The sequence below is a fragment of the Triticum urartu genome, chromosome 1A, assembly GCF_056163025.1.
Source record: "Triticum urartu cultivar PI428250 chromosome 1A, HENAU_Tu73, whole genome shotgun sequence".
Classification (NCBI taxonomy): Eukaryota; Viridiplantae; Streptophyta; class Magnoliopsida; order Poales; family Poaceae; genus Triticum; species Triticum urartu.
Genome location: NC_141873.1, coordinates 34,759,933 through 34,832,021, shown reverse-complemented (window position 1 = coordinate 34,832,021; position 72,089 = coordinate 34,759,933). Strand labels below are relative to the sequence as shown.

The 72,089-nt window shown below is 46.4% G+C and overlaps 1 protein-coding gene, 1 long non-coding RNA gene and 1 pseudogene across 3 annotated transcripts; 1 reads left to right on the top strand and 2 right to left on the bottom strand.

The window, feature by feature from the left end:
* Window positions 1–45,423: 45,423 nt before the first annotated feature.
* On the top strand, window positions 45,424–62,639 carry LOC147988800 (uncharacterized). 2 transcript variants are annotated; one of them, XR_015617776.1, is made up of 5 exons: window positions 45,424–45,843; window positions 46,105–46,191; window positions 46,595–46,692; window positions 47,208–47,291; window positions 62,228–62,639. It is a non-coding gene; the product is annotated as an uncharacterized LOC147988800 (long non-coding RNA). The 2 variants fall into 2 exon arrangements; XR_015617774.1 differs by lacking the exon at window positions 62,228–62,639 and adding an exon at window positions 61,349–61,684 and having other exon boundaries at window positions 45,430–45,843.
* On the bottom strand, window positions 57,708–58,669 carry LOC147988801 (uncharacterized; annotated as a pseudogene).
* A 1,232-nt stretch (window positions 62,640–63,871) lies between the features above and the next one.
* Window positions 63,872–67,477, bottom strand: LOC125545532 (laccase-25). The gene is made up of 5 exons (XM_087545602.1): window positions 67,321–67,477; window positions 66,246–66,400; window positions 65,549–65,928; window positions 64,314–65,273; window positions 63,872–64,170 (listed from the first exon to the last, which is right to left on the bottom strand). Exons 1-5 carry the CDS (start codon window positions 67,426–67,428, stop codon window positions 64,040–64,042), a joined length of 1,734 nt encoding a protein of 577 aa, XP_087401728.1. The 5' UTR covers window positions 67,429–67,477; the 3' UTR covers window positions 63,872–64,039.
* Between the last annotated feature and the right edge of the window lie 4,612 nt (window positions 67,478–72,089).

The following is a 72,089-nucleotide window of genomic DNA, read 5'->3' as shown; positions in this document are numbered from 1 at the left end:
ACAAACTCTCAAGTCGGATTTTCTTATTACGGGCCCTAAAATTTATTCTGATGCAGCTTTCAGAAGTCAAAAAAGTTCCTAGTTTAATACACGGAGCAGTTGCAACCGGAGTGGGAATCTATCTTTCTTTCCCCCAAGATCAAATTGAAATCAGTGTGCAAATTCAAGCAGCAGCTCCTCCTACAACTTCTCCTCTGCATACTGAAGTTCTACCTCTTTCTTTTGCTGCTCAAGTGGCTAGTAAGCTCAATATTCTTCAACCAACCTTTCTCATGGATTGTCTCTCATTAGCATTAGTGGCCGCTTCAGGAAAGATAGTGGAATCTACCACCCCTTGGAGCATTGGGAAGCCTTTGGGTAATTTCTTCAAGCATGCTACCAATTTGCAGCCTCAAGTGTTCCATATTTTCAGAGAAATAAATGGCAGAGCACACAATGTAGCTAAGCAGGTTCTTCATTCAAATGTTGAACCTGAAGTTTGTTGTTTTGCTTCGGCTCATAGGCATACTTCCTGTCATGTAGTATCTCTTCTTTCCATTTTTCAGGTTTAGGAATTTGTAACTCGCGTTGTACATTGTTACTGAGCTGAATGAATTTGGCGCCTTGAGCGCCTTCTGTTGTTAAAAAAAATGGAATTAGAGCAACTCTAGCAGATTCACCGCATGTACGGTCGTCATCCGTTGTATGAAGCATGCTTCATATTGATACGAAGGCCACACTGGATGTTTGCAAATACAGAGTCGTGATAATGCGGTCTTCATATTCTTTTTTCATTTGTTTGATTTTTGTCATAAAAATGCAGGGGCAATTTAAGCTCTGATTAGACATATGAAATGCATGTTTCAACATGATAAACTAATAGTGGCCAAAGTGTGCTGCATCTATAATACTTAAATAGTCGATCCCCATTAACTCCAATTCTCTAAACATACAACCATCCACATCACCAAATGTGACATGTCCTCATCCACTAAAACTATTTTGTGGACATGTATACCCAATTCAATTGTTTTATCTTTAATGATCCAACATACATGCATACTCTTTGTTCACACGCAATTATTTTCAAAATTAATTTTTTTATTTAGAACACTTCATTCATACAAAGTTTATCAGAAAATAACCATTAAAATCCTGCAGAAACGTGCGGGGGAATTACCTAGTTACATATAATCAGTGACTACAAATGTCATTTAACGATATTTCAACCTAAGCAATATCACTAGTGCAAGTGACATTGCTATTTAATTGTCCGGCGCCGTCTATTTGGCGTCCTCCACGCCGGCGCCGGCATCATCCTCCTCCTCCGCAGACGAAATATCCTCCATCTAGGACTAAGATCGGATTCACAAGCGGCTCCTCCTTGTCGGTGAGTGCGGAGCTATAACCACGAATGATCCACGCCCCGTTGCGAGCTAGGGTCGGTTAGGACCTTCTAGATCGGACTAACAAGCGGGTCATCCTTGGCGATGGCATAGTCCGGCTCCGCATTGGGGGTCAGCAATGATGGCAGCGTCGTCGAGCTCGACATTGGTCTTCTCAAATACATTGCAGTATGGCTTAAGATATATCTCCTGGTTCTAGGGATCCTGCTGAAACCAGACAAAACGGGTGAGCGGTCACGGTAAAGTGCAAAAGAATCCTAAGTGTGCGATGAAAAAACACTAAGTAAAACATAACACAAAATGTTAAACATTCCCAAGCTTTAGACTTTTGCTCATCTCCGATCAAAATCACAACTAGGATAACAAGGTCATTATGTTCATAACAGGGTCATTATGTTCATTTTTTTAAAGGAGGTTAAAACCCCGCATTGTTATGATGCGCACAACCATTTTTTTACTAAAGTTGATGCAAATACAACAACATGCCGAGTATAAGGTATGGATGACTACAGCATAACCATTACAAGATGTGAACTAAACACCCACCACTATGTGGACTTCTTCCACGGCAACACCTTCAAGAAGAGATAAACGTCCTTGCGTTGTCATCATCACGTCTGGCTGAAGATGACCAGGACAAAAAAAATTCATTCAGGTTGCCAAGGCAACCAGTAAAGACCAGTACATCAACAATAAGGCAACACCTTCAACAAGGGAAACTGACGCAAGTTTGTCGCTGTTGATATCGACTAATAAAGACGAGAACAAGAGTTTCGCCCTGGACGTGAAACGGTGTTCCAATTGATATCTCGATGACAAATCTCCTGAAAGTCGCATCAGAATGTACTCCACATCAGATCGTAATGGCGCTAGCGGAAGCGTTATTATGTTCATGAAGCGCGAATCGTGAGGGCAATTCGAACGCACAACCCTAAACGGATGTCGGTTTTGCCTGGATTTCGTCCGTTTGGGGATGGCAATGGGCGGCGTCCGCCCATTTTCCGTGATGCGCCAACCGCGCGCCAACGCGCGGCCGCATCTGGTTCGCCCGGTGCCCGTATGCATACATTTTTTGGGGAACACATCATTTTAGTTCATCAACGACATTTTGATACATGATAGTGCATTCACCAATTCTTAACTAGAATAGTAAGATCAAAGAAAACAAGAACCATAAATAGACATTTTAATAGAAATTCAACTTTCATAACTGCTCCCGCAAGTTGGATTAATATCTTCTCGATGACTTCATTGTTGATCTGCGGATTCTTGATCTTGTATACTTCTTTCTTCTTCGATTCTACAGAAGTAGACGTTACTTCGCATCTAATCTCATCTCTAGTCTTTATTCTAGCAAGAAGTGCACGAGCATCTATCAAATTGCGGCCAATCAATAGATTGATGTATTCTTTTTCCCAATACCAAAACTTGCATCCATCCTACACACAAATTTGCATATGAGGCAAGAGCTATTGAAATTACGCCGAATCCGGAAGCACAAGCGAAGCAAAACAAGCATATACCTTATCTTTTTTGCACCTGATGAACACCCACCCCGGATATTCCGACGTGGTAGAAACACGGCGAACGACTTGCCGCGGACAGTTGTCGCACTTTATGAGCGGCAACGGTGATCCGACGAGCCGCTGGGACAGCGCCGAGCCCGAACGACAGCCGGGCGTATTTTTTCCGGCATCGTTCCGGCAGGGTAGATCCGAACGGTAGAGGCGGAGTCAATGCTTGCATGCGGCTTAGAGGTGTTGCCGAGGCTATGCGGTCCGAAGCCCGACCAATCCATGGCTAGGCACAGCCGCCAACGGCTGGATGCGCACAAATCAGGCGGCCATATGCTCTCAAATCCGGCGGCCCGACTAAACAACGACGCGACCGGTGCTAGGGGGTGGGGAGGGAGGAGGGGCGCCGGGCTGGACACCGAAGTGGCCGAGAAAATGGCGGCGGCGGTGATGGCGGGGTTAGAGGGAAGGGGAAGGGGAGAAAAAAGGGCACATGTGCCCCCGACGGACGGGCGAGGGAGGACACAGGCACGCGTTGCACCTGTCCGCGCGTGTCCGTTTTGATGCAAACTCGGCTCAAAATTGGGCCAGAAGTGGATCAAAAGCGCACAAAAGACGGACGTTTGTCCGTTTGCTCCCGTGTTGTGTCCGGTTACCATCAAACGAAGGCGGACAGATCATGTAGGGTCGTGCGTTGGAGTGGCCTTACAGATGAATGAGACTATTGCAGCGACGGTATTCATCGGACGTGTAAATCATCACTTGGTCATGGAGAGCTAGCTGAAGTTACAACTTATAATTGTTGGAATTTTACTAATAGGTCTTTGGCCCAGGGAATGTATCCAGTGCACCCGTACTTGTGGTGCTGCCGGTGCACCAGATGCCATAGAATATTTGAAAAAATCTGAAAAAATTCTAGCTCTTTAGTGTAACATCAATGTATGCTGTCACAAAATTTCATATGAAAATTTGAACTATTTTTTGAAATATAAAAATGACAAATTTGATATCAGTGTGATAATGGGCCAAATCTAAAGCCCAAGTTATGTTTACATACTATTCAGTGCGGAATTTCATTTTTGTTTTTCAAGTTATGTTTCGAACTTTGACTTGAAATTTTGTGACAAGCTACATTGATGTTACGTGAGTGTGCTAAGTTTTTTTTCAGAATTTGTCAAACATTTTAAAAACACAATGTGAGTTCGGTGCACCGGTAGCACCACAAGCTCCGGTGCATGAGATATTTTTCCCTTTGGCCCAAAGCCCAACTAAAATTCTGAAATTCTCTTGGCCCATTCATGCACACATGTGAGTGGAGTGAGTGAGGCTAAAGTTTAGTCTCACCCTGGAAGTTGAGAGAGAGTTGCACCTCTTTATAAGGTGAGCTCTTCTACCACTTGTATGAGCATGAGAAAAGGAGACCTACATGCGCGCTCCTCCTCCACGCCACGCCTCGCCTCGTCACGACGCGCCGCGCCGCGCCGCGGGTTGCCGGATTGAGCCGAGCCGAGGACAGAGCTATGCACGTTGTCTATATTTTTGCTGCATGGGAACATTAATGAGTCATTAATTAATAATTAACGAACGCGTTAATTACTGAACCCTTTCTTATTCTTTTGGATCGTGACAACTCGGACGTGGGGTTTACTCCCACGACCTACCCGGCCTGCACTATATAGTCAGGCAGACGTCTACCCTAGCCGCCGCCGCTTCGTATGGTTTCTCACCACCGTTGTGACGCCCCCGATTCAATCGTACACTAATCATACATGCAAACGTGTACGATCAAGATCAGGAACTCACGGGAAGATATCACAACACAACTCTACAAATAAAATAAGTCATACAAGCATCATATTACAAGCCAGGGGCCTCGAAGGCTCGAATACAAGAGCTTGATCATAGACGAGTCAGCGGAAGCAACAATATCTGAGTACAGACATAAGTTAAACAAGTTTTCCTTAAGAAGGCTAGCACAAACTGGGATACAAATCGAAAGAGGCGTAGGCCTCCTGCCTGGGATCCTCCTAACTATTCCTGGTCGTCGTCAGCGGGCAGCACGTAGTAGTAGGCACCTCCGGTGTAGTAGGAGTCGTCGTCGAAGGTGGCGTCTGGCTCCTGGGCTCCAACATCTGGTTGCGACAACCGGGTAGAAGGGATAGGGGGAAAGGAGGGAGAAAGCAACCGTGAGCACTCATCCAAAGTACTCGCAAGCAAGGAGCTATACTACATATGTATGCATTGGTATCAACTGGAATAAGGCTATTATATGTGGACTGAACTACAGAAAGCCGGGATAAGAGGGGGATAGCTAGTCCTTTCGAAGACTACGCTTCTGGCAGCCTCCGTCTTGCAGCATGTAGAAGAGAGTAGACTGAAGTCCTCCAAGTATCATCGCATAGCATAATCCTAACCGATGATCCTCCCCTCGTCGCCCTGTGAGAAAGCGATCACCGGTTGTATCTGGCACTTGGAAGGGTGTGTTTTATTAAGTATCCGGTTCTAGTTGTCATAAGGTCAAGGTACAACTCCAAGTTGTCCTGTTACCGAAGATCACGGCTATTCGAATAGATTAACTTCCCTGCAGGGGTGCACCACATAACCCAACACGCTCGATCCCATTTGGCCAGACACACTTTTCTGGGTCATGCCCGGCCTCGGAAGATCAACACGTCGCAGCCCCACCTAGACCAACAGAGAGGTCAGCACGCCGGTCTAAACCTAAACGCCCAGGGGTCTGGGCCCATCGCCCTTAGCACACCTACACGTTGCGTGGGCGGCCGGAAGCAGACCTAGCCTAGTAGGCGTTCCAGTCCAATCCAGCGCGCGCCGCTCCGTTGCTGACGTCATGAAGGCTTCAGCTGATACCACGACGTTGAGTGCCCATAACTATCTCCGCGTAGATGGTTAGTGCGTATAGGCCAGTAGCCAGACTCGGATCAAAAACCAAGATCTCGTTAAACGTGTTAAGTATCTACGAACGCCGACCAGGGCCAGGCCCACCTCTCTCCTAGGTGGTCTCAACCTGCCCTGTCGCTCCGCCTCAAAGTAACAGTCGGGGGCCGTCGGGAACCCAGGCCCACCTCTACCGGGATGGAGCCACCCGCCCCTTCAGCCCCCATCTCCGAACAGTATCACAGGTAATGTAACTGTGAAAGTATATTGTATATGCCCGTGATCACCTCCCGAAGTGATCACGGCCCAGTAATATAGCATGGCAGACGGACAAGAGTGTAAGGCCACCGATGGAACACTAGCATCCTATACTAAGCAGTAGGATAGCAGGTAATGGTATCAACAGTAGTAGCAAGGATAGGCTATGCATCAGGATAGGAATAACGGAAAGCAGTAACATGCTACACTACTCTAATGCAAGCAGTATAGAGAAGAATAGGCGATATCTGGTAGGGGGGCTTGCCTGGTTGCTCTGGCAAGAGAGAGGGGTCGTCAACTCCGTAGTCGTACTGGGTAGCAACGGCGTCGGTCTCGGTGTCTAGCGAGAGAAGAGGGGGAAGAAACAATAAATATTTAAGCAAACAGATGCATAGCGATGTATGACATGACAAGTATCGGTGCTAGGGGTGCCCTAACGCGGTAAGAGGTGATACCGGGGAAGGGGGGAAACATCCGGGAAAGTATCCCCGGTGTTTCGCGTTTTCGGGCAGAGGAGCCGGAGGGGAAAAGTTACGAGTTCGATAGGTTAGGGGGGTGTGGCGGACGAACAGGTTGCGTATCCGGAATCGTCTCGTCGTTCTGAGCAACTTTCATGTAGAAAGTATTTTAATCCGAGCTACGGATTATTTTCTATGATTTTTTTAAAGTCTAAATTGTTTTTCTGAAATTCTATAGTTAATTTAATTCGAAATTATATTAAATACTATATGCTACGGGTACTCAGAAGTGTACACAGGGATATGACTATTTGACTAACAGGTGGGCCCTGCTGACTGCCTAGCCAACAGTCAACAGTCAACTTGTTGACTGGTTTGACTAGTCCAACTGACATGTGGGGGCCACATGTCATAGACTGCTAGTTAAACTATTTTACTAACTAGATTTATTCAGTAGTGGGACCCATATGTTAGTGGACCCTTTTGTTAATCAAAGTTTTTAAACGGTTTTAGTTAATCTAATTAAGTAGTGGGGCCTACTGTCAGGGGCATGTTTTAAGTTAAGTGTTATTTGGGTGCTGGGGGTCCACATGTTATTGTCTACTTAGTTAACAGGTTTATTAAATAGTGGGAATTAGCAGGGATGACCCACTGGTCAATGACATAGTGGGTTGATTAGCATGGTAATTAAGCACTAATCGCAGTTCCACGTCAGCAGGGTAACGACGTTGAGGCAGAGCGCACCGGCGACGACCGTGCGCTCGCCTCCGGCGAACATTCTAGCGGTGGTCGTCATGGATCGGACGAGGGCCTCGCCACACACACACTGGAGCTTCTAGCAGGAGCTGGGACGGTCAGAATCGACCACCACGTCGGCGTCGAGTGGTGGCAGAGGCACGGCCTCATCGACAGGGCGTCTACGAGGCACGGCGAAGAGAGGGGAGAGGCCAGGGGGAGCCGAAGGCTCACATCGTTGCAGAGGAGGGCTCGGGGAGGCCGGAGGAACCCTGCCGGCGAGGTCCGGCGGCCGGATGGGCCGGCAGGTGCGAGGCCGAGTAGAAGGCTTGGGGGACGCAGCGCGGGGATGACGTCCTTAGCATGGGGCGAGGAGGAGGAAGCCATGGCTCGCGAGGCGGTGGTGAGCTTCGGCGGGGCGTGGCGATGACGGCAGCGGCCAGTGGTGTTGCAGGCGTTGCGCGAGGAAGACGAAGAAGCTGCAGGGCGGAGGCGGCGGTCCTCGCGCATAGGCGCGCTCGTCGAGGCTACGGGGAGTAGCACCGGACGCGGCCGGGATGATGAGGCACCGACGAGGAGGGAAAAGGGCTCCGGCGCGATGGTCGCGGGGGGAAGGACGGAGGCGCGGCGGGGCGCGGGGTTCGGTCGCCTCCGAGCGGCGGCAGCGTCGAGTGCCCCGATCCAATTCTGGATCGGGGGAGGGGGAGGACGAGGTGGGGGTGAGCGGCTGCTAGTGGGGGGATCGGGGGTTAGGGTTATGGGTGTGGGAGAGGTGGCCTTGTAGGCCAGAGAGGGGGTGCGGTTGGGCCGGTTGGCTAGCTAGGCCGCACGGCTAACTGGGCCAAGGCCCAGTCGGGAGGGGGGTTGTTTTCCTTTTATTTTAGTAATTTTACTTTATTGTTTTATCATTATGCTCATTTAATTTCGTTTTACAAAATATATACAAAAGCACCTAAATTAGTGGGACTAGTTTTACCACTGCCACAAAAGTCCACACCTAATTAAAATAGTTTAATACTCTATAAATTATGAAAGCCATTTATTTAAATGTTTAAGCTATTGTTTTATTTATTTTAGAGCCTTTAAGCACTTTATCAAAGTTTGGTTTCTCTGCCACAATTACCTATGCAATATTTGGATTACTCCAAACATTTTAGTTTTAATATTTGAAAACTTTTATTGTTTGCCTCTATTTTGAATTTGAATTTGAATCGGTTTCGAACTAACGCGAGATTAGCGACAATAACGGAGGTGACGTGGCGTTATTAGCAGAGGTTACTATAGCTTGATTATCCGGGCGTCACAACCGTTCCAGATCATTGCGCCGCCAAGCAAGTCTTCTCCATCCCTCCTTCCGGCGTGCACCGCGAGATGGGACGGCAGGCCTCCGGAACCCCGCCTCTCGTGATCCTGTACGTGAGAGGGGCGATCAGGTTTTTGGGGAGCGCACTCGCGCGACTGCTGGCAGCGACGACTTCGCGAACGACCTCGGCAACCTCGTCCTCGACGACATGGGCGACAACGTCAACGCCGGCGGTGCTGCACCTGCTGCACCGTATGTGATTCTATCCTTCCTGTTCGAGATCGTGGTAGAATTCATGCTTCTAGTATGTGCCCTAGATGTGATATGTTCATCTGCTATGCTAGTTCGCATGATTAGTTTAATCTCTGCCGTTGTGGTCATGATTTATCTTCTGTTTATTCGGATTAAATCTCGTAGTAATTTGCTCATTTTTCCAACAATCCAAAAACCTGATTATAGGCAATTTACTCCGAGTGGTTTTGCTGCGCATCTGAAGCCGCCTGCCTTTAAGGGGGCGCAATATAAGAGGTGGTGCACGAGAGCAGTCTACTGGTTTCAGACCATGGGCTGCTATGATGCCACCAAGGGCAAGCCTGAGGGTGATCTTAATCCAGCACAGCTGGAAGCTTTTGAGAAGATCGATACCCTCTTTAAAGGCGCTCTTCTGAGTGTTCTTGATGACTCCATTGTGGATTCGTATATGTCGTTTGACAACGGCAAGGACATGCGGGCTGCGCTCGAGGCCAAGTTTGGTGTCTCAGACGCCGGCAGCGAGTTGTACGTCATGGAGCAATTCTATGACCACAAGATAACTGATGAGCGCCCTGTTGTACAGCAGGCTCATGAGATACAGTCGCTCGCAAAAGAACTTGAGTACTTCAAGTGTGTGTTGTCGGACAAATTTGTTGCCGGAGGCATCATTGCCAAGCTTCCACCTTCATGGAACAATTTTGCTACTTCCCTGAAACACAAGAGATAGGAGTTTTCCGTTGCGGATCTCACAGCATTAGACACTGCCACTGTTGAAGCAGAGTGGCTTCGTGAACTCTTGATGGACTTACCTATGGTTGAAAAACCAATACCCCTATCCTGATGAACTGTGATAATCAAACTGTGATCGTCAAGATAAACAGTTCTAAGGACAATATGAAGTCCTCAAGGCATGTGAAGAGGAGACTAAAATCTGTCAGAAAATTGAGGAACTCCGGAGTTATTACGTTGGATTATATCCAAACGTCGAAAAACTTGGCAGATCCCTTCACAAAGGGTCTATCACGTAATGTGATAGATAATGCATCGATGGAGATGGGTTTGAGACCCACCGCATGAGTTGTCCATAGTGGTAAACCACTCTATGTGATCGGAGATCCCGTGAAGTAGAAGTGGGAGACAAGTTGTTGGTCAACTGGGAGAGAGTATCCCTATATTAATTATCCCACTCCGTGAAGATGCAATACTCTCCTGATCTGCATGGCAGGTTGATACTTATCTTAATGTGTTCCAAATGGCTTATTCGGGTAAGCAGAGATGTTTTCCTGCAGAACATCTTCTGAGGAACACACCTATATGAATTTGACTGTTAACATCGCAGTCTGTGAGAATTGGGTGTTCTCTAATAAATTCATGAAAGGCCCTGGAGTATGACGTATACGCTCCACCCGCGGGGAAGCCTTGCGGCAGCCCAGTATCGGTCAAGAATTTGTGTGAAATTAGTTTCACAGAAAACTTGTAGTTCAAGGCATAGTCTACTATTCAAGTTGTGATCTAGTGTAGCATAAATTTCTAAGTGAAAGTTCAACTTCACAGTCTCCACTAAGCACCGATATATAAAACAATGTTTTGGAACTAAATGATGAGATGTGCCAATGAGACTTTGTGAGGGATTGTTGAAATTTTGCTATTAGGCCTTTGGCCCAAAGCCCAACTAAAATTCTGAAATTCTCTTGGCCCATTCATGCACACATGTGAGTGGAGTGAGTGAGGCTAAAGTTTAATCCCACCCCGGAAGTTGAGAGAGAGTTGCACCTCTTTATAAGGTAAGCTCTTCTACCACTTGTATGAGCATGAGAAGAGGAGACCTACACGCGCGCTCCTCCTCCTCGCTCGCCACGCCACACCTCGTCACAACACGCCGCGCCGCGCCGCGCCGTGGGATTGAGCCGAGCCGAGGACAGAGCTATGCACGTTGTCTATATTTTTGTTGCATGGAAAAATTAATGCGTCGTTAATTAATAATTAACAGACGCGTTAATTACTACATGGGCGACAACGTCAACGCCGGCGGTGCTGCACCCGCTGCACCGTATGTGATTCTATCATTCCTGTTCGAGATCGTGGTAGAATTTATGCTTCTAGTATGTCCCTTAGATGTGATATGTTCATCTGCTATGCTAGTTTGCATGATTAGTTTAATCTCTCCTTCTGTGGTCATGATTTATCTTTTGTTTATTCGGATTAAATCTCATAGTAATTTGCTCATTTTTCCAACAATAATCAGTAGTTAAGAATTGGTGATTTGCGAAAACTAAACATGCAAAAGCGGTACAAGATCTTATAATCTTCCGAGGCTTAACACCAAGCCGGTGGGATCCGATTATCCCTCCCAATTGATGGTACCGCGAGCAAGAGCTTGACGAAGCAGTTGGTTAGTCTTTTCAGCTTATTCCTGGGACGTACGCCCACACAAAAGATGTCAATAAAATAGGTGAAGTGTTTACATATACCTCGTCGATGTTGACGGGATGTGGCCTTGGAGTGAAGCTATTTGCTGTTGTTAAAAAAAAATGGTGTTGCTCCACGGCGACTAGCGGAGCCGAGCGGAATGCGTTGCATGGCACGCACGCGGTTGCCCTGAAATGTTTTTTTTTAACTCATGCCAAGCTTTATTTAGGTTTCCCATATGGGGATTTCGTCTGAAACAACATGCAAAATAAAATCTGAGGACACATACAGCCACACCTTGCAAACAGTATTCGATGATGCTTTCTTTGCTAACAGATGAGCAGCACCATTAGCTTCTCGCCTTACCCAAGCAATCCTCCAGCTTTCCGTAGAGGTCAACAGCTACCTCACTTCTTCCATTATTGGCCCTAGTGGTGAGAGGTCCTTCTGCTCGCTCTGGAGCTTGCACACTATCGACCTGCAATCCATCTCAATGTGTAGCTTTGTAATATGCATATTGTTCGCCATCTGGACAGCTCTCCTACATGCCAGGAGCTCGCACCGCTCCGGATCCCTCCTCAGTGGTAGGGCGTGGCATGCACCACCCATATATGCTCCTTCATGGTTCCTGAAAATCATCCTAGCTCCACCGATTTCGCCTCCCTTGGTTGTTGCACCATCCACATTGAGCTTGATCCAGCCCTCATTCGGAGGTCTCCATTTTTCCTTTACAGGCAGTCTATTCTGCTTACTCTTCCGCCCATGGATCGACTGCCATTCTGCCATCAAGTTAAAAACCCTTTGCGCAATTGGTTCCGCATCTTCAATCCTCTGTCCATCACGTGCATTCTTCCTGGCAAGCCAAAGTGCATATGTACCTTGCACCATAACAGCCCGCTCATCATCCGAGGCCTCCGCGAACCACGATAGCAGCCACCTTGACAACGCACTCTGGGAACAGATTGACTCCGGTGGGATCGCCACCGGTACTCCCAACTCCGGATGCATTATCGTCCAAAATTTCTTCGAGTGATAGCAGCCCCAGAATCTATGAAGGTTCGTTTCCTCACGTCTGCACGCCGTACAGAAAACTCCCGCTTTTATCTTCCTCCCGAGGAGCTCTGCTCCCACTGCCAGGTCGTTTCGTATCAAACGCCACATGTGAATTTTCACTTTGCCCGGCGCAACCGTGTCCCATAGGCTCAACCAGGACTTGTGATCCGCCACAGAAGATGAAGATTCCGGCCGTCCGGCTCTCACCCGTTTCTGGCTCATGCGAAGATGATATGCTAACCGGACTGAAAACATCCCGTTTTTGGTATAGTTCCAGGCCTGGTAATCCTGGACCTCCGGACCACCAACTGGGATTTGCAGAATTTCATGAGCTTCGCCGGGTGCAAATATCTCCATCACCAAGCTTCTGTTCCATGAGCGGCCATCACTTTCCAGTAGGTCCCCCACGTGTGTTTAACCCGCGATATAACGTTGGCCCGGTGGCTTTAGACTTCCATTTCTCGGCAACCAATTGTCATGGTGGATCTTTATATGAGATCCATCCCCAATCCGCCAAATCAGTCCATCATTGAGCAGGTCACGACCGTATAAAATGCTCCGGAACGTGTATGATCCCCCATCTGGGCAAGTGGCATTTAAGATCGATCCGTCAGGGAAATACCTCGCCTTTAAAACCCTTCCACACAAAGATTCCGGCACCTGTAGCAGTCGCCAAGCTTGTTTAGCCAGCATAGCTTGATTGAAAGCTTCTGGGTCTCGAAAGCCAAGACCTCCATCATGTTTTCTCATACACATCTTATCCCATCCGATCCAGTGCACTTTCTTGTTACCATCTGTTTCACCCCACTAGAAGATTGAAGAAATTGAAGACAGATTCCCGCACATTTTCTTCGTGAGTTGGAAACAGCTCATGGTAAAGGTTGGTGTTGACTGAAGACCGGACTTGACGAGCACCTCCCTCGCCATCTTAGATAAACCTTGACTCTTCCATCCAGAAACTTTTCCTTTCGCACTATCCTTGATGTATTTGAAAGTACCATCCTTAGATCTCCCCACCACCGTGGGTAGTCCCAAGTACCTCTCGCTCAACGCCTCCTCCGATATTTGCAACACATGTTTAAGCTCATCTTTGTCACCATCCGAAGTACCCTTGCCAAAGAACACCGCAGATTTTCGGAGGTTTACCTTTTGACCCGAGGCCACCTCATAATCTAGCAAAATCTGGCGCAGAGCCTCAAAGTTCTCTCTAGAACCCTCCACAAACACAACACTATCATCGGCAAAGAGTAAATGAGTGACAGTTGGTCCACCCCTCCCAAATGAGACCCTTTGATGTTCTGCTCCCTTTGGGCATTGTTCAGCAACACAGAAAAGCCTTCTACGCAAAACAGGAACAGGTACGGGGAGAGAGGATCGCCTTGCCGGAGTCCTCTGTTGGGACTAAACCTCTCCGATAGACCTCCATTCAGCTTTACTGAAAACGTAGCGGATTTCACACACCTCATAATCATCTCTGCCCAGTGATCAGAGAAACCAAATTTCAACATCATTTTTTTCTAAAAAAATCCCACTCAACCCGGTCGTACGCCTTCATCATATCCAACTTGACAGCACACGGTGGTTTTCTCCTCTTCCCTTTCCTGATGGCATGCACACATTCATACGCCACTAGAACATTGTCTGTTATCAGTCTACCAGGCACGAATGCACTTTGCTCCTCTGAAATCATGAATGGTAGAACCATCTTGAGGCGATTGGCCAGTACCTTCGCCGCAATCTTGTAGAGTACGTTGCACAGACTGATGGGGCGGAATTGAGCCAGTAGCTGCGGCGAATTTACTTTTGGGATCAACACAAGGATCGTGTCGTTGAAACCATTCGGAGTAGCCGTGCCCGCAAGAAACTCACGAACAGCAGCACACACATCCTCTTTAACCAGCGCCCAATGGCGTTGGTAAAACATGGCCGGGAGGCCGTCCGGTCCCAGTGCTTTCGTTGGACCCATTTGAAAAGGGCCTGCTCGATCTCTTCATCAGTGAATGGAGCCCCGAGCTTTGCATTCATCTCGTCAGTAACAGCTCCTTGAATATGCTGCAGAACCCGTTCCCCATTTGCCGCACCTTCGGATGCGAAAAGATTAGCATAGAACTGAGTAGCCATCCTCCTCATCCCTTCATCATCCGTGCACAACGTCCCATCTTCTCTCCTTAGTGCCCTGAAATGTTGGAGGTCAAAACACGAAGCAAATTGATTCCGGTTGAGTGAAGTCTGTTTTCGATCTTGAGGTTGTAGATGTGGTTGAAAATGAACCCTAGCCTTCAAATCCCTGAAATTTGTACCCTGTATTTATGATCCCGGTCTAATCCTGACCCTTAACCTGTTTGGCACACCGGGAAAAGATCCATCCCACACAGGATCAAAGTCTGCTCTCACTTACATATCTACCCCACATGCCATATCCATCCTGTGTCCCAGTCCCTTCCTCTCTCTTGGAATCAGTGCAGGCCCTCGAAGCCACTGACGCGGCGGAACGGCAATACGTACTCGCCTTGTAGTTCTCCGATTCCATTGCTACGGGCATGCTCCGGTGTCCGCCAAGCTCTGCAGAACGCAGCCGCGCCTGCGCCGTATTGCTTCGCACTGCTGGCGCTGTCGTTTATGGAGCAGCAGGAAGAAGCAAGGAGAACGAGTCCGGCAAGTTTATGGATGCTACTCTGATCAGCGCACAGCCAGTCTACGCAAATGGGAATTCAATCCTTGCAACGGATGCGACTATGCTCCAAGTGCTTAGTACAAATTCTAGTTCTAGTACTTACTACAATAGATAGAGAAACGTTCGAACCAATCTTCAGACCGGTGGTAGCTCCTGATCGGATACGCCGGCCGGCGGCACTGCGAAAAAAAAACACAAGCTTCATGAACGAACAACTTCATGCCCCCCCCCCCCCCCCCCCCCCAAAAAAAACTTCATGTTTCTCCATGGACGCAGACCTGCGACCTCGTCCCTGGTGCGATCGTGCCCGTGGATGTGATGATTGTGATAAGTGGTCGTTGTTTGTCCTCCATGAGGTTTTAGCCGCGGTGAGAAGCGCCGTCACAGCTGGCCGCATTGCATCTGCAGGAGGAGCGAACCGTCCAGGTCAGGCCCGTGCTGGCCACGAACGAGCTCGGCTGCTCACTTCACGTTGTCGTAGGGGTGGCTAGCAATGGCACCAAACGTCCCTGCTTGCAGCGCCGAAGACATGAAGTCATGCCGTTGCCGGCTGAGTGAGTGTACGTGAGGGCTTCGCGTCCACGAGGGCGATGAACTGGCCTGAGGCTATGCTGAGTACGGTGGTGATGTCTTGGATATATCAAGTGTGAAGATGGATGTAACGTGTGGGTCCATTTAGTCAACGAGAGTAGAAAGTTATCCCAGTGGATTGTCTTTTTCTCGGTGTGCCAAATTGGTCTAAACTGATGCATAGGGTCGGGATAAGACTGGAATGATAAGTACATGATACAAATTTCAAGGATTTTTAGATGAGGGTTTATTTCAGATGAGCTATACAATTTCAAGGTTTAAAACATACTTCACTCATTCCGGTTCCCCCTGTTGACGCCTGGCCCACCAACACCACGGCAAGGCAGCTCCGTCCACTCCAAACGCTCAGCAAGGTCTTTTCGTGGCCTTTTCACCGTACCCCTCTCTTCCTCCGGCTCCCCTTGCGGCCTGCGCGGAGAGATCAGGGACGGACCCGCGCCGCGTCGTGGCTACTGGCTAGCTAAGGTAGCTGCCTAGGCTCTGGCTACAAAGTGTGTATATATATAGTACTCCCTCTATTTCATAATGTAGTGCTTCCTCTATCCCCGTGCTTTAACTTTGACTATGAATTTAACTACCAAGACCGATTATGGTGGGAACAAAAATTATATTAGTGAATTCGTATTCGAAAGAAGTTTTCAATTATATAATTTTTTCTCCCGCCGCAGTTGGTCTCGTTGGTTAAATTTATGGTCAAAGTTGGACCTCGGGAAACGCGGGCGCGCTATATTTTGGAATGGAGGGAGTACTACAAGCAGACACGTACGAACAGACAGCGCGCCAGGCTCCGACCGTCCGGTTCACTGTGGCCAGTGGCGGAGACAGGCCTGGGGCAGCTAGGGCTATAGCCACAGGCCTAGAAACAACTTCCTTTGTAATTTTTTCATTCAAAATATAAAAAATTATAAAAGTTTATCACTTAACATAGCATAACCCAGACGTAGTCTACATCTAACTCCGCCACTGACTGTGGCCTCACTCCGGTCGTGGCACGACCACGACCACGACTGGTCCCGCGATACGGATACGGACGAACCGGATCAGCTCGCTCAGAGGCGGCAGCTGCGACCGGGACACAAAGCAGGTCGAGCTAGGCCTCGCCATCGTTTTACAGTGCAGTGGCACCTACGCCTGAGTTTTTTTTTCTTTTTTGATTCGAAAGAAGAAAAAGAACACATGTTCGTTCCACGACCAACGTCCAAACGCAGCAAAGGGATAATTTGCATGCAACGCACGCGATCAAACTCTGCTCTCACCCCGTTATGAATAACCGATCATCAAGTCTACTCCCTCCGGCTCACTCTCATGCATGGCTACGGAGTTCACATGAGTGAACTGCATCACAACGGCCAGTGTAACAAAAGCCTATGGATTCACAGGTTTTAACACTTTAATCTAGACTCTGCACATCTAATGAGTAAGAAAATACTCATAATTACAGCATTTAGTTGCTTGACGACAAGAAATCTATTAGGTGGGCCCACGTGTCACTGGGACCAACTAGCCTGGTACTTTGGCTGGAATTTGAAAGAATATCCAAAACTTATAAATTGATGGGAAAGATGACCTGAAATCTCTTCAAAAAAAATTATGTCTTTGTTTGAATTTTCACTTCATCGTTGACCTAAGCAGCTAAGCTGGAACCAATAATCTTAAATGTCGCGCCAAATGGAGGTGTGAATTTCTTGAAACACTCGCGTCATATACTTTGGTTTACTAATGCAGTGGATCCAACTATGGCAACTCTGAACCCATCGACTGAGACCTCATCCCATGCAGGGATGATGAGGAGTTGGTCGTCCGCATGGCTCTCTGCCGCTTCTGGGAGGAATCTGCCCAAGCACTGTGAACGGAATCTACTCAACGGGAATCCATTGCGTCCACGCAAGCGGTGCTTGGATCCGCCTGCCCGCTAGCTCGAGGCATGTGACCGCGCCGGATGGCCCCGGGCTGGCGGTGGAGCCTCGTTCCATGACATTGAACTCCGAGTCTGAGGTCAATGTCCCAATCGTGGATGCGCCCAACGAGGGAAAGGGCACGACAAATAGCAGAGGCGGAGTCACACACCGTGTCAGACGGGACCGAGGATGCGATGTGGCAAGTCCGGATGGCTTGTGCCCTCGATGGACTGCCCCTCCCCCCTCCCCCAAGAGGAGGATGAGGCCCGTGACGAATCAGCCAGACCCGAAAGTGAGCAGATCCGACTCGATTCATTTTGTGTCTTCGACCGCTATTTCCATGACAAGGACAATGTCAAGGGTAGCCATGGGTGAAACTTTCTCCATGTGGATATTTGAGGGGTGACCGGTCATTGTCGGCGGACCCGCCACATTTAAGGCGCCAGAATTTGCAAAGGATGGCAATTTTACCCATGGTTGTTTAACTCGCGTGGGTAGGATATGGGCATATTTTCATGCCCATGGGTAGTGCCTGAATCCTACCCTAATGGTCATGAATAGTGCATGGGTATAATTATGTGCTCGTGGATACTCCTAAACCCGGCCCGATAATCTTATAGGTGGGTCACATGTGTCATAAATCTAAGCTACCGAATCCTTTTATATAAACTGCGGAAAACTATATATCCATACTGTCATCCTCTACTCACACATCTCCAGCAATATCCCACACCATCCTCCTCACAATCACAACTTCCCCAAATGCACCTAGCAAATAAACGCCACCACCCTTCAATGATGTGTTGATATGCCCGATGGGTGCCCATTTGGGAATGCATACTTGTTGGGTATGGGCACGAGCATGGATTTATGCCCGATGGATAGGGTATGGGTAGGATTGTAATGCCCATCAGAAACATGGGTATGTGCATGAGATTATTGTACCAACATCAAACCCATCCTGGAGGGATGTAGTAATAAAAAGCTACTCCCTCCATTCCCTTAGGCCCTTTCCAGTGCTCCACCATGGATAGGTGCTAAGCATGCCACATAAGCGAAAATGTGACATGGCATAGCAATTAAGGAGAGAGAGCACTTTGATGACCTCAGGAAGAACCAATGCCAAGCACGTGAACCTAGGAAAACCACTTAAATGAAAGAAGCTGACCAATGCATGATAGAGTTTAGGTGCTAAATCATTAAATAAAGTAAGCTTAGCAACAACAAACTAAGCACCTATGCATTGAGGAGTTAAGTTGCTAAGCTATTTAATGCACTTAGCACCTCATCTAAGCACCTTTGCACCGGAAGAGGCCTTATACAAGGTCAAACTCAAATTACAGATACAAGGTAAAATTTAATGACTGCTTTGCAAGCCAACTTTTATTTTCGTTAACCGGGATCATTAATACACCTGCATGCATGCAAGGAAGAAATTAGAAGGAAGTAGCACAGTGTCATTATGACTACATGCATGCAAGTATTAAACAAGTTGCTAGTATAAGGAAACATCATTAATTCTTGCCTCGATTACTGTTAGTGGCCTTATATAGATGCAACATATATTTTTCATAGTGGCCTTGTATAAGGGAATGGAGGGAGTACAATTTTTTCATGGGAGTTTTAGCATATAGCCTGAATTCTAGGGCTAATAAGTTTGTATGTTAGTTTACAAAAATTTCGGTCACACCTTGAAGGGATGTAGTAACAAAAAGCTACAATTTTTTCAGGGGAGTTTTAAGACATAGCTAGAATTCTAGGGCTAATGAGTAAAACAACCCAGTGTTATGGTGATTAGTTAGTTACTGGAATTCTGACCAAATGTGCCCACCTGTCATTGTCTCACAACGGGTGCTCGGATTGGACATCGACTGGAAACCAGACAGCCGGCTTAGAGCATCTCTAGCAGACCCCGTATAAGTAGTCAAACTCGCAAAATAACTGTTTTTTATAGTTCCAGTTGAAAAAATGGATCCGAACAAACCCTTTAAAATCGTCCGGCCCCTAAAAATTTTGAAGGGCCCCCGTGAACGTGAAGCCGAAACCCTTATATCTACAGTTTTGAAGGCAACTTTTTCAGCGCCCCTGAGTACCGGTCAACGTTGACGGTTGAGAAATCTCTGCTCCCACCAACGCCATGAAGCTCGCCCGGCCGCCCGGCCGCCGTGCCCGTCCGCTCGGACATGAAGCTCGCCCGGCCGCCCAGCCGCCATGCCCGGCCGCCACGCCCGTCCGCCCGGCCATGAAGCTCGCCCAGCCGCCACGCCCGGCCGCCCAGCCGCCACGCCCGGCCGCCCGACCATGAAGCTCGCCCGGCTGCCGCGCCCGTCCATCCGCGCCGGCTACCCGACCGCGTCGTCCGCCCCGGCCGCAGCGTGCGGCGACGGAGGAGCTAGCTAGCTAGCTCGCTCCTGGATGGATTCGAGCTAGGATTCGAGCAGAGCTAGCTAGCTAGCTCTTGATCGATTTGAGTGATGTCTACTACACAACCTTCTTTTTGTAGACGTTGTTGGGCCTCCAAGTGCAGAGGTTTGTAGGACAGTAGCAAATTTCCCTCAAGTGGATGACCTAAGGTTTATTAATCCGTAGGAGGCGTAGGATGAAGATGGTCTCTCTCAAGCAACCCTGCAACCAAATAACAAAGAGTCTGTTGTGTCCCCAACACACCCAATACAATGGTAAATTGTATAGGTGCACTAGTTCGGCGAAGAGATGGTGATACAAGTGGTATATGGATGGTAGATAAAGGTTTTTGTAATATGAAATTATAAAAACAGCAAGGTAACTAATGATAAAAGTGAGCACAAACGATATTGCAATGCGTTGAAACAAGGCCTAGGGTTCATACTTTCACTAGTGCAAGTTCCCTCAACAATAATAACATAATTGGATCATTTAACTATCCCTCAACATGCAACAAAGAGTCACTCCAAAGTCACTAATAGCGGAGAACGAACGAAGAGATTATGGTAGGGTACGAAACCACCTCAAAGTTATTCTTTCCAATCAATCCATTGGGCTATTCCTATAAGTGTCACAAACAGCCCTAGAGTTCATACTAGAATAACACCTTAAGACACAAATCAACCAAAACCCTAATGTCACCAAGATATTCCAATGTCACCTCAAGTATCCGTGGGTATGATTATACGATATGCATCACACAATCTCAGATTCATCTATTCAACCAACACATAGAACCTCAAAGAGTTCCCCAAAGTTTCTACCAGAGAATCATGACGAAAACGTGTGCCAACCCCTATGCATAGGTTCATGGGCGGAACCCGCAAGTTGATCACCAAAACATATATCAAGTGAATCACGTCGTATCCCATTGTCACCACAGATACGCACGGCAAGACATACATCAAGTGTTCTCAAATCTTTAAAGACTCAATCCGATAAGATAACTTCAAAGGGGAAACTCAATACATTACAAGAGAGTAGAGGGGGGAAGAAACATCATAGGATCCAAATATAATAGCAAAGCTCGCGATACATCAAGATCATATCACCTCAAGAACACGAGAGAGAGAGAGAGAGAGAGATCAAACACATAGCTACTGGTACATACCTTCAGTCCCGAGGGAGAACTACTCCCTCCTCGTCATGGAGAGCACCGGGATGATGAAGATAGCCGCCGAAGAGGGATTCCCCCTCCGGTAGGGTGCCGGAACGGGTCTAGATTGGCTTTTCGGTGGCTACGGAGACTTCTGGCGGCGAAACTCTCGATCTATTGTGCTTCCCGATCGTTTTAGGGTATATGGAGATATATAGGCGGAAGAAATACGTCAGGGGAGCCACGAGGGGCCCACGAGGGTGAAGGGCGCGCCCCCTGCCTCGTGGCTTCCTCGTTGCTTCCCTTACGTGGACTCCAAGTATCCCGGATTGCTTTCCTTCCAAAAATAAGTTTCGTGAAGTTTCAGGTCAATTGGACTCTGTTTGATTTTCCTTGTCTGTGATAATCTAAAACAAAGAAAAAAACAGAAACTGGCACTGGGCTCTAGGTTAATAGGTTAGTCCCAAAAATCATACAAAATAGCATATAAATGCATATAAAACATCCAAGGTTGATAATATAATAGCATGGAACAATCAAAAATTATAGATACGTTGGAGACGTATCAGCATCCCCAAGCTTAATTCCTGCTCGTCCTCGAGTAGGTAAATGATAAAAATATAATTTTTGATGTGGAATGCTCCCTAACATATTTCTCTAAGTAATTCTTCTTTATTGTGACAAGAATATTCAGATCCGAAAGATTCAAGATAAAAGTTCATATTGACATAAAAATAATAATACTTCAAGCATACTAACTAAGCAATCATGTCTTCTCAAAATAACATGGCCAAAGAAAGTTCACCCCTACAAAATCATATAGTTTAGTCATGCTCCATTTTCGTCACACAAGAATGCTCTCATCATGCACAACCCCGATGACAAGCCATGTCACACCCGAGCTAGTTCAAGCATTAGAGTGTGCATCATGTTTAAATTCCTCTTAAATTTGAAATGGGGATGACAGAACCCACAGCACTCCCCTGGAACAACTAGGGTTTACTAAAAAACTTTTTTAATGAACCTGAAATGCCCTTCTAAAAAGCCCACCCTTTTTGTTTTGGGTTAAAACCCCTGACAAAAATGGTGCACATTTTTCTAGGACATCTTAAGGTCATTGGATTAATCCTTATAGTATTTGCATTTGGGAATTTAAATGCTATAAAATATTTTAAATGCTCAAATAATCATGAACTAAAATGTTTGCTGTTGGATATATTCTAAGCAGTAGCCATGATTAATTTTATGATTTATGGAAATGCCCTGACATTTTTAATAAAGCCCTGAACCTACAGAAATAATATAATAAAAAAAACAGAAAGAAAGAGAGAGAGAGGAACTTACCTGGCGCAGCCCACCTAACCCACCAGCCGGCCCACCTGGCGGCCTAGCACTGTGCTGGCCCGCGCCAGCCAGCTGCTTCTTCCCCGCCAGGCAGGCAGGGAGGTGACACCGGCGTGCCCAAGCTCGCCACGGCGTCACCTGCTTGCCACCCGCACCCCTGGACGCTTGGACGCCTCCACGTCACGCACCGAAGCCCCTGGACACGCCATTCTCCCCCTGTCTCTCTCCCTCGCCGTTCCCAACCATGGCCGACGCTCCTGTTGCCGCACCGTCGTCGTAGCCGCGCTCTCCGTCGTCCTCGCGCCGCGTCACCGTGTCCACGAGCTCCGCCGTCGTCGATTACATCGAGTAGGCCGAGCCCCGAGCGCTCGCTCGCCCTGGAGACACTGCACCGAGCTCGTCCTCAACTCCGGCCACCGGAGATCCCCTTCGCCGTCCCCGCCGCATCAGGTCATCCCCGACCTCGCCGACTGCCTCGACGAGACCCCCCTGAGCTCAGCCACCTCCCCACCCTCTCCGTTCTCTCTCTCGGGCCCCGTAGCGACTGCACGTAGATCACCCGCACGCACCACCACGGAGCTCGTCGCCGACGAGGCTTCGGCCACCCAATGGCCGCGCTACCCTGTCCACCAGTCCTACCGCACCCCCAGGAGCCCAACGCACCAAACCACGCGCCTCCCCGTGCCCCCTATCGACTAGCTCGACCTCACCCGAGCTCCGGCCGCCGCCAAACTCGTCGTCGGCGACGTTTCCGGCCACCCTAGCTCCACCCACTGCCACCACTCGTCGCGGCTTCCTTCCCGCATCACGTAGATGATCTCCGCCGTCCTTTTGGTCGCCGGAGTGCAAATACCGCGCTGCTCCGCAGCATCTGGCCTCGCCGGCGGCTAAACGCCGGCGAGTTGACCCTGTTTGACCCCGTGTGGGCCCAGGTTGACCCTCCTGAGTCTATGACAGGTGGGGCCGGCCTGCTAATTAGTTTAGGATTAGTTTTAACTAATTTTAATTAGTTTAGTCACTGACATGTGGGCCCAGGCCCCATCGACAGTTAATTAGTGTTAATTTAATCCTGTTAATTAGCTGAGTCACTGACAGACAGGGCCCACCAGTCAGGTTTGACCTGGCCGACCCAGTTGACCCGCTGACGTCACACCTATGTCATGCTGACGCATTAATTCAGTTACTGGAATTATTCTTATATAGGAAATTCCAGAAAATAGCTAAAACTTCTAAAAATCATAGAAAATCAACCATAGCTCCAAATCAAACAATTTATATATGAAAAATGATCAGAAAAATTCAATCTATCCATCTGTAATGGTTTCATGCATGACAAGACAAGTTAACCTTGCTGTTTAAGCAGAATAAGATAATGCACTAATAAGGCCATGTTAAATGAGCTAACATTTGAATCTTTGATTCAAATGAGTTCATTCTTTCCTGTTTTAGCTTGCATTAGGCCAAGACACATTCACTTGCCATGTCATAGCATGCATCATATTGTTGCATATTGTCATGTGTTGATTATGTTTCGCTGTGTCCTTCGTGGTAGGTTCTGCCTCCGAGGATAACCCCGAGTATCCGTCTGAAGGGCAGTACCCTACTACCACTACAACAGGCAAGCAACCCATTGATCATTCCGATACAAACCCATATTCTCGCTTCTGCTCTTGTTTACTGCAATAAGACAATGCGATTCAAACTGCTGTGTGCTACGGTAGTTGAACCCTTATCCTCTGCATGACCTGTCATTGCCACAGTAACTAGATGAAACCCACTAGCATGTGTAGGAGTTGATTGAGCCATGTATGTGATTCCTACCTTGCTATGCCTGCTATGCTTAGAGTTGTGTCAGGTCTGGTTCATCTGGGTGATGGGCTAGAGTGAAATGATTATGCCGGTAATGTGAGGGATGTGTTGAACATGTTTTGGTAAAGGTATCGATGAGAGGCCATGTAGGAGTACATGGTGGGTTGTTTCATTGAGGCCGTCCATAAGAACTAAGATCTGTATGCGTGATTTAAGATTCAGCTACTACCACACATTGGGCCCTGAAATATGACCCCGCTCGACTTACTGACCCCTCTCGCCCTCTGTCCAGGAGTTGCAACTAGTTTCTGGTGTTTGTAGGTTATGTGTTGGCGGCCGTGCGTAGCGCTGACCCTAGGGGTGGGCTATGATGCGGTAGATACACTGTGGCCGGGTATGCCGGGCGCCCGTTTGGCGTCTCGGGACCCTGTACACATTGTTTGGGGCCGTTGAGGACACCCCGGCCGGATTTCCTTGCGGATGGAACCTGAATAGGCGATAAACCTGGACTAGAGACTTGTCCGGTTAGTCAGGTCGTGGTCTACACCCACGTCGGTTTTCGCTTGAAGTCTGCCGAGCACATGTCGTGTGCAGACGCTAAGTGGTGGAAACATGTGTGATGAGGTACACCCCTGCAGGGTATAAAACTATTCGAATAGCCGCGTCCGCGGTAAAGGACTACTTGGTTGCCTATACAGTTCATAGACAAGTTAATGGATACTACTAAAAGACTCAAGATAAGTGTGAGTACCGAGGATGGCCCTCTCGTAGGATGACGAGGGAGGATCACCAGTGGAGTATTGTGTTGGTGAGTAGTGGACTCGTGTGCGAAAACTATTTTACTAGTGGAGTTCCGTAGGATAGTTTAGCCAAGAGTCAAAGCTGGCTTGCTGTAATAACCTCACCACCTTCTTGAGAATGAGCATGTATAGTAGGTTTTGATGTAAGACTTGCTGAGTACCTTTGTACTCATGTTTGCTTAATTACTTTTTTCAGACGACAACACCGCCCCCTCCGATGGGTTCTACGTAGACCTTGATGTCGACGAGTGACTAGCCACCCAGGTGGTGATCCTGGCCATGGAGGGCCCTATGTAGATAGACAGGCTTCGGGGAGCCTTCTTTCTTTCTAGTGTCTGTACTCAGACTAGTTGCTTCTGCATGTGCTTGTATGATTGTATGACTTGAGTGTCGGGTCGTGTGACCCCTACCTGTATGAACATGTTATGTATGGCTCTCTGGAGCCTCTAAATAAAGTACTTGAGTTGTAGAGTTTTGTTGTGATGCCATGTTGTATGTACTCATATCGGGCATATTGTGTGTATGATTGAAATGCTTGGTATGAGTGCGATCCGACAATCTAGTTGTTTATCCTTGGCAGCCTTTAATTCTTATGGGAAAATGTAGTCTAGTGTTCCTACTAGCCCAGCACTACTGCTCTGGACACTTGACTGGCCGGCATGTGTTTCATTTCGTTCCTATGTCTGTTCCTTCGGGGAAATGTCACGCGGTGACATCCGGAGTCCTGCCTAGCCTGCTACAGCCCGGGTTCCCCGGAGTCCTGTTAGCCCAGTGCTACAGCCCGGATTCACTCGCTAATGACCGACATGCTCGATATGATTCATGTATGCCTGTCTCCATAGGTCTGCGCCGCTTTGGGTTCATGACTAGCCATGACGGCCCGGGTTCTCTGTCATATGGATGCTAGCGACACTATCATATACGTGAGCCAAAAGGCGCAAACGGTCCCGGGCCATGGTAAGGCGACACCCGTGGGGATACCGTGCGTGAGGCCGTAATGTGATATGAGGTGTTACCAGCTAGATCGATGTGACTTGGAATCGGGGTCCTGACAGCGTTGGCATCAGAGCCGGACTGCCTGTAGGTTCGTTGAGCCAAACTGGTCGATGTCGAGTCTAGAAATGCTTTAGTTATATGTAGGGGAATTGATTGTGGGAGGGAACGTAAGGCTCTTTTACTCCTTTACCTTATGCCCTCTGTTCCGAGTCATTCTCTTCTCTTTCAACATGGGTTAAGGACTAGGCTCTCTTCTTCTGTCAGGTTCACGTGTTACTAATCCGTAGTAGCTTATAGGATTGTTGTTACAAGCCTCAGTATAGTTTCTACTACTTTTAGTATGTTGCTAGTTGAATCAGAACCTTGATATGATGTTGTTGAGTGGTATTGCAAACTGTTGTGGATGTCTCAAATCTTTTTCTGAGCATTTACAGCTGTTATGCTGTCCAATTTTCCCTAGAAATTCTAATGTATTTGCATTGTGGTTGTGCTTTCAGATGAACCGTGCTCAAAACCAAGTGGTTCGCCTGATTCGGTGCCTCGATGTGCCCGGTCATACTGCTATGTTAGTCCGGGTAATGATCGAGACGGGTTACCATTGGTATCCCGAATACACCGTCGAAGAGCAATTCCGAGACTTTAATCAAAGCCAATATTTCTGCACCGTCGGGATATTTCCTTCTTATCCTGGATCTACCGAGCCCCTTCACTATTCCTATGGAATCGGGGTTACTGTTGAGATGGTTGTGCAGGATGCTGCCTATTCCATGATGACCATCATGCGAGTCAGGACTGGCCTGCTTCGGAACACCGACTTCCGTTACATGCCAGCTTCACTTCCGGGAGCGCAAGGGTATCTCCAGGCTATCTATGCTGACTCCACTCAGGAGGACTCACTAACTCGTACCACTGCCGAGATGCTCGAGGATAAGGACCGAGAGAATCGGGCTTTGAGGCTGGAGCTTTTCAACACCCGTGCTGATCATTGGGCCACATTGACTCGGTTTGCACCTGCGGTGCAAGTTGGATGTATGGATACAAGGGATCTGTATCCTGTGAGATCTGCTCTGCCAGACATGGTGGATTGGCGTGATGTGGGAGGCATCACCCCTCCCCGTGGTCCCCGCAGGCCACCGTTTGTTGGTCCAAGACCTCATCCTAGCCCCATTGGTCCACAAGCTCCTCAGGACCGTCTGTTCCCGGATGATCACGTTGAACTTCCAGGCTATGGAAGTGACTTCTATGAGAACTTCCAGCCTCTTTTCAACATAGCTTGTCTAAAATGATCAAACCATGCCCTTGGTGATTGTTTCAGCCCATACAAGGAACGATGTAGGCGTAGTACTTTTCCTGTATTACGACTGGACTCAAAACCTGGTGGAATTTGCATATACACCTCTTCATGAAGATCGCCATGAAGAAATGCATTTTTTACATCCATCTGGTAGATGCTCCAATCAAAATTAACTGCACAAGATATGAGAGTCCTCACAGAGCTCATCTTTGCCACAGGTGCAAAGGTTTCATCATAGTCTATACCATAAGTCTGAGTGTACCCCTTGGCTACAAGGCGTGCTTTGTATCTATCTATCTTACCCTCCGGGGTGTGCTTAATAGTAAACACCCATTTGCATCCCACCGGTCGCTTACCTGGAGGTAGATTCACGAGCTCCCAAGTTTTGTTTTTCTCCAATGCTCTCATCTCATCCAGCATTGCTTCCTTCCATTTTGGGTCTTCCAAGGCTACTTTCCAGTTATTTGGTATAGAAACAAGATCTAGAGAAGCAATAAAACCTTGGAGGGATGGACTACAATATTTGTAGGAGATGTAATTGGCTATATCATGTTTGTAGTCTTTAAGATATCCTGGTGTGTTTCGAGTTCTAGTTGGTCTTCGTAAGGCAATAGGTAAATTGTCTACAGGAGTAGAAAGTTGATTATCACTCTGCCCTGATGTGCTAGTAGGAGCTACAGAATTAGAAGGCATAGTATTGGTACCTGGGCCCTCACGCATTTGAGACTCCTCACCTTGAGATGGAAGTGATAAGTGTCCAGTGACATCGCCCTCGTCTCCATGACAAGAGTTATCATCGCTAACACCATGATTCTCCTCCCCCTGATTTTGAGTGTTATCAGTAGACGGGGAATCACCTAAAGTGGGAGCAAGAACAAGGACAGGCCCTTCACTTCCCCTTTCTTGCTCCTCATCAGGAGGTGACAAGGAAAAACCAGACCCAACATTTGACCCATAATACGGTTCATTTTCACGGAAAGTTACATCCATGCTCACAAAAAAACGATGCTTTGAAGGACACCAGCATCTATAGCCCTTTTTTGAGGGGGAATAACCCATAAACACACATTTTAGAGCACGGGGATCTAATTTCCCAACCGAATTTCTATAGTCATGCACAAAACAAACACTCCCAAAGACCTTTGGAGGAACCATAAATTCATTAGAATTTAAAAGACATTCAGCAGGAGTTTTGTAACCTAAAACACGAAGAGGCATGCGATTTATCAAGTAAGTTGCAGTTTTAATTGCCTCACCCCAAAGGAATTTGGGCACATTCATTGTAAACATCAATGAACGTGCAACTTCGAGCAAATGTCTATTTTTACGTTCAGCAACACCATTTTGCTCTGGTGTATTGACACATGATGTCTGATGTTCAATACCATTCAAAGCAAGAAACAATTCAAACTCATGATTAACATATTGAGTACCATTGTCTGTACGTAGAATTTTAACAGTAGTTGCATGCTGATTTTTAATAAGGGCACACAAGTCTTTGAAAACAGATAATACATCACTCTTATGCTTTAGAAGATAAAGCCAAGTGTAGCGACTAAAGCAATCAATAAAGGTCACAAACCACCGGTGCCCAGAAACTGAGTGAACCTCACAGGGTCCCCACACATCAGAGTGAATTCTTTTAAATGGTTTTTCACTGCAGAGGGGGAGTGTTGGTGTGAAGTTGACCACGTCGCAAACCACTTGACACCAACCCAGAACAGCGCTGCAGACCTATGTCCGGGTCCAGCGGCGGTGGTGCAGCACCTCACTCCGGCGGACTGCAGAGGGGATGAAGACAGGGACGCGGACAGACCACAGCACCACACACGACAGCAACGACCGCAAGCTCCAGACTATGGCGACACAGCACCTCGTCGGCGGCCAATCTGCGCTCAAAATTGCAGGGAGAGCGCAAAGGAACGAACCTGCTCCGATGCCATATTGATTTCCATACGAAAATTAGGAAGATTTGAGTGATCTGGGTTGAAGAACAGAGAGAGAGAGGGCAGAGGCGATGAATGGGGAATTTTCTGGATCTCATCCGATCCATCTCTCTATTCTGTATCTATATTATATGTACATTTTACACTTGAGCCCTCTAGCAGATACATAAATCTCAACTCACACCAACAATAACAACTATACAGTACAGTCTGAAGTTTAAGTACACGCCCACCACAGCTACAGCACACATGCCTTCCTTGCTTGGTCAACCAGCCACTTGAGGTCCCTGACAAGTGGGGTCGGGTCCTGCTACCTGGTAGTCCGTCGCCACCTGCGACCCACTCAGAGGTGGGGACGTGACACCCCCCCCCCCCCGCGTTGAGATTGAGCTTCTTCCCAGAGAGCGGCCGCCGGAAAACGCGAGTGCAGGACATAGTAATCTTCCCACATCGTGTGTTCATCCGGGATGCCGCTCCGGCGTACCTTGACCTGCTGTTTCGCCGTGTTCCCCTTCTTGATCGACATTCTAGAATAGCCAACGGTTCCAGTGGCACGGCACGGAGATCTGGCGGCTCTGGCAACTCGGATAAGACTGGAGAGTAGTTAGCGGTGAATGGCTTCAGCTGTGACACATGAAACATGGGGTGTATGAGGCTTGAGGGGGGAAGATCCAACCGATAAGCTGCAGCTCCAATTCGTTCCAGAACTTTATAATGGGCTCATAGAATTTGAGAGCCAGTTTGGTGCATGGTCGATTGACAAGTGACGATTGACATCTCCGCATTTCGTGTTATCCATTACATTCTGCACTTCCTTGATAAGTTGAGCCATCCTTATCTAAACCGTTGTCTTGTTTTCACCTAGGATGGTCAACACCCGCTGCAACCCTGCTGCCCCGGAGCAGGGGGAAGCCAGTGCAGCTAGGGGTGAAAATCTGCCTCACCCGCCTTCTCTGGCCGAAGTGATGCTGGAGGCGGAAAGAAACAAGCGTGAGACTAACCGCTTACTGGAGCGGATTGAGCAGAACACTGCTCACCATCCGCGAAATGACTTGGTGTCCATCAATGACTTTATCAAGCTGTACCCACCAAAGTTTAACCATTCCGTCGAGCCCCTCGACGCGGATGACTGGCTTCGCAGCATCACCCACAAGCTACGTTCTGCCAACGTAGCCGAAGCTGATAAGGTTACTTATGCTGCCTATCATCTCGAAGGTCCTGCTAGCCTTTGGTGGGAAAATTTTGAAGCCATGCGCCCGGTCGGCCAAATCACTACTTGGGCTGAATTCAGTGGGGCTTTCCGTGAGCATCACATTCCGGAAGGTCTCATAGATCGCAAGAGGGAGGAGTTCTGCAATTTCACCCAAGGAAGGCTGACTGTGGATGCTTATAGTCATGAATTTGGGAATCTGGCACGTTATGCTCCTGAAGAAGTATCTTCTGACGCTAAGAAGCAGGCAAGGTTCCGCAAGGGACTTAGCCCTGAGCTTCACTGCGATCTTCGTCTGCACGAGTGCACCTCCTTTCAGAAGTTGGTCAATAAAGCCATCAGTGCTGAGTCAGGCCAGTCTGACTATGACGCTTCATGCAAGCACTCACGTGATTTTGGCTCTTCATCCGGCTCTGGAGCTCAGAAGCGCCGGGTGTGGATCCCAAGCACGGCACTGCCACCCAGGTTCATTCTGAGGCCAACCTTTGAGGCACCTCGTCCCAACCAGCAGTTTGCACCGCCCAAGCCCTATGGTGGCCCCGCTGCTAATGCTGCTCCACGCCCCAATGTGGTGACATGTTTCAAGTGTGGAGAGCCAGGTCACTATAGTCGAGAGTGTTCCCAGAACAACCCCAATCAGTCTAGAAAGTCCGTTGGTCGTGGTAAGCTAGCGGGAAAGACATTCTACGCCAAGCCGGTCACCACTGCACATGGCCATGTCAACTATGTTTCAGCCGAGGAGGCTCATGAGGATCCTAACGTCGTCCTTGGTACGCTCCTTGTTAATTGCCATCCGGCATCTGTTCTTTTCGATACTGGAGCATCTCATTCATTCATATCCGAGAACTATGCTCGATTGCATAACACGACATTCTGTGACATCCCTCTACCATGGAAATTCAAACCCCTGGCTCTAGATGGCAAACTTCTAGAGTAAGCCATGGGAACGAAATTCTTGTCGATAGACTTGTCTTCCTTGCATCCTTAATAGCTCTCAAGTCCTCGGACATAAACATCATCTTGGGTATGGACTGGATGTCAGCTCATTATGCTAAGATTGATTGTGCCACTAGAACCGTTCAACTTACTCACCCATCGGGCAAGACAGTCAATGTCTTAACTCGAGTGGCCAAGCGCTAGCTTTACTCCCTAAATGCCAACCCCCTTCCAGACCTTGAGGATGTTCCGGTAGCCCGAGACTTTCCGGATGTCTTTCCAGAAGAACTGCCAGGTGTTCCACCTGACAGGGATGTCGAGTTTGTGATAGACCTTGTTCGAGGAACCGTTCCAATTTCTAGAAGACCCTATAAGATGGGACCCTTAGAACTAGCCGAGCTTAAGAACCAACTCGATGAGTCCTTGAAAAAGGGTTTCATCCGTCCTAGTTCCTCTCCTTGGGCTTGCCCCGTCCTCTTCATCAAGAAGAAGGATGGAACAGATCGAATGGTTGTAGATTACCGACCTGTCAACTTGGTCACTATCAAGAACAAGTATCCGCTTCCCAGGATCAACGATCTGTATGATCAGCTCGCTGGATCCTCAGTCTTTTCCAAGATGGATTTGAGGTTGGGCTACCATCAAATCAAAATCAGAAACGGGGACATTCCCAAAACGGCCTTTGTTACTCGCTATGGCCAATACGAGTACACCGTTATGTCCTTCGGTCTAACCAATCCCCCAGCCACCTTCTCTCGGTTAATGAACTCGGTCTTCATGGAGTATTTGGATAAATTCATCGTAGTATACCTTGATGACATACTCATCTACTCCAAGAATGAAGAGGAACATGCCGAACATCTAAGGCTGGTATTGACGAAACTTCGAGAGCATCGCCTTTATGCCAAATTCTCCAAGTGTGAATTTTGGTTGCCAGAAGTGACCTATCTAGGCCATGTAATCTCTGGTAAGGGTATTGCTGTCAATCCCAAGCGAGTTCAAACTGTCCTTGATTGGACTCCACCTGAGACGGTCAAGCAAGTTCGGAGCTTCCTTGGCTTAGCGAGCTATTGCCGCCGCTTCATCGAGAATTTCTCCAAGGTTGCTAAACCTCTAACTGAACTCCTCAAGAAAGATAAAAAGTTCGAGTGGACTCCACAGTGCGAGTTCAGTTTTCAGGAACTGAAAAGACGCCTGACATCTGCTCCCGTACTGGTACCACCAGATTTCTCCAAGGACTTTATTATCTATTGCGACGCCTCGCGACAAGGACTAGGTTGCATACTCATGCAAGATCGTTAGATAATTGCCTATGCTTCACGGCAATTACACCCACATGAGGAAAACTATCCCACACATGATCTAGAGCTTGCAGTTGTAGTCCATGCACTCAAAACTTGGCGACATTACCTCCTCGGTAATCGTTGCGAGATCTTCACCGATCACCAAAGTTTGAAATATATCTTCACCCAACCGGATTTGAATCTCAGGCAAAGACGTTGGGTCGAGTTGATCTCGGATTACGACTTAGGAATAACTTACACCCCGGGCAAAGCCAATGTCATGGCTGATGCACTAAGTCGTAAGTCCTATTGTAACAACCTGATATTACAACAAAGTCAACCACTTCTCCATGAGGAATTTCGTAAGCTTAATCTTCACATTGTTCCTCGAGGGTTTCTATCCACCCTGGTGGCGAAACCTAACCTTATGGATCAAATCATAGCTGCCCAGAAGCGTGATAAGGGCATATTCCGGATTAAGGAAAACATTGCTAGCGGAGTTGCTAAATGTTTTTCCATGGATGAGCGAGGTGCTGTCTTCTTCGAGAACCGCTTGGTGGTTCCAAAGAAACAACATCTACGCCAGTTGATCCTTAAGGAAGCTCATGAATCCCCTCTCACTATTCATCCCGGTAGTACTAAAATGTATCAAGACCTACGCCAGAGGTTTTGGTGGACTAGGATGAAGAGAGAAATCGCTCAATACATTGCTAATTGCGACGTTTGTCGTCGTGTTAAAGCAGAGCATCAACGGCCTGCTGGCACCCTTCAACCTTTGGCTATTCCTGAGTGGAAATGGGATAAAATCAGTATGGATTTCATTACTGGGTTTCCCAGGACCAAGAGAAGGAATAATGCCATCTTCGTCGTGATCGACCGTCTTTCCAAAGTAGCCCACTTTCTACCTGTTCGTGAGAGTATCATCGCTAGCCAGCTAGCTGACTTATACATCTCCCGAATAGTGTCTCTTCATGGTGTTCCATTGGAAATTAACTCAGACCGTGGGAGTCTCTTCACCTCTCAATTTTGGGAAATTTTCCAAAATGCTATGGGAACTCGTCTCTCTTTTAGCACCGCCTTCCATCCTCAATCAAGTGGTCAAGTAGAGTGAGTCAATCAAATTCTGGAAGATATGCTCCGAGCTTCTGTCATCTCGTTCGGAATGGGTTGGGAGAATTGCCTTCCATTCGCGGAGTTTGCTTATAACAATAGTTATCAAGCTAGTTTGGGCAAGGCTCCTTTCGAAGTTCTCTATGGACGAAAATGTCGAACGCCTCTTAACTGGTCAGAAATCGGGGAAAGACAACTCTTTGGCCCGGATATGATTCAGGAAGCAGAAGAGCAGGTTTGCGTTATTCGTGAGAAATTGAAAACAGCCCAATCTCGTCAAAAGAGCCAATATGATCGTAAACATAAGCTCATGACTTATGAAGTCGGTGAGAAGGCTTACCTTCGGGTTACTCCGTTAAAGGGAACCCATTGTTTCGGTATCAAAGGCAAATTGGCTCCTCGCTACATTGGACCCTTTCGCATTCTTGCCAAACGAGGAGAAGTTGCCTACCAATTGGAACTACCTTCGCATCTTTCCAGAGTTCACGATGTCTTCCACGTTTCACAACTCAGGCATTGCTTCGCGGATCCTATCCGTGGAGTGGACCACGAAACGCTTGATCTACAAGATAACCTCTCATATCGGGAATATCCCGTTCGTATCCTTGATCAAGCCGAGCGTACCACTCGACGCCATAATATCAAGTTTCTCAAGGTTCAATGGTCACACCATTCCGAGAAAGAAGCCACTTGGGAAAGGGAGGATCGTCTTCGACTCGAGTACCCCACCTTCTTTCCGGAGGATCCTAAATTTCGGGACGAGATTCTTTTGAGTGGGGGTGAGTTGTCACACCCTAGCTAGTTCAAGCATTAGAGTGTGCATCATGTTTAAATTCCTCTTAAATTTGAAATGGGGATGACAGAACCCACAGCACCCCCCCTGGAACAACTAGGGTTTACTAAAAAACTTTTTCGATGAACCTGAAATACCCTTCTAAAAAGCCCACCCTTTTTGTTTTGGGTTAAAACCCGTGACAAAAATGGTGCACATTTTTCTAGGACATCTTAAGGTCATTGGATTAATCCTTATAGTATTTGCATTTGGGCATTTAAATGCTATAAAATATTTTAAATGCTCAAATAATCATAAACTAAAATGTTTGTTGTTGGATATATTCTAAGCAATAGCCATGATTAATTTTATGATTTATGGAAATGCCCTGGCATTTTTAATAAAGCCCTGAAGCTACAGAAATAATAGAATAAAAAACAGAAAGAAAGAGAGAGAGAGGAACTTACCTGGCGCAGCCCACCTAACCCACCAGCCGGCCCACCTGGCGGCCTAGCACTGTGCTGGCCCACGCCAGCCAGCTGCTTCTTCCCTGCCAGGCAGGCAGGGAGGTGATGCCGGCGTGCCCGAGCTCGCCACGGCGTCACCTGCTTGCCACCCGCGCCCCTGGACGCTTGGACGCCTCCACGTCGCGCACCGAAGCCCCTGTACACGCCATTCTCCCCCCTGTCTCTCTCCCTCGCCATTCCCCACCATGGCCGACGCTCCTGTCGCCGCACCGTCGTCGTAGCCGCGCCCTCCGTCGTCCTCGCGCCGCGCCATCGTGTCCACGAGCTCCGCCATCGTCGATTACATCGAGTAGGCCGAGCCCCGAGCGCTCGCTCGCCCCGGAGACGCTGCACCGAGCTCGTCCTCAACTCCAGCCACCGGAGATCCCCTTCGCCGTCCCCGCCGCATCAGCTCATCCCCGACGCTCCTGTCGCCGCACTGCCTCGACGAGACCCCCGTGAGCTCAGCCACCTCCCCACCCTCTCCGTTCTCTCTCTCGAGCCCCGTAGCGACTGCACGTAGATCACCCGCACGCACCGCCGCGGAGCTCGTCGCCGACGAGGCTCCGGCCACCCAATGGCCGCGCCACCCTGTCCACTAGTCCAACCGCACCCCAGGAGCCCAACGCACCAAACCACGTGCCTTCCTGTGCCCCCTAGCGACTAGCTCGACCTCACCCGAGCTCCGGCCGCCGCCAAACTCGTCGCCGACGACGTTTCCGGCCACCCCAGCTCCACCCACTGCCACCACTCGTCGTGGCTTCCTCCCCGCATCACGTAGATGATCTCCGCCGTCCTTTTGGTCGCCGGAGTGCAAATGCCGCGCTGCTCTGCCGCGTCTGGCCTCGCCGGCGGCTAAACGCCGGCGAGTTGACCCTGTTTGACCCCGTGTGGGCCTAGGTTGACCCCCCTGAGTCTATGACAGGTGGGGCCGGCCTGCTAATTAGTTTAGGATTAGTTTTATCTAATTTTAATTAGTTTAGTCACTGACATGTGGGCCCAGGCCCCACCGACAGTTAATTAGTGTTAATTTAATCATGTTAATTAGCTGAGTCACTGACAGACAGGGCCCACCAGTCAGGTTTGACCTGGCCGACCCAGTTGACCCGCTGACGTCACACCTATGTCATGCTGACGCATTAATTCAATTACTGGAATTATTCTTATATAGGAAATTCCAGAAAATAGCTAAAACTTCTAAAAATCATAGAAAATCAACCATAGCTCCAAATCAAACAATTTATATATGAAAAATGATCAGAAAAATTCAATCTATCCATCTGCAATGGTTTCATGCATGACAAGACAAGTTAACCTTGCTGTTTAAGAAGAATAAGATAATGCACTAATAAGGCCATGTTAAATGAGCTAACATTTGAATCTTTGATTCAAATGAGTTCATTCTTTCCTGTTTTAGCTTGCATTAGGCCAAGACACATTCACTTGCCATGTCATAGCATGCATCATATTGTTGCATATTGTCATGTGTTGATTATGTTTCGCTGTGTCCTTCGTGGTAGGTTCTGCCTCCAAGGATAACCCCGAGTATCCGTCTGAAGGGCAGTACCCTACTACCACTACAACAGGCAAGCAACCAATTGATCATTCCGATACAAACCCATGTTCTCGCTTCTGCTCTTGTTTACTGCATTAAGACAACGCGGTTCAAACTGCTGTGTGCTACGGTAGTTGAACCCTTATCCTCTGCATGACCTGTCATTGCCACAGTAACTAGATGAAACCCACTAGCATGTGTAGGAGTTGATTGAGCCATGTATGTGATTCCTACCTTGCTATGCCTGCTATGCTTAGAGTTGTGTCAGGTCTGGTTCATCTGGGTGATGGGCTAGAGTGAAATGATTATGCCGATAATGTGAGGGATGTGTTGAACATGTTTTGGTAAAGGTATCGATGAGAGGCCATGTAGGAGTACATGGTGGGTTGTTTCATTGAGGCCGTCCATAAGAACTGAGATCTGTATGCGTGATTTAAGATTCAGCTACTACCACACATTGGGCCCTGAAATATGACCCCGCTCGACTTACTGACCCCTCTCGCCCTCTATCCAGGAGTTGCAACTAGTTTCTGGTGTTTGTAGGTTATGTGTTGGCGGCCGTGCGTAGCGCTGACCCTAGGGGTGGGCTATGATGCGGTAGATACACTGTGGCCGAGTATGCCGGGCGCCCGTTTGGCGTCTCGGGACCCTGTACACATTGTTTTGGGCCGTTGAGGACACCCCGGCCGGATTTCCTTGCGGATGGAACCTGAATAGGCGATAAACCTGGACTAGAGACTTGTCCGGTTAGTCAGGTCGTGGTCTACACCCACGTCGGTTTTCGCTTGAAGTCTGCCGAGCACATGTCGTGTGCAGACGCTAAGTGGTGGAAACATGTGTGATGAGGTACACCCCTGCAGGGTATAAAACTATTCGAATAGTTGCGTCCGTGGTAAAGGACTACTTGGTTGCCTATACAGTTCATAGACAAGTTAATGGATACTACTAAAAGACTCAAGATAAGTGTGAGTACCGAGGATGGCCCTCTCGTAGGATGACGAGGGAGGATCACCGGTGGAGTATTGTGTTGGTGAGTAGTGGACTCGTGTGCGAAAACTATTTTACTAGTGGAGTTCCGTAGGATAGTTTAGCCAAGAGTCAAAGCTGGCTTGCTGTAATAACCCCACCACCTTCTTGAGAATGAGCATGTATAGTAGGTTTTGATGTAAGACTTGCTGAGTACCTTTGTACTCATGTTTGCTTAATTACTTTTTTCAGACGACAACACCGCCCCCTCCGATGGGTTCTACGTAGACCTTGATGTCGACGAGTGACTAGCCACCCAGGTGGTGATCCTGGCCATGGAGGGCCCTATGTAGATAGACAGGCTTCGGGGAGCCTTCTTTCTTTCTAGTGTCTGTACTCAGACTAGTTGCTTCTGCATGTGCTTGTATGATTGTATGACTTGAGTGTCGGGTCGTGTGACCCCTACCTGTATGAACATGTTATGTATGGCTCTCTGGAGCCTCTAAATAAAGTACTTGAGTTGTAGAGTTTTGTTGTGATGCCATGTTGTATGTACTCATATCGGGCATATTGTGTGTATGATTGAAATGCTTGGTATGAGTGGGATCCGACAATCTAGTTGTTTATCCTTGGCAGCCTTTAATTCTTATGGGGAAATGTAGTCTAGTGTTCCTACTAGCCCAGCACTACTGCTCAGCACACTTGACTGGCCGGCATGTGTTTCATTTCGTTCCTATGTCTGTTCCTTTGGGGAAATGTCACGCGGTGACATCCGGAGTCCTGCCTAGACTGCTACAACCCGGGTTCCCCGGAGTCCTGTTAGCCCAGTGCTACAGCCCGGATTCACTTGCTGATGACCGACATGCTCGATATGATTCATGTATGCCTGTCTCCATAGGTCTGCGCCGCTTTGGGTTTACGACTAGCCATGTCGGCCCGGGTTCTCTATCATATGGATGATAGCGACACTATCATATACGTGAGCCAAAAGGCGCAAACGGTCCCGGGCCATGGTAAGGCGACACCCGTGGGGATACCATGCGTGAGGACGCAATGTGATATGATGTGTTACCGGCTAGATCGATGTGACTTGGAATCGGGGTCCTGACAAGCCAAGCAATTGTTTCGTACTTTAGTAATCTCAAACTCATAAACCTTCACGCAATACATGAGCGCGAGCCATGGACATAGCACTATGGGTGGAATAGAATATGATGATGGGGGTATCTGGAGAAGACAAAGAAGGAGAAAGTCTCACATCAACGAGGCTAATCAATGAGCTATGGAGATGCCCATCGATTGATGTTAATGCGAGGAGTAGGGATTGCCATGCAACGGATGAACGAGAGCTATAAATGTATGAAACCTCAACAAAAGAAACTAAGTGGGTGTGCATCCAACTTGCTTGCTCACTAAGACCTAGGGCACTTGAGGAGGCCCATTGTTGGAATATACAAGCCAAGTTCTATAATGAAAAATTCCTACTAGTATATGAAAGTGACAAAATAAGAGACTCTCTATCATGAGGATTATGGTGCTACTTTGAAGCACAAGTGTGGCAAAGGATAGTAGCATTGTTCCTTCTCTCATTTTTTTGGGCCTTCTCTTTTTTTATATGGCCTTCTCCCCTTTTTTTGGGCCTTCTTATTTTTTATGGCCTTTCTTTTTTTTCCTCACTTGGGACAATGCTCTAGAAAATGATGATCATCACACTTCTATTTATTTACAACTCAATGATTACAACTCGATGCTAGAACAAAAGATGACTCTATATGAATGCCTCCGGCGGTGTACCGGGATATGCAATGAACCAAGAGTGACATGTATGAAAGAATTATGAATGGTGGCTTTGCCACAAATACTATGTCAACTACATGATCATGCTAAGCAATATGACAATGATGAATGTGTCATGATAAACGGAATGGTGGAAAGTTGCATGGCAATATATCTCGGAATGGCTATGGAAATGCCATAATAGTTAGGTATGGTGGATGTTTTGAGGAAGATATAAGGAGGTTTATGTGTGATAGAGCGTATCATATCACGGGGTTTGGATGCACCGGCGAAGTTTGCACCAACTCTCAATGTGAGAAAGGGCAATGCACGGTACCGAAGAGGCTAGCAATGATGGAAGGGTGAGAGTGCGTATAATCCATGGACTCAACATTAGTCATAAAGAACTCACGTACTTATTGCAAAAAACTACAAGTCATCAAAAACCTCGGCACTACGCGCATGCTCCTAGGGGGATAGATTGGTAGGAAAAGACCATCGCTCGTCCTCGACCGCCACTCATAAGGAAGAAAATCAAATAACACCTCATGTTTCAAATTTGTTACACAATGTTTACCATACATGCATGCTACGGGACTTGCAAACTTCAACACAAGTATTCCTCAAATTCACAACTACTCAACTAGCACGACTTTGATATTATTACCTCCATATCTCAAAACAATCATCAAGTATCAAACTTCTCATAGTATTCAATGCACTCTATATGAAAGTTTTTATTATATCCCTCTTGGATGCCCATCATATTAGGACCAGTTTCATAACCAAAGCAAACTACCATGCTGTTCTAAAGACTCTCAAAATAATATAATTGAAGCATGAGAGATCAATTATTTCTTAAAAATAAAACTGCCGCCATGCTCTAAAAGATATAAGTGAAGCACTAGAGCAAATGACAAACTACTCCAAAAGATATAAGTGAAGATCAATGAGTAGTCGAATAATTATGCAACTATGTGAAGACTCTCTAACATTTAATAATTTCAGATCTTGGTATTTTATTCAAACAGCAAGCAAAACTAAAATAAAATAAAATGACGCTCCAAGCAAAACACATATCATGTGGCGAATAAAAATATAGCTCCAAGTAAAGTTACCGATGAACGAAGACGAAAGAGGGGATGCCTTCCGGGGCATCCCCAAGCTTAGGCTCTTGGTTGTCCTTGAATATTACCTTGGGGTGCCTTGGGCATCCCCAAGCTTAGGCTCTTGCCACTCCTTATTCCATAGTCCATCGAATCTTTACCCAAAACTTGAAAACTTCACAACACAAAACTTAATAGAAAACTCGTAAGCTCCTTTAGTATAAGAAAGAAAATCACCATCATAAGTTACTGTAATGAACTCATTCTAAATTCATATTGGTGTAATATCTACTCTATTCCAACTTCTCTATGGTTCATACCCTCCGATACTACTCATAGATTCATCAAAATAAGCAAACAACACAATGAAAACAGAATCTGTCAAAAACAGAACATTCTGTAGTAATCTGTTATTAATGCAAACTTCTGGAACCCCAAAAAATTCTAAAATAAATTGCTGGATGTGAGGAATTTATCTATTAATCATCTGCAAAAATAATTAACTAAATAGCACTCTCCAATAAAAAATGGCAGCAATTCTCGTGAGCGCTAAAGTTTCTGTTTTTTACAGCATGATCGCAAAGACTTTCCCCAAGTCTTCCCAAAGAATCTACTTGGCACAAACATTAATTAAGAGAATAAAACCACATCTAAACAGAGGCTAGATGAATTATTTATTACTAAACAGGAGCAAAAAGCAAGGAACAAAAATGAAGTTGGGTTGCCTCCCAACAAGCGCTATCGTTTAACGCCCCTAGCTAGGCATGATGATTTCAATGATGCTCACATAAAAGATAAGAATTGTAACATAAAGAGAGCATCATGAAGAATATGACTAGCACATTTAAGTCTAACCCACTTCCTATGCATAGAGATTTTGTGAGCAAACAACTTATGAGAACAATAATCAACTAGCATAGGAAAGCAAAACAAGCATAACTTCAAGATTTTAAGCGCATAGAAAGGAAACTTGATATTATTGCAATTCCTACAAGCATATGTTTCTCCCTCATAATAATTTTCAGTAGCATCATGAATGAATTCAACAATATAACTATCACATAAAGCATTCTTTTCATGATCTACAAGCATATAAATTTTATTACTCTCCACATAAGCAAAATTCTTCTCATGAACAATAGTGGGAGCAAACTCAACAAAATAATTATCATGTGAGGCATAATCCAATTGAAAACTAAAATAATGATGACAATTTTCATGGATATCATTATTCTTTATAGCATACAAGTCATTACAATAATCATCATAGATAGCAACTTGGTTCTCATAATCAATTGGAACCTCTTCCGAAATAGTGGATTCATCACTAAATAAAGTCATGAACTCTCCAAATCCACTTTCATCAATATAATCATCATAAATAGGAGGCATGCTTGCATCATAATAAATTTGCTCATCAAATCTTGGGGGACAAAAAATATCATCTTCATCAAACATAGCTTCCCCAAGCTTGTGGCTTTGCATATCATTAGCATCATGGATATTCAAAGAATTCATACTAACAACATTGCAATCATGCTCATCATTCAAAGATTTAGTGCCAAACATTTTATAGACTTCTTCTTCTAGCACTTGAGCACAATTTTCCTTTCCATCATACTCACGGAAGATATTAAAAAGATGAAGCGTGTGAGGTAAACTCAATTCCATTTTTTGTAGTTTTCTTTTATAAACTAAACTAGTGCTAAAACAAGAAACAAAAAGATTCGATTGCAAGATCTAAAGATATACCTTCAAGCGCTAACCTCCCTGGCAACGGCGCCAGAAAAGAGCTTGATGTCTACTACACAACCTTCTTCTTGTAGACGTTGTTGGGCCTCCAAGTGCAGAGGTTTGTAGGACAGTAGCAAATTCCCTCAAGTGGATGACCTAAGGTTTATCAATCCGTAGTAGGCGTAGGATGAAGATGGTCTCTCTCAAGCAACCCTGCAACCAAATAACAAAGAGTCTCTTGTGTCCCCAACACACCCAATACAATGGTAAATTGTATAGGTGCACTAGTTCGGCGAAGAGATGGTGATACAAGTGGTATATGGATGGTAGATAAAGGTTTTTGTAATATAAAATTATAAAAACAGCAAGGTAACTAATGATAAAAGTGAGCACAAACGGTATTGCAATGCGTTGAAACAAGGCCTAGGGTTCATACTTTCACTAGTGCAAGTTCCCTCAACAATAATAACATAATTGGATCATTTAACTATCCCTCAACATGCAACAAAGAGTCACTCCAAAGTCACTAATAGCGGAGAACGAACAAAGAGATTATGGTAGGGTACGAAATCACCTCAAAGTTATTCTTTCCAATCAATCCGTTGGGCTATTCCTATAAGTGTCACAAACAGCCCTAGAGTTCGTACTAGAATAACACCTTAAGACACAAATCAACCAAAACCCTAATGTCACCTAGATACTCCAATGTCACCTCAAGTATCCGTGGGTATGATTATACGATATGCATCACACAATCTCAGATTCATCTATTCAACCAACACATAGAACCTCAAAGAGTGCCCCATAGTTTCTACCGGAGAATCACGATGAAAACGTGTGCCAACCCCTATGCATAGGTTCATGGGCGGAACCCGCAAGTTGATCACCAAAACATACATCAAGTGAATCACGTGGTATCTCATTGTCACCACAGATACGCACGGCAAGACATACATCAAGTGTTCTCAAATCTTTAAAGACTCAATCTGATAAGATAACTTCAAAGGGGAAACTCAATCCATTACAAGAGAGTAGAGGGGGGAAGAAACATCATAGGATCCAAATATAATAGCAAAGCTCGCGATACATCAAGATCGTATCATCTCAAGAACATGAGAGAGAGAGAGAGATCAAACACATAGCTACTGGTACATACCCTCAGTCCCGAGGGAGAACTACTCCCTCCTCGTCATGGAGAGCACTGGGATGATGAAGATAGCCACCGGAGAGGGATGCCCCCCTCCGGTAGAGTGCCAGAACGGGTCTAAATTGGCTTTCGGTGGCTACAGAGACTTCTGGCGGCGGAACTCCCGATCTATTGTGCTCCTCGATCGTTTTAGGGTATATGGAGATATATAGGTGGAAGAAATACATCAGGGGAGCCGCGAGGGGCCCACGAGGGTGGAGGGCGCGCCCAGGAGGGTGGGCGCGCCCCCCCTGCCTCGTGGCGTCCTTGTTGCTTCCCTTACGTGGACTTCAAGTCTCCCGGGTTGCCTTCCTTCCAAAAATAAGTTTCGTGAAGTTTCAGGTCAATTGGACTCCGTTTGATTTTCCTTTTCTGCGATACTCTAAAACAAGGAAAAAATAGAAACTGGCACTGGGCTCTAGGTTAATAGGTTAGTCCTATAAATCATATAAAATAGCATATAAATGCATATAAAACATCCAAGGTTGATAATATAATAGTATGGAACAATAAAAAATTATAGATACGTTGGAGACGTATCATCGAGCAGAACTAGTTAGCTAATGGATGGATCATGTGGCTCTATTTTGACCGCTTCGTGTGTTATTCGTCGGTTTTGCGGGAGCAAGCTAGCTGACTATGGACACATACGAGAGAAAGAAGAAGACGTGAGGAAAGAATATAAGTGAATATTCTGTTTTACAATTTAAGTTTGAGGGGTCTGTTCTGCCGCAGCAAAAATCGACCCTTAAAACGCGTTTTCCGTGAACTACAAACGTGTTTTGCAGGTCGACGGGATGCGGGGTCTGCTAGATATGCTCTTAGCGAGCCAAATATAGTAGTGTATTGGCCAAAAAATGAAATTTTAGAGTTGCATAACAAACTAAATAAATTCTATTTTAAAAAAAACTAAATAAATTCTAGTAACGCAAACTAGATCCTTACTTTTCTTGTCAAAAAACTCAGGGCATTAGAGCATCTACAACCGGACCTAGTGGGTGCCCTATTAATTTGGATGCCTATATAGTGGGCGGCCCGGCTCCCTGAGCCTCCTCTAATGACCTCCTTCTGGCATGTTTGACCCTCGGACATTTCAAGAACGTATGTGTTAAAAAAGGCGGTGGAGACATTTTGTTTTCCAAAAATACAAAAACATCATAAAACATGAACAAACACTAGGCACTACTAAAATAGGTTAGTCAAAAATACAGTTTGAAAATATTACAAAAACAATAACATAGTGATATTTAGAGATTTCAGGGGCTTAGAGATATTTTTTGTAATTTTTTTTCGAGGAAAAGAGACAAAGTCCCCGGCTCCATTATATCGAATATAACAAGAACCACATGTTCACATAGTAGTAAGAGGTGCATAAAAGCAAGAAAAAAAGTACCCCTAGAAAGGGTAACCCTTTCATGGTACGAAGAGTTGCTAGAGAGATACTATGAATAAGCGTTTCAATAAACCAGGCTACGAACTGAACAGGAGACAAAGTATTACTCGCAACATTACAGCTTAAGTCATAGGGGGGGGGGGGGGGGGGATTCCACATCAGGTGGAGAGCAGATCGGAGATGCTGAGAGGCCTCCTGGCCTTCAAAGAAGGGGCTGCGGCTAGTTGTGGAGACCACGTCAGCTGAAGCACTGATGCAGGGCTAGATATTCCGGTGCTCAGAGCAAAGCTTGTTTGGAGTGGAGGCGGGGGAGCCCGGCTCTGAGTCCGTGCTTGCAATTTGCAGCTTGTCCCAGCTTATCCACTCTTGATGGTTAGTGGCGCCTTCACCTTTTCCTTTAAGAAACTCAAGAAGGCCCCTTATGATATTTTTAAACTCTTTTTTAATAAGATGGTCACATATAAAGTTTAAAAAAATTACAAAAATATTTTTTCTATTTCAGGGGCTTAGGCAAGAAGATCCTCCGTTTCTAAACATGGCACCTTTTTATTTTTTGAGGATCCACGGCACATTTTGTTGCAAGAATTCATCTTATCACCACAAATTTTATTCTCGCGGCGATTGGCATATCATAATGCAAAATAGTTTTTTCAATGCTGGCTGATTTTATCACAGCGTAATTAGAACGTGTTGCGTCAAACATCTAAACAATATGGACAATATGGTAAAAAAACATTTAAACTTTGCCACAGATTCTTGTAGTCGCGTTATTTCTAGTACTGTATTTCTCTTGCATCTGACTCCTCACAAATTTCCTTGGCGCCTAAAAGGGATTCCGTTTCCTACCAGATAATTTGGCTGCTTCGGACTTGGCGCGCCACGGCGCCCTCTGGATACCTTCCTCGTCCTCATCAACTCCCTCCTCAAGTACCACTGCGTAGCCTCCGGCCGAGCCCCTCTGCTCGCCTGCCAGCGCCACCGGTCCGAGCCCGAGGCCAACGGCGACGGCCGCGGTGGTCTCGCCGGTGGGCGGCGGCCTGGTCCACGACCACGTGACCTCAGCCGTCGCCGTAGGTGGTTGCCCGCGGCCTCCTCCGCTTCTTCGAGGAGCTCGGCAAGCGCAGCGCCCGCGAGCAGGTCAGCCAGCGCCCTTCGTCCCCTCCATTGTCCCCAAGTGTACCGCACCCAGTCTCCACGGTCACGCGCTCAACCTACTAGCACGCAAGAGCAGCAACCTGCGAGTTGCACTGGAGGTGTTTGACGTAATTCCAGACTGGGATCTTCACCCTATGCTCCCATATCTCAGCTAGCGTTACTTACTCCGCCGTCCATCTTCTTCTCCTATTACTTATTACAGTTAGAATTCGACTAAGAGCTGGTTCCGTCTTCATTAATCAGATACGTATATCACAGGGAAATTTGGGGGCGAGGTCAGGAAGGAGAAGGTTTTATTTTGTTGCCCAGTCCAGTACAGCCAACAAAAAGGTCTGTCTCAGATTACATTTATTACTTGCATAAGCTAGTAGTTTGGGAGTATCTTTTTTGTAGAGCTTGGGTTGACAGCGTTCGACTGAGTTTGCTAAAACGATCACCAGAGGAGCAAGGGATGTTCTGTCGTGCTTATTTATTTTACTATTATCAATGTTTTGTGCATGGATTGCGGATTATTATCCAATTGCAATTGTTTTGCTGGTAGTAATCTGCTTTTGTCCTATTGTATGAACAAATATAACTACATTGTCATAACTTCTTGTCGTAAGTGTATGTGTATCACCAGCCGGCCTGAATAGACTACATTTATCCTATTACACATACTATTTCCATATTTCAAATTCACTTTCTTGTCATGTGTGAAATCCCTTTATCTAATTTTCTAGTTTAAAATCAGCTAGATGTCTCGAGATAGGAATTGGACGGTATCAATCATTATTCTTGCCCAAGTCTAGGGGGAGAAGATTGATTCTGGCTGGTACCATCACATCTGAGGTAAGACGTTTGATTTTCTAGATACCACCACTTCTTGGTGCAGTACTATTTACCTAGCTGTAGATATTCTTCTTTATGAACTACTCCCTCCGTTCGGAATTACTTGTCTCGGAAATGAATGTATCTAGAACTAAAATACGTCTAGATACATCCATTTCTGTGACAAGTAATTCCGAACGGAGGGAGTACGAGCTTAAGACGTTCAAGCATAATACGTCAAGTAACGTCCCTCAAGATATTGTGTGAATATACCTTATGACACTTACATATCTACAATAACATATGGTACCTAGCTCTGTGATAAGAAATGATCTACTGGTAGCATCATCCTCTTGTGAATGTGAATCTGTTACTATGATCCTGGTGCTAAAATTAACAAAACTATACATAGAAGAAACTGCTTCAATGTCTTCTGATATTTTTGCGCATCCATTTACAGTCCTAAATTTGTCAAGACTGCAAGCAGGTTTGTGCTTTCTTTTAACTAGTCCAGCTCTTATGCTCTTCTCTTTCAGGTGTCAAGTTCTGTAGGAGGATCTTCTATTGCATCAAGAGAAGATGCTATCTTGTCACACTGGAAACTACGCAGCAAGCATCTGGTAATCTGAACAATCTACATATAAATCTAGACAAGCCGTGTGCACTAAGCAAAAAAGATCAGAAGAACTTGAACAACCAAGTCAATTTCTATATTAACTTTTACTCCAACGTAAATGGGGCTGAGTATGGGGTAAAATAACGTCATAGCTACTTAAGATCTCAAAGAAAAATAAGGATGTTACTGAAGCTTAAACCCTTAAACCCTTGTCCATTAGCAAAGGACATTATCATAACATAATAGTAGATGCTGCAGTTTGGTTGCAGTATATGGTTAGTAAATATTAAGTCTTCTATAGAGGAAAGGCAAACCATTAGTATTCTAGGGAGAACACAAATCTTGATTCTTGACTATTCTTGTATGAAACTCGAGAAACTGTCCCCCTTCATCTTTACATTAAACAGAACATGGGTGATGAATTGACGGCGAATATGGGTGGTTAAATGCATTGCATATCTCAGCATTGCTTTGAAATACAGCTTCCCTCTTTGAGCATCTTTTCTAGGAGCAAGAGAACCTATAACTTCTCTCCTGTTAATCTTGTAAGATTAACCTTTTAGGTTAGTCGCTCATAAGAAATGGCTACATAGATTGAGAAATTGCGTAAACTTTTGTGCTAACTGATTTCAGGCCGCTCTCCCCCGACCATTCTGATTTCCACAAATCCCTCAAGCAATTCTACCTCAGGCTTGCATCGCTTGACGACCGATCGCTTGCCAAAGCTCTCGAGTGAACTGGCTTAAAGACGGCGACAACAACACATCTTTCTTCCATATTGCATACCTCCTTCCATCGCCAGAAAGATAGGATCTTCAGTCTGAAGCGTCGTGACACCCTGATCACGGACATGGATGGCATGGCTCCTGAGGCTTTCGCCCACTTTGAGTGGCTGCTCGGTACTGAGGTTGTGCGCAACTTCTCCGTGAACCTTGCATCTCTCTTCGAGCCTTCTGATCTGTCCGAGCTTGATGCCCCATTCAGCGAGACCAAAATTTGGCAGGCTTTTAAAAGGATGTCGGAGCACAAGGCTCTGGGCCCTCACCACCGATTTCCTGCACGCTTTCTCCGCCTGATTGTGGCTGTGTTTGAGCAGCTCTTTGAGCTGAGAGGCAGTGGTTTCCACGTCCTTAACCAGGCTCTGCTGACCCTCTTGCCGAACATACCTGACGTGGATTGCCTGAGCGATTTCAGGCCAATAAGCCTCATCCGCATCACCGGCTAATTATTTGCCAAGCTGCTCTCCCTCCATTTGGCGCCTAGGCTGAGTTCTCTAGTCGCACAATTAGAGCACGTCCATCGGTGGCTGCTGCCTGCACGACAACTTTTTGTTGGTCCGGCAATCAGCGCGGCTCCTCCACCAGCTGCCGCGCGCTGTTAAAGCTCGACCACACCAAAGCTTTCTCCTGGGCATTTGTTCTCCAGGTTCTTTGACGCATTGGCTTCAGTGAGAGGTTCTGTGGCTGGCTGTGTATCGTGTGGTCTTCTGCTTCTGCCAGCACTAGGATCATGATCAATGGCACGCCAGGCGCACCGATATGGCACTGAAAAGGCCTACAGCAAGGGGCCCGCTTTCACCGCAAATTTTCATTGTTGCCGTGGATGCCCTCTGCCGCTTAGTTCTCCGCCCCCTGCACTTCAGTTTCCTTCAGCCACTGTAGGCAAATCCTGGCGCACCCCCCCCCCCCCCCTCCCCTTTCTGTACACTGACGTTGTCGTTGTCCTCTGCCATCCCTCCAGGCAGGACCTCGACACCATCAAGGGCTTGCTGTCTGTGTTTGGTGTAGCCTGGGCTTGTCACCAATCTTCTGAAGAGCTCCGCCATGACCCTGAACTACTCGGCCAAGGATATCGAGCAAATCTCCCAGTTCGGTTGCCTGATTACTGAATTCCCATTCAAGTGTCTCCGCATCCCTCTGACAGTCACTCGGTCAGGCGGCCACCTGTGTGCAGCTGCAACCCCTTGTCGAGTGTGTCACCAACAGGCTCCCGACTTGGAAGGCACACATCCTTGCCATGGCTGGTCTTACCACTCTTGTCCAATCTGTGCTCACCTCCATTCCTATTCACCAGCTGCTCGCTCTCACCCCGCAAAAGAAGGTCATTAAGCAATGCGGCAAAATTCCCAGCGGCTTTATCTGGGCTGGGCAGAAGAAAACCAAGGGTGGCCATTGCCTGGTCTATTGGAGCCGCGTCACCCTATTGGGCTTGGCTGCTTGGACCCCGACCGTATGGGCGATGACTTTGGTTCAGCAAAACCGATCCATCCAAGTCTTGGAGTTGCCTCGACATCTAAGCTTCTCCCTCAGAGCATGCCCTGTGCCATGCCTGCATTCGCACCAAGCTTTGCAGTGGCTAGTCATGCTGATTTTGGTCTGACCGTTGACTTGGCGGCAGTGCGGTGGCGGAGATCGTTCCTGGCATCCTCGCCAAGGTTCCTAAGCGTCGACGCAAAGTATAAACTGTGACCATGGGGCTCCAGAACAGGGCTTGGATTGACGACATCCTTGGTGGCCTTTCGCTGCCAGACCTCCATCAGTTTGTGCTGCTCATTTCCGTTATTCAGTTAATGGAAAGGGGATTAACCCGGTTCAAAAAAAAAGTTCGTGCTGCTCTGGCGGGCAGTGGACACATACAACCTTTCGGATGAGCCATACTGCCTTGTTTGGAGATGGACGGAGTCGGGAATCTACTCTGCCCAATCATGTTACAGGAAGACCTTCCATGGGCTCCAATTGTTGCCGCGCTTGGAAGCTCAACTACTGGTTGCGGCCGGCATGTGCAAGTGTTCCTGTGCTCCTCACGTTCTGGATGATTTGGAAGCACAGGAGCGCCTGCACGTTTGATAGCACGCACCTGAACTCTCATGCCCTCCTCAAAACTATCCTCAATGAGGGTCGTGCATGGGTCTTTGTGAGGACCCAAGGAAGGATCTCACAGGAAGTTGAGAAGAAGGGGATGAACTGGGGGAGTTGGTAGCGAAAGGGGATGAGCGACACAGAGAACACAGAGAGAGATTCAGAGTTTCCTTTTCTTCAGAGATAACTATTGATTTCCATACGAAAATTAGGAAGATTTGAGTGATCTGGGTTGAAGAACAGAGAGAGAGAGGGCAGAGGCGATGAATGGGGAATTTTCTGGATCTCATCCGATCCATCTCTCTATTCTGTATCTATATTATATGTACATTTTACACTTGAGCCCTCTAGCAGATACATAAATCTCAACTCACACCAACACTCCCCCTCAAGATGGGGCAAACACATCAGATAAACCCATCTTGCTACAAAAGATAGAGAACAACTTTTCTGGTAGGCCTTTTGTTAGAACATCTGCTATCTGACTTGCTGAGGTCACATATGGTACACAAACCACTCCTCGATCCAGCTTCTCTTTGATGAAATGACGATCAACTTCAACATGTTTAGTACGATCGTGTTGCACCGGATTATTTGCAATATCAATTGCTGCTTTGTTATCACAGTAAAGCATCAAAGGCTTACTATGACATAACCTCAGCTCTGTTAGAAGAATCTGTAGCCATAATAGCTCACATAGGCCATGTGCCATGGATCTAAACTCAGCCTCGGCAGTTGACCTAGCTACAACATTTTGTTTTTTACTTCGCCAAGAGACTAAATTTCTGCCAACAAATACACAATAGCCAGAAGTGGATCGCCGATCATCTAGGGAACCAGCCCAGTCCGCATCTGTATAACACTCAACATGTAAATTCCCTTGCTTTGTATAGAGAAGACCTTTCCCTGGACACCCTTTAAGGTACCGTAGGATTCTATTAACAGCATCCAGGTGAGCCGTTCTTGGGTTATGCATGAATTGACTCACAACGCTTACGGCAAATGCAATATCGAGACGAGTGTGGGAGAGATAAATTAATTTACCCACAAGTCTCTGGTAGCGCTCTCTATCAACCGGATTCCCTACATCACTACTTAATCTGTGATTCTGTTCAATGGGAGTAGCAGCCGGTTTTGAACCGTACATGCCAGTTTCTTTGAACAGGTCTAAGATGTACTTCCTTTGTGTTAGAAATATACCTTTTTTGCTACGCAAGACTTCTATGCCAAGGAAGTACCTCAAGTGTCCTAGATCCTTCACTTCAAACTCTTGTGCAAGATGATGCTTCAGGCCAGCAATTTCCTCGGTATCATTGCCTGTCATCACAATATCATCGACGTAAACTATCAAGATTGCTACCTTGTTATTGGAATGTTTATAGAACAATGTGTGGTCAGCATTGCTCTGTCGATAGCCTCTTTTCAACATAGCTTGTCTAAAATGATCAAACCATGCCCTTGGTGATTGTTTCAGCCCATACAAGGAACGATGTAGGCGTAGTACTTTTCCTATATTACGACTGGACTCAAAACCTGGTGGAATTTGCATATACACCTCTTCATGAAGATCGCCATGAAGAAATGCATTTTTTACATCCATCTGGTAGATGCTCCAATCAAAATTAACTGCACAAGATATGAGAGTCCTCACAGAGCTCATCTTTGCCACAGGTGCAAAGGTTTCATCATAGTCTATACCATAAGTCTGAGTGTACCCCTTGGCTACAAGGCGTGCTTTGTATCTATCTATCTTACCCTCCGGGGTGTGCTTAATAGTAAACACCCATTTGCATCCCACCGGTCGCTTACCTGGAGGTAGATTCACGAGCTCCCAAGTTTTGTTTTTCTCCAATGCTCTCATCTCATCCAGCATTGCTTCCTTCCATTTTGGGTCTTCCAAGGCTACTTTCCAGTTATTTGGTATAGAAACAAGATCTAGAGAAGCAATAAAACCTTGGAGGGATGGACTACAATATTTGTAGGAGATGTAATTGGCTATATCATGTTTGTAGTCTTTAAGATATCCTGGTGTGTTTCGAGTTCTAGTTGGTCTTCGTAAGGCAATAGGTAAATTGTCTACAGGAGTAGAAAGTTGATTATCACTCTGCCCTGATGTGCTAGTAGGAGCTACAGAATTAGAAGGCATAGTATTGGTACCTGGGCCCTCACGCATTTGAGACTCCTCACCTTGAGATGGAAGTGATAAGTGTCCAGTGACATCGCCCTCGTCTCCATGACAAGAGTTATCATCGCTAACACCATGATTCTCCTCCCCCTGATTTTGAGTGTTATCAGTAGACGGGGAATCACCTAAAGTGGGAGCAAGAACAAGGACAGGCCCTTCACTTCCCCTTTCTTGCTCCTCATCAGGAGGTGACAAGGAAAAACCAGACCCAACATTTGACCCATAATACGGTTCATTTTCACGGAAAGTTACATCCATGCTCACAAAAAAACGATGCTCTGAAGGACACCAGCATCTATAGCCCTTTTTTGAGGGGGAATAACCCATAAACACACATTTTAGAGCACGGGGATCTAATTTCCCAACCGAATTTCTATAGTCATGCACAAAACAAACACTCCCAAAGACCTTTGGAGGAACCATAAATTCATTAGAATTTAAAAGACATTCAGCAGGAGTTTTGTAACCTAAAACACGAAGAGGCATGCGATTTATCAAGTAAGTTGCAGTTTTAATTGCCTCACCCCAAAGGAATTTGGGCACATTCATTGTAAACATCAATGAACGTGCAACTTCGAGCAAATGTCTATTTTTACGTTCAGCAACACCATTTTGCTCTGGTGTATTGACACATGATGTCTGATGTTCAATACCATTCAAAGCAAGAAACAATTCAAACTCATGATTAACATATTCAGTACCATTGTCTGTAGGTAGAATTTTAACAGTAGTTGCATGCTGATTTTTAATAAGGGCACACAAGTCTTTGAAAACAGATAATACATCACTCTTATGCTTCAGAAGATAAAGCCAAGTGTAGCGACTAAAGCAATCAATAAAGGTCACAAACCACCGGTGCCCAGAAACTGAGTGAACCTCACAGGGTCCCCACACATCAGAGTGAATTCTTTCAAATGGTTTTTCACTGCAGAGGGGGAGTGTTGGTGTGAAGTTGACCACGTCGCAAACCACTTGACACCAAACCAGAACAGCGCTGCAGACCTATGTCCGGGTCCAGCGGCGGTGGTGCAGCACCTCACTCCGGCGGACTGCAGAGGGGATGAAGACAGGGACGCGGACAGACCACAGCACCACACACGACAGCAACGACCGCAAGCTCCAGACTATGGCGACACAGCACCTCGTCGGCGGCCAATCTGCGCTCAAAATTGCAGGGAGAGCGCAAAGGAACGAACCTGCTCCGATGCCATATTGATTTCCATACGAAAATTAGGAAGATTTGAGTGATCTGGGTTGAAGAACAGAGAGAGAGAGGGCAGAGGCGATGAATGGGGAATTTTCTGGATCTCATCCGATCCATCTCTCTATTCTGTATCTATATTATATGTACATTTTACACTTGAGCCCTCTAGCAGATACATAAATCTCAACTCACACCAACAATAACAACTACACAGTACAGTCTGAAGTTTAAGTACACGCCCACCACAGCTACAGCACACATGCCTTCCTTGCTGGGTCAACCAGCCACTTGAGGTCCCTGACAAGTGGGGTCGGGTCCTGCTACCTGGTAGTCCGTCGCCACCTGCGACCCACTCAGAGGTGGGGACGTGACACCCCCCCCCCCCCCCCCCCCCCCCCCCCGCGTTGAGATTGAGCTTCTTCCCAGAGAGCGGCCGCCGGAAAACGCGAGTGCAGGACATAGTAGTCTTCCCACATCGTGTGTTCATCCGGGATGCCGCTCCGGCGTACCTTGACCTGCTGTTTCGCCGTGTTCCCCTTCTTGATCGACATTCTAGAATAGCCAACGGTTCCAGTGGCACGGCGCAGAGATCTGGCGGCTCCGGCAACTCGGATAAGACTGGAGAGTAGTTAGCGGTGAATGGCTTCAGCTGTGACACATGAAACATGGGGTGTATGAGGCTTGAGGGGGGAAGATCCAACCGATAAGCTGCAGCTCCAATTCGTTCCAGAACTTTATAATGGGCTCATAGAATTTGAGAGCCAGTTTGGTGCATGGTCGATTGACAAGTGACGATTGAGCATATGGCTCGAGCTTGAGGAGCACATCTTCATCTACCGCGAAAGCACAGTCTTGGTGATGCTTGTCAGCTTGAGCCTTGATGCGCTCCTGTGCCCGGCAAAGATGCTCCCGGAGCAAAGCCAGGAAGTCAGCACGATCAGCTGATAGCTCTGCTAATGAAGAGTCCAATTCATCCTCCAAAGTAGCATTGTGCCAAAATTAGGATCAATTCCATATAGAGCTTTAAATGGGGTGCAGCCCAGGGATGTATGATAGGAAGAGTTATACCAAAATTCTGCCATCGGCAACCATTTCTTCCATTTTGCTGGACTGTCGCGTACTGAACATCGCAAATATTGCTCTAAGCACTGGTTCACACGTCCAGATTGTCCGTCCGTCTGCGGGTGATACGCTGTCGAGTAGCATAATTTGGTGCCCACTTCCTTAAACAACTTCCTCCAAAAATGACTTGTGAAAACTCAATCTCGATCCGAGACAATGGACGCTGAACTCCATGTAAACACACCACATTATCTACAAAAGCAGAGGCTACCGATTGAGCGGTGTATGGATGTTTCAATGGTTCGGTTGTGTGCATCTTGTGATGAAGAGGCCGGGGTACTCCCCTTTCCGAAAAAATGGATGTTTCAATGGCAAGAAATGGGCATATTTTGTCAAGCAATCCACCACAACCAAAATCACATCATATCCCTCAGATTTTGGTAGTCCATCAATAAAGTCCATAGTAATGTCCTTCCATAGTCTCGTTGGCACGGGCAGTGGCTGCAAAAGACCAGCGGGGACAATATTGTCATGCTTAGCTTGTTGGCAGACCGCACAGTCTGACCCAATCTTCCACCTGACGATTCATTCTGGCCCATTGGAACTGTTAGATCAGCCCCAGATCAACACACACACACACACACACGGGAGAGTGGATCCAGTCTCAACTCTGAAGAACACTGACGAACAGGAAAAACAGAGAGGAGACAGAGTTTTGCGACGTGTAATCTTTGCGTCTTTTCGTTTCTTCCTTTTATTCTGTGTAACAAACTCGCAGCAGGCACTGCTCACGATCCGTTTGACCCGCACCATCCCACAGACAGAGTCGTGGCCAGTACACCCCTAAGTACACCCACGATTACAACAAACAAAGGAAACTATGACTAAGTCTGAAGAAAGAACTAGCCTGACACTAATCTGTCTAAACTGAACCTGAGCGTGTACACAGCATGTTTCAGAATTATTCAGAAAACTAACTGAAAAAATAGAACAGGGGCAACCGGATTAACTTAACATTTCACCTCCTTAAGCTTGTTGCACCAGCTTGACACTTTGTAACCCAATCTTCTCCTTCATTTCCTGAAACCTAAGCCTCGGCAATGGCTTGGTTAAAATGTCGGCAAGCTGATCCTCTGTTCTAACATGCTCCACTGCAACCTTCCCTTCATCAACACATTCTCTCACAAAACGATAGCGTGCATCAATGTGTTTACTTCTCTCGCGGAACACCGGATTTTTGCATAAGGAGATAGAAGATTGATTATCAATCTTGAGCACTACCTTGTCTGGCTCCTTGTCGAACAATTCTGCTAGAAGCCTCCAAAGCCAAATGCTTTGGCACACACCTGCACTTGCAGCAATAAACTCTGGTTCACATGAAGGTAAAGCCACAGTCTTTTTTTTCTGGGACACCCAGGTAACTGGACTGTTACCAAGATAGACGGTCACCCCTGTAGTGCTCTTTCGGAGTTTCGGTCATCGATATCCGCTGCAAAATCACTGTCACTGTACCCAACCAGCTGCAGTCTCTCTTCTGTTCCTTTCTTGTAAAAACACCCAAGGTTCAGTTTTCCCTTCACATACCTTAGAATATGTTTAATGCAGCCAGATGCTCTGAAGTTGGTTTCTCCATGAACCTACTCACGTATCCAACAGAATAACAAATGTCTGGTCGAGTGTGAGTTAGGTACCTCAGACTTCCAACCACACTTCTCTACAGTGTGGCGCCAACTTGTGGGCTCAAGCTCTCTTTTTTCAGTTTCAGTCTTGCCTCCATGGGGGTCTGAGAGGGGTTGCAGTTTCCATACCCATCTTGTTCAGGATTCTAGCTGCATATCCAGACTGGCAGAGTGATGCCCTGGTCATCTTGCTTTACCTCTATGCCAAGGTAGTAACTGAGCAAGCCAAGATCATTCATGCTGAACATTGACTTCATTTGTCTTTTGAAATCACCTATATCTGAATTCTGTACATGGATACCAACAATCAGAACATTGTCACCTTGCTGCTTTCTGTACATTCCAGATTCAGAGGGACACTTCACAAAACCCAGCTGCCTAAGAGTGGTGTCAAGTTTGAAATTCCATGCTCTTGGAGCTTGCAGAGTCCATAGAGGCTTGTACACCTTGCTGTCCTGTCCTGGAATTTCATACCCTGGAGGTTGGCTCACATACACCTCGTCAGCTAAATTCCCATTCAAAAATGCAGACTTAACATCCATGTGGTGCATTTCCCATCCTCTTTGTGCAGCAATAGCAACAAGCAGTCTTTCCGATTCAAGTCTAGCAACAGGACAAATCCATTCTCAACTAATCTGGCCTTGTGCTTGACCACAACACCAGATGGGTCTTTTTTCAGTTTATACACCCATTTAAGACCAATAGGTTTGTGACCCTTCGGAAGATCACACAACTTCCATGTACCATTAGCTTCAATAGAGCTCAACTCTGCCCTCATAGCACCTTGCCAACACTCTTCTTTCATAGCTTCAGTATGATTTGTTGGCTCTTCCATGCCAAAAAGACACAATCCAGAGTAAGCTGCATCGACCTCTGCTGTTTCCTCATAAATTTCACCAAGAGGACGATTTCCTTGAGGCCCCTGTGATGGCTCAGACCATGGGCTCCCTTGCGAGCGCGACGAGCACGGTGTCGCTTGGAGTGCAGAGACAGGTGACGGTGCAGACAGATCTAGTGGGAGTGCAGCCCCATTGCCAGCATTGCGTGTCTTTCCTGCCGGTAGAGGTGCTGCTACTGTGGCAGTAGAATCTTGCCCTTTTGCTGTTGCGGCGGGGGTCACTGGCTCTGCCGTTGCAGCAGGGTCTTTCCTATGTTTTTCTGCTGCTGCAGCGTTTATGCCGCTTTCTTTTGTCGAGACACAAACTGGATAGTGAACAGTGAGCGAGTGTACTGGGTTGTTCTCTGTCAGAGGGTAGGCTGCCAATCCCATTATCGGTCCTCCTCAAACACTGCATCCTGAGATACCACTAACTTCTTTGTCTCTTGATCATAGAAGCGATATGCCTTTGAGCCTTGTTCATACCCAATAAACACCATTTGTGTACTCCTGTCAGAAAGTTTCGTCTGACAGGCCCAACTCGTTTCACATGTGCAACACAGCCAAACATACGCAGATGGTAGACAGAGGGCTTCCTCTCATGCCATGCTTCATACGGCATTCTCCCTTTTACACTCTTTGTTGGAGACCGGTTCAGAAGATACACAGCTGTGGTCACCGCCTCACCCCAGAATTTTGCTGGCATCCCCATTGTCTTCAGCAAGCTCCTAGCCATGCCGACGACAGTTTGATTTCTCCTCTCTACTACCCCATTCTGTTGAGGCGTGTATGGAGCTGTGAGAAAGTGCTCAATTCCATGATCCTCACAGTAACTAGTGAATGCCTTTGAGGTGAATTACCGAAAAAGGGTTTCCCCCCGCTTTGTATTCCAAAGCACCAACACCGATTACAGAGCAAACGCTGGGGCGAGCAGCACAACAAGCCAAAGAAAAAGAAAAAGAAACAATGCCAGCACCGGCAGCTCGACAGACGCGAATGACCTACAACCGCTGCGCCCTCTGAAATCTACCCACCACGATCCTAGTCTCCGATCCTCCGTGTACCAAGCAGCACCTCCAGGAAGGAAATGACGCCGACGACGCTGCTGCCCGGACGTATCCTAGGGTTTCCCCCGGCACACGGAGGGAAGAGGGGAATGAAGACCACCGACACCCTCCAGGGAGGAATGGTGGCACCCGCAGGCGTCACCGCACCGGAGCCGGAAGATCCGGCAAGGATTTCTCCCAACTCCAAACCCCACCGCCCAACCGGATCGAAGCCAACCAACCAGCTCGCCGCCCACCGCCCACTAGCATGCGCCACCGCGGTTGCAACGCCACCCACGCCGCCTCACTAAGATCGCCACCACGAGGCCAAGAGAACGAGGAGGCGGCGTTGGACGATGGGAGCAGCAGCGCCGTAGCCGCGCGGGAGGGAACCACCTCCTCCGCCGTCGTGCAGGAGGCTTGAGCCTCCGGCACCGTCGCGGTCGCCGTCCGGACGCAGCAGCAGGGCATGCCAGGCCACCCTGGCCCGGCCAGGCCCGAATCGGGCCCGCTAAGCCCCGCCGGCCACGCTGCAGCAGGGCAGCGCCAGCACCGCCAGCACCCCAACGCCCATCGCCGCTCCCCCGCCTCCTGGGAGCCACGCCGTCGACCCGCCCCGCCGTCGGCCCGCCCAGACCCAGATGGGGCCCGAAGGGCCCATATCTGGGCCAAGCGGGCGCCGCCTGGCCGCGCCGCCACGCCACCCCGCCGCCAACGGCGACGCCGCCGTCCAGCCGATCTCCCGCGCCGCGCCAGGAAGCCCCGCCGCCACGCCGGACCACCGCCGCCTAGGGAACACCCCCCGGCGTCCTCCGCCCCGCGCCGGAGAGCAACCGAGAGGGGAATGGCCGGGGGCCGCCGCCACCAGCGTCGCCCGGGCCAGGCTCGGCGGCGAACGCCGGCGACAGCGGCGGGGAGGGGGAAAAGAGGGGGAGCTGGCGGAGGAGGAGCCGGGGCGCGGCCGGTCGCCCGCGGGGGCGACGCGGTCGCGAGAGCCCGAGGGGGGGGGGGGAGGGGGGGCAAGTGAAGAACCCCTTTGAGGTGAATTCACCTCCACGATCCATTCTGATGGCTTTCAGTTTTAGATCCCGCTCTGCTTCTGCAAGTTTCTGAATTTTTCTGAATGCCTCAAGTGCCTCAAGTGCCTCATCCTTAGTGATGAGGAGAGCCAGGCACATGTACCGGGGGTAATCGTCACAACCAGGAGAAAGTAGTGCTTGCCTCCCGGTGTCTCAGGTGGATGGGACCACACAAGTCGCCATAAATCAGTTGCGGCTGCTGTGAAGCACGGTAGCTTGTCTGAGAGGGAAATGGGAGGCGGTGCTGCTTTGCTATCATGCAGCCGTCACACACCTGCTCCACTTGCTCCAGGATTGGCATTCCTTCGACCATGCCTTCTGCTGCTAGAGAACGAAGTGAACGGAAATTCACGTGAACATACCTCATGTGCCACAGCCACGATGATTCCTTTGCATGCACCATCAAGCAAATGGGTTCAGTCTGCTGAATATTCAGAATGTACATTTTGTTCTTGGTCCTCCACACTCTTGCCAAGACATTTCTCTGACGATCTAGCACTGTCATCACACCATCTTCAGCTGAGTATTTGCATCCATTCTCATCAAGCTGACCTAGGCTTATTATGTTATTTTTAAGCCGAGGTTGAAATACACATCTGACAGTACTCGATGTTCTCCAGTGTGACACTGCAACAGTACTGATCCACATCCACAAATCTCAACTGCAGAACCATCTCCGAATGGGATCCTTCCTGTCACAGACCGATCAAGTTCAGCAAATTTCTCAGCTCTGCTGGTCATGTGATTACTTGCCCCGGTGTCAAGGTACCAGGACATCTCCTGCTTGCCTGTGAGCTTGGTACCACCTTCTCTTCATTGAGGAATACCCTGTTCCTCTGCAACTGAATCAGACAACACCAGTTCGCACCTCTCCGTCATGAGGAGTGTTGGGTCATCATCTTCTTTCTCGGCGAGATTTGCCTTCTCATGCTTCGGCTCAGGACAATCTGACTGAAAATGACCCTTCTCATTGCAGTTGTAACATCTCACCTTGGTGATGTCAAACTTGCCCTTTTTCTTATGCTTGCCACGGTCCTTTCCAGGCTTGCCATGGTCACCAGCCGAACTGCTCGAGCTCACAGCTCTGTCGCGCTCTTCTTCCCTTCCATGAGCTGCTCCAGTGCCCTCGTGACTATCTTTGCCATGCATTGCCATATTATTTTTGCCACACTTGCCTTACTTGAGTTGTTCAAATTCTTAGCCAAACTTTGGCTTGCCTTAGGGAATCTTGCCACAGTTTTTATGTCTATGACATGTGGGGTCTACTGCTCATAAAAAAATCTTGCTTTTTTATGTGATCCACCCACACTCCAAACGGGAACAATCCTTATGGGCTAGGAAAACCCACTGAATATAAGTCAGAAGATGTATATATGTCTATTTCCATGACTTTTATGGTGTTGAAGGTTTTTCCCCCCTAGCAGATGCTTTGAGGCCAAGCATCCGCGGCAAGTTTCCCTCTATATGCCCGAACTCGCTCTTCCCTTCTTCCCGCTTCCTTTACCTGATCTAGTTGGTGTAATCAACAATGTTATTTCCGTTGAGAAATTAATGGGAAAGGGGTTACCCCAGTTGGAAAAAAATGCCTATTTCTAGAGAATAACAGAACTACATATATGCTACTCCCTCCGTCCCATAATATAAGACCCTTTTTGATATCATGATAGTGTCAAAAAAGGTCTTATATTATGGGACGGAGAGAGTACTTTTCCTGATATGTTCTGCTTCAGACAACAGTTGTTTTCCCTTCTATGAGGCGGACAATCCTTCTGATTACTTGTGATTTTTGTTGATTCAATGAGCATTATTTTCTGTGTGATGTACCGTCAAGCAGAAACATGTAAAAGCCACCAAATGCTACTGTCTAGGATGATAGATGGCTCTGTTCAATTGGATCCTGGATATGTCCAGGCATCTAAACTGTATGCTGATGTGATAATTGTCTGCTTGCAAAGGAAACCATATTTTCATATGTTAACTGCATGTGTTTGTTCCTGCTAATTCGAACTGCAATATTTGCCTTGTTTCCTCTTTGATCAAATGAAGAGACAGCCCTTGTGTTTGTTTACAGTTTTGAGGATCCACTGATTATTATGGAGGTTTCTGTACAGCCACCAGAGCCACTGGACGAATCCTTCCTCTGCTACGATTACAGTATCAATAGTCTGCTAATAGCCGACGCAGAACCAAAACATCATTTTTGTTTTGTACATGCCCATATTTCCATGCAGGTTATTCCATATACATTTTGTAATAGGCCATGTTCTTAATCATTCGTGTGGCCAATAGAGTCCACATAAAATGCCGTGGTGTTGTCATGTATGTCATCAGCTTGCAACAGCGCCTCTGGCTACACCTCCATCTATGTAATCCTTTCATACATCCTTTTTCACAGCCTTTAATTTCATGTTCACAGAGCTCGTATCAGCAGGAGGAGTATATGAGTCTGATTGCGGCTCATCCAACGTTGAGTACAGGGAACAAAGCAGCACGTCAAGTGATGGAGTAGCAAGGATTTTCTAACAGTCCTCTCTCTTAGTTCTTGTTCTCTCTTATCAGTCTTCTCTGTTCCCGAGTTTAAACATTTCTATTCCCTCTATTTTAGTTTCTTCATTATTCAGTTTTGTTCCTTGGTTTCTTCTTAGTTATTCAATGTCCCTCAGTTAAATCTGTTAATCTTATTTATTCAGTCTTCCTTAGTTCCTTAGTTTCTTCTTAGTTATTCAGTGTCCCACAGTTAAATCTGTTGATCTTATTTATTCAGTCTTCCTTAGTTCTTCAGTTTTATCAGATCCTTTTGGGTTTCTAAGTGTTATTCCTCATTTTTGTGCATCCATTCTTCTTTAGTTTTCCAGTTTTATCCATATTTTCTGAGTTTCTCAGTACCTCAGTTTTATTTGTTTCTCTTATTTATTCATTTCATCATGTTTGGTTTTCTTTCAAACTCCAGTGCATTCCAAAGGCGCGCTAGACATCACCGCTACTGGAGAGGCGCTACTTTGTGATGGACAAAACAGGACAAGAACAGAGAAGCAAAATACTTCATATGCGCTGATGGCAGGATTGGGTTCAGGTCCGGAACTACGGATGGGAAGAGTTTGCACTTGCAAATGAACTTTGGATAGGGCACAACATCCTCGTTCTTTTCAACAAGGATGGAGGTCGTGTCACTATCTAATTTGATGTCCTGCACCCCTTTTAATAAGTCAAGAGTTATTATTGTCAGGCATCTCCAGGTTTTCGGAGTTTATTATGTGGCATGATGTACATTCTCTGCTAAGCCAGAGAGAGAGATCCTTTTTGTTCGGTAAACACTTTATCTTCGAGCTTTCGCTCGGCGTAGTACCGGGCTTTGAGTACTTGTGCGCATAGACTTTTCGGCCTAGTGATCAAACGCCAAGCTTGTCGTGCTAGTAGTGCTTGGTTAAACATACGGAAGTCACGGAATCCAGCACTGCCTTTATCATCATCCCATGCACGCCAATAAATTTTCCGTTTACCTTTTGATGACCCACAATAGAAACTCTGCACCATCTTAGTGAGATCATCGCAATCAGAGAAGGGTAGTTTAAACACACACATAATGTATGTGGGTAATGCTTTGCATGACCGGTCGAGCTCTTCCCGTCTACACTTGACGACTTGGTTGCGGCCTGTCGCAAACTCGAGGATCACCGATGTGCCCGGGGCGAGTGGAGGATGTCCATCGGCGACCTCATGCACGACCCTACCTGATGCTGCTGGACGAATCCACGTCTGGGCTCGACTCCGGCACTCTGTCTCCGTCCCATCGTCGAGGTGCTCAAGGACATCGAATCCATTTAGTACGCACTATAGCTTAGCTAACCTCCCTGTGAATCGATCCAGCTGCTCTACCTGCATGCGCGTGTGTTTGTCTTCCGCGTGGCAGTCAAACCTGTGTGGTGGGCGGTCAAACATATGTGATCTGGTTTTAGTCAAAACCGGGGGAGTAGACTTATCCGATTTTAAAAGTTGAAAGACCAAAATTTCTGGGTTTTAATGTTGAAGGACCATTTCTCTTTGAAATAGTTGAGAGACGAAAAATACACTTTCCCCCAAAACATACTAATATGATACCTAATAAATGCATTCTGAAAATATATTTCTGAATCGATTTAGTGATATTGATTTGGTAGTATATAATGTCACTACCATTTCTGCAAACTTGACCGAACCCTAACTGTTTGACTTAAGACGAAACCAAGTGGCCTTGTATAGATGTACAGTGAGGTAGTACTATTTTACATGCATTCTTGTTCTCCCATCCTCCCAAACAGTTTGATAAATGGCTCAATTCTCAAGATGTTGCTGACCGACATTCCATCATCCTTCGGTTCTGGATTGTGCAATTTCACGATAGAGCCAAGCCCTAGGTGGTGCTTCATCTTAAGACCATGACTGTTGGTGCTGCTCTTCTCGGTTCTATGTTGTCTTAGCTCGTGTGTATGTGTGCACGCATGCACGCATTGCATTGTTTTAGAGAGTAGCTCTTTTATTTCTTCCAATTTCTTTTTGAGGAGAATATTTCTTTCAATTGATGCTTCAGTGAAGTGCCATTTTAAACAAATTCACGTAAGATGACAGACAAACACCCATCACAATCATATTACAACCAAACTTACAAAAACTAACAAGTAATGCAGAGCTATTAAAATACCAACCAATTATATATATGGTAGCCTCTTTAGCTCTTCTTTATTCATGTACAGATTAAAATAATTGACCCTAGTTAGGTTATCCATCAACATTGCGGCAGGTCTTTAGGTGGCGGCGGCAGAGAAGTATCCGGTGTGGGCCCGTCCTGAACCTCAAACACCATTCCCAACCCGAGATCAAGATGAGCCTCGAAGTGACAGTGCATGTACCACGTCCCTGCAATTAACATACAAGCAATTTTAGTTAGCTTTGTCAAGCTCAAACCATCATAGCAAGCTAACAACATCACATCATGATTCTAACTTTTTAAGGAAATGATATATACTAGTAGGAATATATATTTAGTGCATGATGTGTACCTGGATTGTCGGCGATGAAGCGGATGACAGCCCAGCCACCGGTGGGGACGAGGACGGTGTTGCGCTCTTGGGGGTTGACGAGGTTGAATTGCCGCGCCGCGGTTGTCTGGTTGTAGTTCCCAAAGCCCTGTGCTAGGACGAAGAAGTTGAAGCCGTGGAGGTGCATGGGGTGGCTCTCCTTGGCGATGAGCCGCGTGTTCTGGAGCACCATCTCCACCGTCTCGTTGTACCGGAGCGTCCGCACCTTGGTCGACTTGGTTGTGTACTGCATCGTGGCGTTGTTGCTCGCGTCGGCGGTGTAGTCGAAGAGGACCGGCGGCTGGTCGGGGAAGTCGCGGGTGTAGACGCCCGCCGTCAAGTTGCTGTAGTGGGCCTCGAGCATGGAGGTGCTCCTCGGCGGCACGAAGGACGCGTTGTTCATGCTCGACGCGAACATGGTGCGGCTCCGGTTGCACAACGTCTGCTCCGGCTGGCAGTCGGCGACGCCCATCCCGACGGTGACAAACATGCGGGTGTCCACCGCGAGCGGCACGGTCGGCTTGCCGGGGAGCACCAACGCGGTGAGGTTGGAGAGGAACCTGTGGGCGGTGTTCGTGTCGTTGAACTCCGGCAACTGTGGAAGCGCAGGCGGCGAGGTCGTGTTCGGTCCGCCGGCGTACTCTAGCACCGCCGTCGCGTTGGTCCTGCTGAACGGCGGCCCCGACGGTATCCCACTATCATAGGGAGACGCCGCCATGTAGTATCGCCCGACGACGGCGTCCGCGACCATGAGCGCGTCCACGGTCTGCCCGGGCCCAACCACCACCACGTTCGTCTTGTACGGTGTGGTGTAGCACGCGTCCGCCGCCACCACGGTGAAGGTGTGGTTCGCCACCTTGAAGAACAGAGGCGTGTTGAGCGCAGCGTTGATGATCCGGAGCAGGTACGTCTCGTTCTTCTTCACCTCGAACATGTGCGTCTCTGCACGCAAACCCAAAATTCATCAAAAGTTGCACCCCTTCCGTTCTAAATTGATGTAACTCTAGGTTTGTTCTAAGTCAAACTTATATAAGTTTGACATAAAATATACTGAAATTTACAACATTAAATATACGTATATCTGTATTGTATGAAAATGTATTCTATAAATATGGTCAAATAAAAATCTGACTCGGGACAAAGCTAGAACTTTCATTTACTACATCAACCACAAATTAAGAACAATCTTACGCCGATGAAGGTTAACTGGCACATACGATTTGGGGCGGAGCAGTTGTAGAAGTCTCCCGGCTTGCCGTTGATGGTGTAGGCGTCGGCTGGCCCGGCAGGAATTCCGGTGAGTAGCGCCATCTGCTGCAAGTCAAATACATTGGCGTTCCACCACTCCCCGAACATGATGATCTCCTCCTTGTCGGGCTTGGTGAAGGGGTAGGCCTCGGCGCCGCCGCGGGGCAGGATGATGAGGGCACCATAGACGGTGGCGCGGAGGAAGGAGAAGTGGGCATGCCACCAGAGCGTGCCCTCCTGCCCGGTGACGTTGAAGCGGTAGGTGTAGTTGCTGCCTGGCTGGACGGGGCACTGCGTGACCATCGCCGGCCCGTCTGCCCACTGACTGCCACGCTGGAATATGCCATGCCTGCATGGGTCGACATTTTGGTACCCGAAAATTAAATTGTACCCCTTCATTCCGTATTACTTAGCAACATTTGTTTTATTTTAAGTATAATTCATAGATTGCAGAAAAATACTAACATTTACAATAGCAAATAAATGAAATATAAAAATATGTTTTCATATAATACCAAAATAAAATATGAAAATATATTTCCACGACGAATGTGTGTTGTTATCTCTTCTATAAACGTGGTTAAACTTCACAAAGTATGACCTAAGACAAAACCAATATACTAAGTATTTTTAGGACATATATATACTAAGTAATATGATTATTACCAGTGGATGGTCATGTCGTATGGCGATTCATTGACGAGGTGTACAACCACCGTGTCACCCTCGCTGGCCCGAATCGTCGGGCCCGGTAGCTGGCCATTCACCGCCGTGATGATCCTGTCCGGCTGGCAGAGCTGGCTAATGGAGAGGTTCCCGACCTGGTGAGTGAGATCAAATATTTATTATATGGAAGGTTACCACCAAATAGATAGAAACTGTGAAGTACACGAGGGGTAAAAGACACTCAACATGTTTTGAAGTATATATTTCATTGTTTATTACTCCTTAGTTGACTTCTGACAATTTTTTGTCCTGTTTAGGAGATATTAATTGCATTATTGTGCCAATACGACAAATAGTTATTCTTCCATTTTATTGTTTTTCTCCAAAGCTAACAATCTTGAACCAGATGTCAAGATGATGTGACAGCTGACTAGATGGACAACTTGAACCCGTTTTTTGTTATAGACGTATTCAATGTGGCGCCTGAGCAGTTTGGCGTAATTCGACAAGAAATTAATAGAACTCGGTTGAAATCGATGAAGTATGAGACAATTTGACAGTAATTTTTAAGGGCTTAAAATCGGAGTCATGACTACAAGGTAAAAACCGATTGTTTTCTTTTCCAGAAATAATAATTGGCAAGTGTTGTTGGAGAATTAGGCAACTACATATTGCACCTCCACTTGTTATTTACACATGGACCTTTGAGAAGGAATTACAGAAATTCTTCATTGGCCAAGCCCATATATTCTAGCATGTGTCTCATGACGATACAACTGTCGATCCAACCAAAATAATGCGTTGTTGCATGGTGGCTAGGTGCAAGACTAAACAAAGGCTAAGTGTAAGCATATTAACGATGACATACATGGATACCCAGTGTCAAGAACAGAAGAAAAGATGGCATACATACCCCTAATAAACAAAAATGCATGCACCTAGGATACTATCGATTAAGAAAGGTATAAACCGGCAGGTAACTAAACTCGATGAGATAAAACTATGTGCATGGAAAGTATGCATGAGAAGTGAAGAACACAATTGTATGCACATAGGAAAAGCAGTGCTCAATTACATTGAAGGTGTGCTCCACAATGGCAGCGTGGGCAGCCGAAGCAACCAATGCTAGAGCAAGCGGCAGAAGGAGCGACCAGGACCTCGCCATGTCCGTACTTGAATGCATGCAGCAAGGAAGGGCCGAACAGAAGATTTGATTGATTGATTTGTGCAGTTAGTATGTCGGTATATATAGAGGTGAGAGACGTTCAGCTGACCAATTTGCATTTTCAAACACAAACGGCATTTGGGTGCTGAAAGAGAAAGAAAGAGGGACGTTTTGATTAGCTTCAAAAGTCCATTTTTTTCGAGTAAAACCTTCAGAAAGTCTTACTTGCGCGTCAGAGTACTACTGTTGAGTACGACCGGACCACAAGTGCCCAAGTTCGTTAAGTTATTATTACTGCATATGCAGGCTAATTTTATTCCAGTGCAAGTTGAAGAATCAATACCCGTGTGTTAGTAAAAGGCTAATATCGTGTGCTTGTTTAGGAAGTGTTACGGAGAGTAGTTATTCGAGGCCACTCGGCTCCTCTCTTTTTTTTCGAAATGGAAGGCCACTCGGCTCCTCTTAAACACACACGTTTGCATTTATATGTCAACGGTACCGTACAGTGTGTCATCTTTCCTGACAGCGATCAGTCTTGGGTTACTGATGAGATTAAACTTACTTTCTTTTTGAAGAAGTTGTTGAACTTTTGGAGGGATTGACTAGGAGAAATAACAAGGCAATGCGCCTTTACTTTTCTACTAGGACTGCTGTGCAAGGTAGAGCTTGCTTGTCATCGACATCTTCGACGATGACTTCGTCTTATCATGATCCAGAAAGATCCTTCCTTTCAACTATATTGTGTTATTTTAGAGAAAAGTATATTGTCTTCATTCCATCCTAATATACTACTCCCTCCGTCCGGAAATACTTGTCATCAAAATGAATAAAAATGGATGTATCTAGATGTATATTAGTTCTAAATACATCCCTTTTTATCTATTTTAATGATAAGTATTTTGATACGGGGGGAGTATGTTTCTTCATATATGATCCAGGCACCGCCAAAAAAGAGGCTAATGCCTGACGGCCTAGCTACCACAGTTCACCAAAACTCACTAGTACAAAAAAGGATCTAGAGGATATTCACCACCGTGACGGTTTCGTTTTCCAACTCAATGCAACTGGAGGTAAGTCTATTTCAATGCTATTACAAAAAAATGTGATTTGAGTATGAATTTTTGAATTAATAATATAAGAACTAAAATGTAAATAGTTATGATTTATTGTATTTTATCATTATAGGATTGTAGTAGTGGTTGCACCCAACTTCGGTGCACCCACGGAGTGAACAGTAAATTCAAAAAGATCAAAAACTTCGTGGAGGTGATTATGAGCAAATGGTTTAGGAGCTTGCAAAGTTTGGTCACCAGAAAACATCAAATGATCTCCATACAAAACGAAATACAGATGATGCCCTGCACCCAGTTACTGTTCACATGTTTTAAGCACAAATTTTGTTTTTTTTTTGTACAAGGCTCCTCGGATGTTACTTCTCCACCAAATTTTGCAAGCACCTAAAACATTTGGTCATAATCACATCCACAAAATTTTAAAAAAAATCAAAATATTTTGCTAAGTTTTTTATCGTGGGTGCACCGGTGGTGCAATGTTCGTGGGTGCACAAAAACTACACTCATTGAATACAAGTAACATAATAGTTTTGCTCACGCTATTGCGTGCTGATGTATTCTTCCGAGCTCATATGCTCCCTGATGAATAGTAAAAGCAAAACCATAGTAAAAAATCAAAGTGCAAACTTGACAAATGTTCTCAGTGCTTGCAAATTCTCATCCTGAAATAACATTCTTGGAAGTCATGGTAAAAAATTGACACTCCAAAAATGCTATATTCGAAAGCATTTTGGAGTTCTATTTTTTTTGCCATGACTTCCACAAATGTTATTTCGGAATGAAAATTTGCAAGCACCGAGAACATTTATCAAAGTTTGCACCAAAAATATTTCAGAATTTTTTGAAGTTTATTTTCATTTTGTTTTGAATTTACTATTCAAAAGTAGGAGGGGACTTTCGGCTGAAGGCCTTTTCCCATGCATAGTTGTATGTTGAGGTGGTATATTTGCCTATTGAGAAAAGTAGATGAGTTGGAATCACCTATTTTGTTATGGAGAAACCAGTTTTGTGAACGGACTAATTTTAGTCTTCGGACAGAACACTTGGTTTCTCATCTGATTTGCATCTTACGATGGCCCTTATCTGTCTGACTTCCCGAACTATGTCGTCTTCTCCCTCGTCTCTTCTCTATATTTCATCGCTATTGCCCGCATCTTGTCGCCACCACCCACAAAAAGCTCGTTGTCCCACCTTGGACTCCAACCACCATCGTGCAGGAGGACATGCGCCTTTACTTTTCACTTCAGACTGTTGCGAGCAAGAGCTTGCTTTTCATCAACACCTATGATGACTTCATCTTATCATGTTCCAAAAATATCCTCCCTTTTTCAAGTATCATGTTATTACATCCCAATATATTATGTTTATCCATCTGACTAACCTAAACTAGCCACTGGTAAAAAAGAAGGCCAATGCTTGCCGGCCTAGTTATGATAGTTCACAAAAAGTAGTCTTTGCCAAAATAAACTACTAGTACGGGAAAATGATTTTGAGATTTTTTCTAGACACAACCCTTGGAAAATTTTGACTTCCAACACAACGGATGCCGAGCTAATACTTATATTATTAGAGGCGGTTTCCTCAAAAGACACCCACGTCAATCAGTTCTCGGTATGGTACTGATTGTGATAATTTAGATTTGCACTGGGATTCTGATGCATAACCGCCTGGACCACAATGCAATTGCAATTGATTAAGGATATCATGCTTGAGACAACTTTGAAACATTAAAAGTTAATAATTAATTAAGAGAGGCAAGTGAAGTCAACACAAAGAGATGTTGTAGCAGTTGGCTAGCGCCCCTCCGGCTCTTTAATTATTATGGGTTCAAGAGTTCGAGCCCATCTAAGATAGTCTAGCACCACTACTCTCTACTTATTACGAGTTCAAGAGTTCGAGCCATCTAACACATTGAATCTAACGATGATAAAATGCTCATGTGGCAACTTGGGTCGCCACCGACATCTGAACAGAAGATGAAGACAACAACCTTTGAGCTATTTTGTTATTTTCTTTCTTGACGAGCTTTGTGTCACCTGAACTACTGATGGAGAGAACTAATTTTGAGCTAGTATTTCCTTTTAAACTTTTTTTTGGTTTTATGTTATTTTCTTTCATGAGCAACTCGTCTAAGTTGTGTTTTTTAAAAGCAAGTTGTAAAGAAGTTAATACTCAATACAATCCGCATAGCATTCATCCATTTATTTGACCAACTGCTATATTGAACATGAGTAAAATATCCTAAATGCATGGTTACACAACAGTGTAGCCCCGCTTAAGGCCGAGATATCTCATTGTGATAAACTACTAATGTCTGCACGCTCATTTGTTCTGCAAGGGTGACAAAAGCATTTTGGGATGTGCTAGGAATACACACAACATCCTGGGACTATATGAGGTCCCACCAAAATGTACATTAATCCAGGCATTTTTATCATTCTGAAATTCAGAAGATCATACCTTGGTGACTCCTTCCAGAATTCAGAAGGTCACATCTTGGTGACAAGCCAGAGAGAGATGGTTTTACACCTTTAGCACTACAGGATTCTATGGGTATCCCAATATCACGAGTTCACGGCGTGTTTATGATGAACATGTCCTCGATTTTTTCTTACAAGATCAAGTGGCAGCTGCACTCTTTTTTGCGTATTCCTCTATCCTCTGGAGGAAGATTGATAGTGATGGTGGGGAAGATGGCCTTGCAATGGGCTAATCATTTTGTACTATATAAGGCAGCAGCAACAGAGAACAACCCCTAGATTCCTCTGCCTCTAAATTTCTATGGAAATGTTGATCAAACCACTTTTTGAAAGATTACGTTTCAAAATGAGTGGTGTTAGGGGCAATGCAAGGCCTCATATGATGTGTACTTTTTAAACCTTCGTGTCATATGGTTATGTTCCTATTGTGTTCCTGATGGTATGGGCACCCTAATATGCTAACAAACTTTATGGTGGCAGCAACCATTTCTAAAATAAAGCAAAGAGCAAATGGTGTGGCCAGTATGGCATACATATATGAGAGTTTGGATGCTATTCAAGGGGCGCAGGAGTGCCAAAACAGTTAGCAAATGTTTGATATCTCTACCCATTCATTCATTATGGGATGGTTTGCGTGCTACTGGAGAGCAATGGCAGTTGAATTGGCCTCTTATAATTCCGTTGCCAATTTTCCAAAATATTTATGGTAGATATTTGGAGGGCCTCAGAAGTCAATGTTAATCTGGAGGGTGCACATCACTTGAGGTTGATGTACATCAGCATGTTTGGCCAATTTTGACTTTCTAGCTAGGGAGGCTGAGAATAATCTAACCGAATAGTCGATCGGTATCGTGCACCTACCAACACAAGGCTAGTCAGAATATCTGAAATTGACTTCTTGCTACGTAGCGTGGGGCTTGGATATGGGCAAAACTACTCAATATATTTCTAAATTGACCCATGATACACCCTGACACTGCTACTAATTAATAAGTCAATTTTGACTATCCTGATTTGCCCTATGTTATCATATGCATGACGCTGATTAACTATTCTATTTGGTTTAGCGCAGTCTTAAGATGAGCGTGTCCATGGCCTCCTAATCCAAATGACCCGCAAACAACGC

Bases quoted from the DNA above. Each gene is read 5' to 3' on its own strand.
- LOC125545532 (XM_087545602.1), bottom strand. From the start codon at position 67,428: ATGCATTCAAGTACGGACATGGCGAGGTCCTGGTCGCTCCTTCTGCCG. The intron at 65,929-66,245 runs GTAATAATCATA...CGACCCATGCAG, and splicing joins TACGACATGACCATCCACTG to GCATGGCATATTCCAGCGTG. The intron at 64,171-64,313 runs GTACACATCATG...TGTTAATTGCAG, and splicing joins CTTCATCGCCGACAATCCAG to GGACGTGGTACATGCACTGT.